The sequence below is a fragment of the Culex pipiens genome, chromosome 3 (genome assembly GCF_016801865.2).
Source record: "Culex pipiens pallens isolate TS chromosome 3, TS_CPP_V2, whole genome shotgun sequence".
Classification (NCBI taxonomy): Eukaryota; Metazoa; Arthropoda; class Insecta; order Diptera; family Culicidae; genus Culex; species Culex pipiens.
This window is the reverse complement of record NC_068939.1, coordinates 115,701,121-115,767,518: the sequence shown is the minus strand read 5'-3', so window position 1 is coordinate 115,767,518 and position 66,398 is coordinate 115,701,121. Positions and strand designations below refer to the sequence as shown.

Below are 66,398 nucleotides of genomic sequence, written 5' to 3'. Positions count from 1 at the left end.
AGAACGCCAAGACAATGCTGTAGAGCGAACAATTTGATTTTGACGAAGAATTTCGTCTTAGGGCTCTATACAGGGTAGCAATCTAAAATTTCGCGGAGCAAAATGTAACGAAAAAATTAAACGCGACTGCAAGATTTGCAACATTAATATCTCAGCTCCTGTTCAACACACGTAAATGTGGTACCCACCAAACGAAAGGAGAGAATTCAAGCTTTCTTGTTATACCTAATTAATGGCCATTAAATTTAGTTGAAGTACTTAAAAACTGAGTTTAAATTAATAAAACTGCTTCCACACAGCAAGCAAGCACGCACACAACACACACACACACGCGCTCTCTCTCTCTCTCTCTCTCTCTCTCTCTCTCTCTCTCTCTTGGCCTTGACACATTTTGGCGATTATTTTCCTTTTTTTATTGATTTTTGCGTTATTGTTTGAAATTTAATTGGGAAACCGTTGCAGCTCAGCTTTACTTTTGCGTTAACTTGCAAACTTATAGCTATGTTGGAAGAATGGGTTGCAACTAACACTCAAACGGTGCACAGTGGAAAAAAAGGACCCAAAAAATTACCGCAACATGATTTCGCACAAACCATCGATTGCTATACACCAAAAGCTTCGTTTTTGCACCAGGAACAATAATCCGATTAAAAATCGCACTGCACGGACCGGTGGCCGGAGTACAGGCCACCGGAAGATCCGGATTTTTGGAAAAAGTGTCAGATTTATCCAATTGTGAACTGATAAGCTTTCTTCTACCATGAATAGTCATGCAAAACAATCCTAGAATAATATTAAATACCATATGACCCATCGGAACCGGTTCCACCGATCTCCGGTGGCCACATTCGGAACCGCATTAGGAAACAGCGTAAACTAGTCATGCGACGTATCAAACTTCTTGATTTTGGATGGAGAGTATCCTTAAAATGTATTTTTGCCTCCGGTGACCGGTTCCCAGGTTCTCCGGTGGCCACATCCGAAGATCATATTTGGCATTTGGAATTTGGATCATAATTCCTGAAACCACTCTTGCGACATATCAAACTTCATATTTTTAAAAGAGGAGTGTATAACTCATATCCCCATCCAAAATCAAGAAGTTTGATACGTCGCACAACTAGTTTATGCTGTTTCCTAATGCGTTTCCGGATTTGGCCACCGGAGATCGGTGGGACCGGTTCCGATGGGTCCTATGGTATTTAATATAATTCTAGGATTGTTTTGCATGACTATTCATGGTAGAAGAAAGCTTATCAGTTCACAATTGGATAAATCTGACACTTTTTCCAAAAATCCGGATCTTCCGGTGGCCTGTACTCCGACCACCGGTCCGTGCAGTGCGATTTTTCGTCGGATTATTGTTTCTGGTGCAAAACCGAAGCTTTTGGTGTATAGCAATCGATGGTTTGCGCGAAATCATGTTGCGGTAATTTTTGGGCCCTTTTTCCCACTGTGCGGTGGTCGCATCATTTTGCTGCAAATCTGCATGGAAGTATATCAGAATCTTTGCAATATAGGGGTATAACAATTTTGCCCGTTACTGACAATTATCGACATTACCGCTGGCTGTCTGATTGTATTGGGGAAAAAAACTTCTTAAAACGAGGTCCCAACAAAAACGTTACCACCGCGCCGTGGAGCGCTTTATCAAATACAAAGGTACGTTCGTTCGCGTTTGTTTGAGGGCCTGTGGGTGTCCAATTGTAGTTGAAGAACGCAACTTTTGGTACTCAAACATATATAGCTCATCACTTAAAAATTATCACAGTTTTAGTAAAAAAAAATCATTTTCCCCGTTCTTGGGCGCGGCGCGCCGAAAAATCCGATACATTTTTTTCAAACATAGGCTCATAGGAGCTAACATCGGTTGAAATGGCGGTTGAACGGTTGAATTGGGTATTACCCCAAACACCCCAACCATTTTGCTAAAGTGTTTGGTATGAGTCACTGAATAAAACGGGGTACCGTCAACTAGGGCGATTCGGGACGTTTGGTACAAATTAGGACAGCTTGTTTAGCCGTGCTGGACTAACAATCCAATGGTTACCGGCTCAAACCATTTAATTCTTAAGTCTAAGTGGCATAGTCGTTGTTACAGAAAGAATTTCTAAAGTTTTTTTGAAAAGATCCTATAAACATATGAAACACAATAGCGTATAGGACAGTTTAAAAAAACTCTAGATTTGTACTAGCCATTCATAGGGGAGTCGGGGTCATCACATAATTGTAAGGAGTTTTTTTTTTTTTTTAAATGGTCCAATAAACCAAATTTTCAGTTTTTGCTTTTTGAGTGTTTTTGAAACCGCCTTGAGTCAGGGGTTTTAAAAAAAACCCAAAAAGCAAAAACTGAAAATTTGGTTTATTGGACCTTTTCAAAAAATAATCCAGAAGTTATTTTTTTCTCAAACCTAGTGCATATGGTTCTAACAGTAGTCTTCAATATAACAACAGACACAAATTAGTTTGTTTTAAAAGAGCACTACATCAGTTCTACTCAACACAGTAGAATTAAAATCATGGAAATATTACATCTGGGAAGGGGTACATCTTTTATGTCAGAAAAAATGTGTAATTTCACCTCTGAAAATGAGTAATTTTACCACTTTTCTGGTGTAATGAGCTGAGAAAACACAGTGAAAGGTTATCCTATGCATACGGTTGTGTTAAGTTTTCACAAAAAAATTCCACTAGATTTCTAAAACAATGTACTAGATATTTTTGTTTATTATAATGAAAGATCACACGTTTTTGAATCAAACTGCATCATGGGATATTTATACGAACAGGGGCAGTAAAGCCCTGCATTAATTTTAACATACAGCGATGAAAATCATCCAAAATTAACTTAAAAATCAATTGCTAACCTTTTGCATTCGACCAAAGTGTGATTGCCCTCAGGAAAATAAGCTTTATCGATCTTTGTAATAGCAAATAATTTTAGGTTAAAAAATAAAATAAATTGTAATCGAGAAAATATGAACTACGTGAAGTAAAATTGCCACCATTTAGCGAAAACAGCCAGTGGTGTATAAATTGACTCAATTACATTTGCTAAACCTATCCAATTATCTATAAGATTGGTTGAAGAGATAAGGGCAATCATATCGTCTTTTCAGACTGAATACCTACTAATATAAATCGGGAGCTAATGGTAATCACAGAGGATCTTTCGGGTCTAGTGTAAAGGAGCCGATAATCCGCGGCTTGCACAGAGTTTTCAAAAGAATAGATACATAAGCTTTTTTTACACGGCTTATTTGCTCTTTTGAAATGTGAGGGCTGTTTTATCATTATCACCCGAGTCTCCTTGATGATCAACCTGCTCATTTACATTGCATTGAAGTTTGCCGTATTCTTTCTCAAGAAGTGACGAATGACCTCTCTAGGTTAAAGTCACGTTAATAAAATAAACAACAACTTTCTCAAGGGTGGGTACCAGCAAAAGCAAATGGCGTCGATTCAGCATGAGAAAATCTTCTGAAAATTCTAGAATATTTTTAAGGCATCGCATTTAAATTTGTTCCAGAAAAAAAGTTCATTTCTTCAGTGAAAAAAAAAACAAATTTTATTAAATTTTATTATTCTAACTAATTTAGTTAACTCCAGTAACTTCGGTGATCCAGTTACGCAGACGAGGAAGAGCAACGCGAGCGTAAACTCCCGGCTCGTTTCCGAGGCAGTTGGTTGAGCCCCAGGAAACAATACCAATCTGGCGACCTCCGGTGACCAGCGGACCACCACTGTCTCCGTTGCACGCATCACGGCCTGGCTCACTGGCGCACAGCATACTGAAAGGTTTATCAAAATAATAAATTAGTTGGTGACTTTTATCACGACCGTTGGTTGAAAACTTACTCATCAGTAATCCAGCCCGCTGGCCATCCAGCACTGCAAGTAGCGGCATCAATCACTGGAATATCTACACTCTGCAAAATGGTTGGCAGACTTCCGGGCACGCTCTACAAAAATAACTTTAAAGATATTTTGACTTTATATGACGAATCGAAAGCTTCTTACGGTTAGACCCCATCCAGACAGCACGGCACGAGTTCCATGTGGGTAGTATGTTTCAGCAGGAACCAGTTGAATCGGCTGGATGTTAGCTCCGACCAGTTGCTGAACGGTGTGCAGAACGCTGACGTCATTTTCAAGATTCCAATCATCGTACTGAGGATGGTTTTCAATGCGATCGATGGTAAATAGTTGTCCTCCCTCATGACGGTTGGCCGATCCTCCTCGCATACTCATCTAGAAATCATTAGAACAGGTCAACTGAATTTCTTCATGTTCTTCCAGACTTACAATGGCCAAGTTCGGAATCGGGTAGGTACAGTGAGCAGCAGACAAAGCCCACTGCTCGGAGATAACTGAGGCACCACAGCTGTGAGCTCCATTACGACGCAGCGACAGCTGATAGGGGAAGTCCTCGATTTCAGCGTCAACTCCTCCGACGATACGACCACGCACAGGCTCCCGCTCAATTGGTTTCGAGGTGTGATATGCTCCGGGCATACGACGGTTGTACTGTAGCCAGATGTCCTCTTCAGGACCGGCAATGACTGCCACCAAGCAAAGCGCTAGCACTACGAATACCTTCATCCTGGTCACGGCTCAACAACTGAATGAAACGCCGTGCTGTCTTTCCTTTATATGGTGACTACTTCAGAAGCGGCCCGCGCACATATAATTTGTTACCAAACTTATCAAACCCAATTGTTCGTATTATCGAAGCTGATTTATTTTTTCCAACCCGATTAGACTGCCGGGGAACCGAGATATACTGTAAGCAAAACAAGTGGGATGTCTCATTCTAGGGAATTCCTAGTTAAACGTGTTGTTTTATGACAAAAATTACGTTTGTCTGCGAAATTTCCTAAATCTTATCAATAAACGGCAGCGTAAGACTTTTTTTAATCTCAACACACATTTTATTAAGGTCTACGCTGCCCCTGATCGCATAAATGTCCCATATGCATTTTCATCGCTTTTGAGTAATTGATGCAGTTTGGTGCAAAATCGTGTGCTCTTTCAGAAAAGCCTACAACATCCAGGACTTTATTCTAGAAATCAGGAGGAAAACCAGTTTTTTCGCGAAAACGTAACACGTAGCCTTATGTGTGGGACAAACTTCAAATGCCTTTTTCTAAGCTTGCTTTTTTTGCATATGGGACATTAGGGTGTAATATGGTTGCATGGAAAAAAAGAAAATTTGTCCAAATTTTGTGAGCATAGCAACTTTTCAGTTTCTTTTGGGGTCCTAAACAACTCCCCAAAGTTTAAGAACAATTGATAAAGTCCTCACTTTGTGCAAAGCGATTCAATTTTTAATGGGAATTTGTATGGGAAACCCAATTTTTTCGATTTTGAAATTTATAAAATTCACGTTTGACGATATACTAAAACCGGATTCATATTCGAATGCTCTGGAAGATGCTTTACAACTTCAACTTTCCCGAAGAGAGTATGGCGCTAGCTTGCCCCTAAAAAAAGATACAGCGTGTTCAAAACTGGTCTAAAACGTGATTTTAGAGCAAAAAACACGTTTTAGACGAGTTTTAAAAACGCTGTATCTTTTTTTAGGGGAAAGCTAGCACCATACTCTCTTCGTGAAAGTTGTAGAACACATTCCATAGCATCCGAATATGAATCCGGTTTTGATATAGCGTGAAACGTGGATTTTGCAAATCTCAAAATCGAAAAAAAAAATGGTTTTTCCATACAAATTCCCATAGAAAATTGAATCGATTTGCGCATAGTGAGAACTAAACCAATCGTTCCCAAACTTTAGGGTGTTGTTTAGGACCCCAAAAGGAATTGATAATTGCTCTACTGGAAAATCGATTTTGATATTACCCCCTATTGGCATCTATGTGAACATGGGCGGTACGGCTATCTGCTTCTATTTCAAAAACCCTATGAGATGTCTTAAGTTATCCTCAGCGAAAACATGTAACCCAGGTAGCAAACCGTCTAATAAAACACCTTTCTAATTCATAAATATTCGAAATTTATTAATCTAACAAATTTAGTTAACTCCAGTAACTTCGGTGATCCAGTGACGCAGGCGAGGGAAAGCAACGCGAGCATACACTCCCGGCTCATTGCCGAGGCAGTTGGTTGAGCCCCAGGAAACAATACCAGTCTGGCGACCTGCGGTGACCAGCGGGCCACCACTGTCTCCGTTGCAAGCATCACGGCCTGGTTCACTGGCGCATACTGAAAGATTTATCAAAATAATAAATTAGTTGGTGACTTTTATAACGATCGATGGTTGAAAACTCACTCATCAGTAATCCAGCCCGCTGGCCATCCAGCACGGCAAGTAGCGGCATTCATTCACAATGCGATCGATGGTAAAAAGTTGTCCTCCCTCATGACGGTTGGCCGATCCTCCTCGCAGACTCATCTAAAAATCATTGGAAAAGGTCAACTTAGTTCAGCTTGCTTGCGTGATCACGGAGACATACGATGGCCAAGTTCGGAATCGGGTAGGTACAGTGAGCAGCAGACAAAGCCCAGTGCTCGGAGATAACCGAGGCTCCACAACTGTGGGCTCCATTACGACGCAGCGACAGCTGGTAGGGGAAGTCCTCGATCTCAGCGTCAACACCTCCGACTATACGACCGTTCACCGGTTCCCGCTCAATCGGTGGTGAAGTGTGGATGCTCCGGGCATACGGCGGTTGTACTGCAGCCAGATGTCCTCTTCAGGACCGGCAATGACTGCCGCCAAGCAGAGCGCTAGAACTACGAATACCTTCATCCTGTTTCCGACTCAACTATTGAATGAACTTCAAACTCGGTCCTTATCTACCTTTATAGATGGCTACCGTAGAGTCCACCGTCTGAGCACGTGTAATCGGTTACCAAATTTTATGTGGGCTAATAAAACCAATTGTTAATATTATCGCTGCTGATTTAGTTGTGCAATAATGATAAGATAAGCCCCTAACACAAAAATATACAAATTTTAAGAGTTTACCTCACTCGAGAAAATTTCAAAATTAGCAGCTTATCGTATGATTTTATACGACCCTAGCATAAAGTAAAAGTATCACAAATTTAATACATTTTGGCTCTCGCTTTTCCCTTATCCCCTTAAAAAGCGGAGCATCAACACTTCCCCCTTGTTCCTGGTGCGCGGTGGAGGCCTTGTCCTTATCCCAGGAGCGGTCGGCAATGGATGGCTGTCATGATGTTGAAAATAAGTTCAGGTGAATTTGGTTTTGTTGTGGCTGGGAACACAGACGGTTGAAACCAACACAACCGCAGTCAACCTGAAGGCTCCAAGCTGTCAGCTGGCCTGACAGCAGCTGCGACGTCAGCAGTAACAACTTAAAAAGTCAAACGCCCAGTTGTCGAAGATCATTCTTGCATTGTATTTCGTAGAATAAAGACCTATTTTAATCCGTGTTATATTAATTGGTGTCTTCTCATTTGGCCACGGGCCGCACGATATGAAGAGCTTTTGTGAATACAAAATTGGCGACGAGAAGTGGTTGTAGTGTCGATATCTCCACTACAAGATTCCCACGCGCGGAGGAGGAGCAAAATGCAATTTGCACCAGTCAACCCGCCGTTGATTGGGTGCATCCACGATGGCGTCGTGATTCCCGTCAGGCAGCGGCCGGTGGACGGCCATTTTCCCGTCGGCCCGGAACTCCACGACCAGCAGCCATCGCGCAACGGCCAGCAGCACCGATCAACTGGCCCCGTACATGGTGTCCCCGCACTTCCCGGTGATCAACAACCGATCGCGATGTTCCACGGATTGGCATCCATCGGCCCGGGTCCGGCTCAAGCGGCATCGTACGGCAACGTCCATCCGGGAGGCCCCTGTCATCACGCCCCAAGTCCCGGACAACCCATGCTCTCCTTCGACCAGATGATGCTCCGCTGTTCGTCGATGATGGACCTCCTGGTCCAGCAGCAGCAGCATCTCCAGCAAGCTCTATCAACAATGGCGGCCGCGCCATTTTCCTCGCTCCGTTCTATGTGCGAGGTCCCGCAGCTGCATAAAAGTGAGATTACCGTGGCCGCGCATTGCAGCTTAGTGCCCTGCCAACCGGCCCGCTTAACAACTCCTCAGAGCAGTATCAAGATGTGCCCCGTGTCGTCCGTACCAACCGAGAACGATCGATCGCATCTGAGGGTACATACCATCGACACATCCACCTCGCTAGCAAGTCCGGCTCAACCAACGCGAGACCTTGAAGCTGCCGAGCACACTCTGCAGCCAGCAGGTGGACATCTCAGTGACGTCATCGGCGACGATCACGATCGCCGGAAGCTCGTCCAGGACCCCAAGCAACTCCCTCAAGTGGACAGTTCCGGTCAGCGGCTCCTGCCCAAGCCAGCGAACCCAAACAACCACCTGATCACCGAAGATCCTCCGTCGACAACCGCGCAGAACGAAATTTCTGCCGACGTCATCGACCAGCATCGGGAACTGCCCTTCATCTGCTCGACGTTGTATGCCGCAAGCGATGCCGCCCCAAAGGATCTCGGTCGGCACAAGCAGATAAACATCATCCCGATCGACTACACCAAGGCCAGCCGAGGACTCATCCATTTCACCTTGTGGCAGTTTTTATCATCACCGAGCAAGGTCGTAGCCAGCGCGCATGGCTCCCTTCAGCTGCACATCGGCACCAGAGGACTGCGGCCGAAAGAAGGTAACCCCGTATCGTTCTTAGAACAAGTTCCACCGTGGCCGCCTCCATTGTGCACTTCCAGCTCTCCCAAGCACGCCTCCAACATTTTCCGAGGAGGGAGAAACAACAAGATGTCGATTTTGGTTGCCGTAACTAATCTTGCCACCTACCACACGTGTCCAACGCAAAATTTTCACAAATTGAACGTGCAGGTGACGATTGGCAGATTCGGTCGATCAGCTGTGTGTACTTTTCAACTGCTGTCTGCACACAATGATCGTCACAACGTGATGGTGTGCAACCCAAAGTCGCGAGCAAAACAACTCGCTGTGTCGTCCAACCACAGCGTGCCCCACAACCAGATCATGAACCAGGAATTGATCTGCATCACCGTCCTCGTCCTCGACCTTGACGTCCACCTGTATGTCACCGTCGATGGCCAAACTACGCTCGATGGTCGTCGAAAATAACCGCTTTTCCTGATGAATAGTGTTGTTCCAGTTCGACTCGGACCATCGATCTTCAGAGGGGGAGATGTTGTGGCTGGGAACACAGACGGTTGAAACCAACACAACCGCAGTCAACCTGAAGGCTCCAAGCTGTCAGCTGGCCTGACAGCAGCTGCGACGTCAGCAGTAACAACTTAAAAAGTCAAACGCCCAGTTGTCGAAGATCATTCTTGCATTGTATTTCGTAGAATAAAGACCTATTTTAATCCGTGTTATATTAATTAGTGTCTTCTCATTTGGCCTCGGGCCGCACGATATGAAGAGCTTTTGTGAATACAAAAGGTTTTATTCCCAATTATCAACTCCTAGGCAACCTGTCATTGAAAATCATCACATCACATGACGAAATCGAGACTGCAATCTGGTAAAATCACCATCTCCAAGCGAAGCGTATAGCATTACAACTGGTGCTCATTTCCCTGCTTGATTCGATTGCAAAGTAATGCTGGACCTTATCTAGACAAATTTTTAAGACGATCTATGGAATGTTACCCCACCCGTGTGGATCAATCGGTCCGCGCACTGGACTCACAATCCAGAGGTCGTCGGTTCAAATCCCACGGAGGGTGCTTAAAATTCTAAATGTGCTCTAAATGGCCGATAGCTATAAAGTCAACTTCGTTATGGGATGTTAACACAATGTCAATGACGGCCCCGATTTTCTTCAAGATTTTCCCCAAAGCAAGAGAGCAAGATTTATATGTTAACCATGTAAAGCATTATATCGTAAAAGATTTCTATTGAACCAGTTGTCATTCGAGACACAACTCTACTGCACAATTAAATGTGACTACTTATTGGTCAGAGATCATTGAATAAGGTGTATGTGTGGGAATATTTGGATAAAAGTAGCGCACCCTGCACTGCTCATATTTGGCCCAGAGTCGTGAAATAGCTTAAGTTCGTAGATGGTGTCTTTCACTCTTCGGGCAATGGCTGTCAATGATGGTTCTGAATTCAGGGTCCAGAAATAGTAAATTAAAATGGAAAATTATTCACGATACGTAAAATGCTTCTACAAACAATACAAAAAAAAACATTTTTTGATTGATACATTCTGAATCAAGATTTGATGGCCCACCGGGAATGATACCTTTCAGAGCCTTAAGGGGAAAATATTCAGCTTGTCGAGCGAGGTATATTCTAAGCCCCCTGTGTATACGGTAAAAGGTGTTGTGGAATAAAAAATCACTTACTTTCGACATTTATTTTTATTGTATGAGGTTAATCAACACTAACCTTTACACTCCCGCAACTTCCGAAATAAAGTTACGAATGCGTGCATTAGAAACGCGTGCAAACACAGTTGGGAAATCCGCCCAGCATCCATACTGTCCCCAAGATACGATACCGATCTGGCGTCCACCGACTACCAACGGGCCCCCGCTGTCTCCGTTGCAGGAAGACCGCAGCGGCTCACTGGCACAGATCATGCTGGAAAGGAAAAGATTTCTCTTATGAGGCATCATGGACAATTTTCAAATGGATCATCAATACGTACTCGTCGGTGATCCAACCAGTTGGCCATGCCTGAGCACACTGATCCTGGTCAATGATCGGAACGGAAACCATTCGAAGATTCACCGGAAGACTTCCGGGAACACTCTGCAAAAAACGGGTAATATTTAGTGGTTTTAATTTAAAAACACAATAATCGTTCCTACCATCAGACCCCACCCGGATACGACGGCACGAGTTCCTGCTGGCATGTCCTCATTGATAGGCATCAACGCAATCGGAGAAATGAAGAAACCCACCAAAGGTTCCACAGTACGCAGCAGAGCGGCATCGTTTTCGATGTTGTACGGATCGTACTGAGGATGGATGACGATTTCGGCCACCTCGAAGATGTATCCATCCTCGAGACGACTGGTAGAACCTCCGCGAAGAGTGAGCTGTAAGATAAAAGCTCAAGTCATCCTGCTGGTCATGCGATTCATTCCTCGTCAACCCATTACCGTTTCAACATCCGGCATCGGGTAAACACAATGAGCGGCCGACAGGGCCCACTGTTCCGAGATCACCGATCCACCGCAGATGTGGGATCCATATTCGCGAAGCGACAGCTGATACGGAACATTTATGATGTTGGTTTCAACGCCTCCAACGATCCGACCCCCGCTGCTAGGAGGATCTTGCCGCAAGTTAACTCCTTTGGGCATACGCCGGTTGTACTTCAGCCAGATGTCTTCCGCTGGACCGGCTGTGGCCACCGCCAAACAGACGGACAACACTACTAAAAACTTCATCGTTGGACAGGCAATCTTCAACTGGAGTAAGCTGCTGAATGGGATTACATTTTTATAGAAAGATTAGCTGCGCTTATCAAGAAAAAGATTCTAAATTTAACAATAGACCCCAGGAACCACAGAAATAGAAAATTTCTCAAAATAATGCCTAAGTTAATTTTGAATTGATTTCTTCATACGATTGGAGAAAAAGTACTCAACTCATACTTAAATCATAATTAGCTAGATCTGATGTATTTAGTAATAATTACAGCTATTTGAAAATATTACTTTTTTTTACAAAACAGCCCACAAACTGCTGCAACTTAGCTAAGCCTTAATCAACCTTCACCAAACAATGGACTTAATAAAGTCCAATGTGCAATTTTTAATGTTTATTGCTAAGTTTGTATTTTTTCACAGTCAAACAAGAAAGAAAACTCTATTCATCAAATGGAAAAATCTTTTAAAAATACAGATAAGCTCCAAACAAAAGATAAGCCCCCAGTATTTACTGCTGACCATTTCTTTATGCTATGTGATATCTCAGTGAGCTTGTAAAGCCAAATTTATGATCATTTGATTGCATCGATCTCTGATAACAAACAGTGGCAGTTGCGAAAAAGTTAAACATAATCTTTCAGCTTCATTTTGACTTGCGTGCAGAATGGAGAACAGAAACAGCACACCGTATTAAGGAAATAAGGATATTCTTATTAAAGTATAATGTTTGAAACAGATCTTTTGCCAAGATTAACATCTTTCATTAAGTGCTTTCAACTGTCGCAAAGTAAAAAATAGCTCAAAATAAAGTTAGTTTTAGCAAAAACCACGCCGCTCGGCTTGGCGTGGCGAAACTGGGCACATTTCCCCAACATAATTTACCATCAAAATTATGAGCATCTAGCAGCTAGATTCTAGCTACAACTTCCAAATGCTCTTTCTCAAAAGTTTGATGTGGACGCCTAATCCCTGATAATAACAATGAAAATTTGCAACTACCAGGCGTCCGCATCAAACTATATAAGTGGGACAGTTTTGAAATAGAACATCACGATAGGGTCGAAATGATGTTGTTCTCAGACTGTTATCTGGTATGGTTTTCATTTCAAGGGATGATGGTTCATTCTTTTCCTAATTTCAAAATTTTGGAGCGGCTGATGATAATAACGCATAATTAAATTAAAAATTTCGCTAGAATAGTCTTTCCTTGTAATAAGTAAAGCAAAAATGATTAAGCCACTCCGGATGTTGAGGTCACAATTCATTTTTTGGCTACGCGTTATCTCAGGAAGTGAGCAAAATAAGATCCACGGTTAAAAATTGCATCACGTCCTGATTGCGCTATCTTGCCGCTAAATACGTAAATCGTCTTGATAGAGTTATTTTCGGTAGAGTAAAATTTACGTGATAATTTTGTTTTATGTGGTCGAACCAGTTTTTGTTCTTGGTTGAAGGTGTTTACCACAAGATGTCCAGAGAATCTGTAAAACAGGATGTGTTCCGGAGCAGCATGAGGAAGATCAAGCAGCTCGTGATTGAGGAACCGCAGCTGGAAACCGAAGCAGAAACTGCAAAAAGGACTAAAGGAATTTTCAGCAAATTGGTAAGATCTATCCAAACTGAATTTTTCGACTGTTGCATACTTTCCGATCATTATTGAATACGTGCTGATTCCTGTTTTGCATTATGGGATCGGAAGTTTAAAGATAGATCGAGAGTCCTTCTGGTTCTTGCTTCTATGTTTAGGCGGGGCCAGATAATGCCCAATGACCTCAGAATTGGACCGCAAGAAGCTCTGTAATTCTGAAATGGCTAATTGGAAGCAGCGCGAGGGCTAACACCACCACGAGGCTCCGGTGCCTCGTAGAACTTAACCTTATCATTTATTTTTGCTGGATGATGTATTAGAATGATGTAGAGGTGGGCAAAAAAGAGCGAGCCGCTCAAAGAACCGGTTCATTAAAAAGAGCGAACGAACCATGGCTCACAAAAAAAGAACCGCGGTTCTTTTTTAAGCTCCGGTCTTTTGAAAGATCCGTTCCAAGAAGGAATCATGTTTAAACTGGTTCTAAACATAATTGATTAAATTTCCAAAATATTTTAGTGTTAAATTTGTTTTTGAAAAAATAATCCCTGCATTGTCCCTTGGTGTACTTGGTGTTTTTCAAGCACTTTATAATAAAAACGGCTATTTCCCGACATTTTCAGAGCTGGATTGTTATATTTCATTGGGGTGTCTTGTCTATAGCAACTTTATCATCTATATATATATATATTGAAAGACTTTCAATAACATTGATGTTCATATTGGAAACCAATTAATAGTTTTCAAGCTCATATTTTCGGTTTCCTTATTTTTTTAAAATTCCAAAGTTAAAGATTTTATAAACAAAACGAAGTAACTTTTCTTTGTACTGATCGTACATTAAAGTATAACTTGAATACAAATTTGAGTATTTTAAATTGCTTTTATTATTATCAAAAATCTACTTAATAGCTGAGAGATTTTGGAAAAAATAAATCCTTTTGCCCGAATAAACTTCAGCGTTTACAGACTTTATTGAGCAAATCAGAATGTAAAAAAGAGTTAACAGAATATTTTCTCTAAATAAAATATCAGCTAAATTTTAATTTAATTTTGGCAGAAATAAACGTAATTTTCAAATAAATAGCAATTTCTCCACAGTCTCCTCGATTTAAGTTTGGATGCCATTCAATCATTCGAACGTTTAGGTTCAAGTAGAAATGTTGACATAGAGATCGCCAAATAATTTATATAATTCCAATGTGCAATAGCTTTACAAATAATACATTCTTAAAAATATCCTTTTCGTCCATATTTTGAAAAAGAGCGAAAGAGCCGTTCAAAAGAGCGGCTCTTTTTAATGAGCGAACGAAAATGAGCGGTTCCCAAAAAAGAGCGGTTTTGCCCACCTCTAGAATGATGCCTTGAAGTTTTGCATCATTTCCGGCATTGTTCTGTAAAATGGTTTTTGTTCTATTGACCAAAACCCCAAATAAGAGGTACCCCAATAGAATCCGGAATTTCTCCGGTAAAAGTGGACCATATTTGTCCCCCGTCTGACAGTTAAAAATATAGACAAATCTGGATCTTTTGCAACCGGAAGCATCCAAATTGGTCAATTCTACCAAAAGTTATGAGAAAAAAATAGGGGTCAAATGACCACCCGAGCGTTTGAGTGCTATTCAAGGTCAAACATAAAAACGCGTTTTTCTCGGAACGTCAAAAAGTGACATACGATATGATAGCACGAGGGCAGTTATAGCAATGATTATTTATTTTTGAAATAATAATGTAGCAACCTGGAAACTTAATTCTTTTTCTTTTTATTATCAAAACACATTGTTTAATAATCATCGCGTGTGTGCTGCCTTCAGTGATGTCAACCATCGCGACGCTCATTTTTGGTTCGCGGCACATTTTTCGTGTGTGGTGCTTTTCAGTTACGGAATTCGACAAAATGGTGTTCGAAGCACTTGTAGAACTCACCAACAGCAACATTTTTTCAGAACATTGTATAGCTGTAGAATTCATACGCATAAAGTTACAAGAAGATTTCAGACCTCAGGTCCAATGGTTCGCGATGCTTTCGTTTGCCTAACGCATTTTTGATTGTAATCTTTTTTTGTTTTCATCAAAAATCAACACTATGTTCAGCAAAGTTGTACGATTTGGTGTGTTCTACAAGTCCTTCATACACAACTTTGTCAAATTCCGTAACTGAAAAGCACCACAAACGAAAAATGCGCCGCGAACCAAAAATGAGCGTCGCGATGGTTGACATCACTGGCTGCCTTATGATAATTCTGCTGTAAGAAGATGAGCCGTATCACAAGATAACACATCAGCGACGTAATACTAAAACAAAAATTTCACACTCCAGCATGTTCACTGATGAAACTGCGAATACTTTCGTGGGAGACTCGTGCAAACACGGCAGGTAGCTCGCCGTAACAGCCATACTGGCCCCAGGAAACGATTCCGATCTGACGCCCTCCGACAACCAGCGGGCCACCGCTATCTCCACCGCATTGACTTCTGCCTGGCTCGCTGGCACAGATCATACTGAAATGAAAGGTTCAGCTGACACATTACCATGCTACGGAAGAATGTAATTCTACGAACTCGTCCGTAACACGATACGGCCAAGCTCGTTGGCACTCTTCTTGGTCAATTATCGGCACAGAGACCATCCGCAGATTCTCGGGAATCTCTCCACTAACCTATATCAGAAAAAAAGAACAATTAGTTAGACGTTATGAGTTCATATAGTAGATTTTACCATATCCGTAATACCCCATCCGGACACTACAGCTCGGGTTCCCGATGGAAAGTCCTCATTGACAGGCATCAGTGCAATCGGAGCGATGTTGTAACCGACCATAGGTTGTGTTGTTTTCAGTAAACTTGCATCGTGTTGGAAAACCCAATCATCGTATTGGGGATGAAGAAGAATTTCAGCCACCTCGAATATAATGCTGTCTAGTCTGTTGGTAGCACCACCACCAAGAGTGACCTATGCAGACACAGATTTTAAATCCACTTCCAAATATCAAATCGAGATTATACCGTGTGTGGTGGAGGAGCCGGATAAACACAGTGAGCAGCTGACAAAGCCCACTGTTCAGAGATCACCGAAGCGCCACAGCTGAAAAAGTTATTTCGAAGCAAATTCAACTGGTACGGAACATTTTCAATTGTGGTCTCAACGCCTCCAATTATCCTTCCACGAGCTGGAAGCTCTTCGGTTGCTTTAGCCCCACCGGGCATACGCCGATTATACTTAAGCCAGATATCTTCCACCGGGCTAGCTGAAGCCACCGCTAAGATTATCGACATCCATACTATAAACTTCATCATTGAACGGTTAAGATTACACTGTACTCAATATTTTGAATGAATCGTCTTATATATGATTTCAGAGAATGATAAGCATAGCTTATCAGTGAGTGTCAACAGGTTTATCAAGTATCAGTTTAGAAATATAAAAAAAAAATCCCAAAATGTTACATACTGAATTCAATTTAAACGATATTGGATTTGACTTCTTCGTTTTAATCGGATGTAGAGAAAATTTTCATTTATCATACAATTCTACTTTCGGTTACTGAAAAACAAGTAATCTACAATGCACAATCGACTAAACTCCGGTTTGAGCGGTGATAAAGTTTCGGATTCCAGCCGATCCGATGCGCGTGTACACTCCAGGCAAAACTCCACCGCACTGAACTGCTCCCCAGGAAACGATACCGAACTGACGACCTCCAGTAACCAGCGGGCCACCACTGTCACCGTTGCACGAGTCACGGCCCGGTTCTCCGGCGCAGATCATGCTGAAATTATTCAAAATTTGAAATAAATAGCCTCAGATTCCCTCTTCAAGTGGTTCTTACTTTCCAGTGATGCCACCGCCCCACGAGTTGCTGCAGCCGGCTTGCGAAACAACCGGAATGTCCACGGCCCTCAGATTCGCTGGCAGTTGACCACCTGCCGCCATTAGTCCCCAGCCCGATACGATGCTACGCGTGCCGACCGCAAAGTCCGTACCCGATGGTACCAAGCTGATGGGTGAGATGTGCAGTCCAGTGAACGTCGTCGTGATACGGACGACGCATACGTCAAAGTCCAGCGTGTTCGGGTTGTAACTTGCGTGGTTGACAATCTGTGCAGCCTGGAAGATGACACCGCCCTCCAGCCGGCTCGAACTACCACCACGGAACGAGATCTATGGAAAGATAATCCCGTTGAAAACCTTCTTCTCTGTATGATCACAACTCCGTGCTACTTACGCTGGCCACCGGTGGCATCGGATGGGTACAGTGGGCAGCGGACAACGCCCAGTTGCCGGAGATGACCGAAGCACCACAGATATGGTTTCCATTCTGGCGCAGGGACAACTGGTAAGGATGCGACGATATCGGCACTTCATGACCACCAACGATTCGGCCCTCGTAACGTGGCTCCACCAAGCTCTTCAAACCCTGTGGACGAACCCGCTTGGCCAACCAAAGGTCTTCGCTAAGGCCAGCAAAAGCCGTTGCAAGCAGCACCGACAATACGATAAAAACCTTCATCGTGACCAAAGTGTCTTCCAGAAACAGAAAGTATCGACTTGGGTTGAGCAGGTTGGTTTTATACTTTCATGCCGACCAGTGAGTCTTATCAACCAAAATGATTGATTTCCTTTCGTGATAATTTGTACTTCCTGTCCGGTTTGCTGGAGTGTCTTGTTGTACATGTGCAAAAAGCGTATATTTTACCATGATTAAGTGATTTGGCACGAAATATCCAATGGCAATTGCAGTTAACGCCAATTTTTATCAAAAACAATACTACCCCTCTAATTTGATTCCTTTGGCAAAAATAAGTAACTATGAAAATTTTGAGCAAAATCGATTACGGTTTAAGAGTCACTTTTTATCGTTAAAGCTGGTTCAAAAAAATCTCTTCATACAAAAACGTATTTTAAAAATCGCTAATAACTCGTCAGGGTTAACTCAGATCGTTTAGCCGTCTTCGACAAAGTTGTTTGTCATAAAATTTTACTCAAGAATCTCACACTTGACAATGATCAGAAACCTTTTTTTTTTTTTTTTTAATTAAATATACTTTATTGAATCTTTCTTATAATAATTACATTTGGTTTACATAATAAGTGGTCAGCTGTGGCTCTTCAGCTTTAGTTTGCTTTTCGTGATTTAAACACTGTTCATTTTCTTAACTTTAAAAGTATATGATTTATCATTTTTGTAGCACTAGGAACTGTTGAATGTTACGTGCTACTGTAAAAACCAGGTTGTGATCTTATGCGTAGAATAAGAAATCAAGTCTTGCTTCAAGTGCATTCAAAAGATAATTTTATTAAATCAATCCTAATCCTATCAACATTCTTCAACATGTTCCGTTATCGTTACATACCATAATTCACATTTTACTTAATATTACTATTTACATGTATGTGTCACTTCACCACTTCTTCAAATACTACTTTTTTTTTTTTTTTTTTTTCATAAAATTATTTTTATTAGGTCCTTTTCGGTACTGGGACCTGGTTAGGACCGAGTCGGCTTTTGTAATTACAAAAAACTTAATAATTACAGAGGATCTTGTGTGTAAATGTTAGTGGGAGGGGAGCCGATTACCCGCGGCCTACTCGGGGTTAGTAGGGAAGGGATTGATGTTAAAGACAAGGCGTGGGAAGGGAAGGGGGATTGTGTAGGGGTCTTGGTTGGCTCTTCTGGCCTTTGCGTTTTGTCCTCAGCCGCAACTCGGTGTCCAGCTGCTGGGGCGATCTTGCTTTGCTTCCGGTGCAAACCAGAAACGACGGCTTTGTGTGAAGGCGAGTTATACTAAATAGAGGAAAACTAACTGAAGAGAAACTAACTGGAAGAAAACTAAATAGATATTTTGGAATCTGAGAGGAACTGATAGATAGGATAGAGAACATCAAGGTCTAGCTGAGATAGCGCGTATCGCATCGGGATTTCTGGTGGTCTTCCTCGGGCCCTGAGGGTATCTTTCAACTTAATTCTGTGAGCCTGGTGATCTGGACACGCCCATACGAGATGGTCGATGTCCTGATAACCCTGCCCACAGTCGCATAAGTTTGTATCACTCATGTTGATACGGTAAAGATGAGCCTTGGACGAGTAATGGTTCGACATAAGGCGGGACATCGTTCTGATGAATCCACGCGTCAAGTCCATTCCCTTGAACCAGGCTTTTCTTTGCACCTTAGGTCGTATGGAATACATCCAACGTCCTTTGGTGTCGTCGTCCCATTGATTTTGCCAATCCAGGAGCGCACGCTGCCTCGGCAAACCGTAGCATTCTTGTAGGCTAATTGGCCTTTCAAAAATGTCTCCACTCTCAGCACCCTTCTTGGCGAGCAAGTCCGCTTTCTCATTACCCGGAATCGAGCAATGAGCGCGGACCCATACCACCGTGATGCTGAAGGACTGAGCCGCCAGGTTGTTTAAAGTCTTGCGTATTTCCGTGAGGAAAAACGTAGACTCCCTGGTCGGCTTCAGAGTCCGGATAGCCTCAACAGAGCTAAAGCTATCGGTGAAGATGAAGTAGTGGTCAGGTGGCATGGTCTCGATGATTCGCAGTGCGCAGTAAACCGCGGCTAACTCTGCGACGTAAACCGAACTCGGGTCCTTCAGCTTAAAGAACAGCTGATAAGATTCATGATAAACACCGAAGCCCGTACAGCCGTCGAGCTTGGAGCCATCGGTGAAGAATCTGTTGTTTGGAGGAACATGGTTGTACTTTGATGCGAAGATCGACGGTACAACTCCCCGCAGAAGATGGTTTGGGATACCGCGAGTATCGGCTTTCATGGACGTGTCGAAGCCAATCAGGGTGCTGCTGGTTAACGGAGGCGTGCGCTGTACCGTTGTGCTCGGGCTCCACTCCCACGATGACATAAAGTCATAATATAGAAGCATGCGCCGAGACTCAACGTGAAGGTTCAGCAACGTTTCAAAGTTGTCAATTACCAGTTTATTCCTGTAATCACACCGGATCAGGAACCGGTAAGACAGTTCGTAGTAACGAGTTCGCAGAGGCAACACTCCCGCCAAGACCTCGAGGGTCATGTTGTGAGTTGAGTGCATGCATCCCAAGACAATGCGAAGACTTCGGTACTGTATCCGCTGGAGAACCAACAAGCGTGATTTCGCAGCTGACTGGAAGCAGAAACTGCCATATTCCAGCACCGAGAGTATCGTTGTCTTGTACAGTCGAAGCAGGTCAGAAGGATGAGCACCCCACCGGTTGCCAGAGACGCTGCGCAGAAAATTAGTCCTTTGCAGGCACTTTTGCTTCAGGTAGTTAATGTGCTTCCCCCATGTTCCCTTTTGATCGAAGATGGTACCCATGTACATGAAGTGGTCCGACTGCTCGATAGTCTTTCCCGAGAGAGAAAGATTGAGCTGCGGCGGTTCATGCTTCCCCGTAAAAACGACCAGTTCCGTCTTCTCCGGAGAGAATTCAATACCCTTTCCAACTGCCCAATGGGCCAAGTTGTTCAGGGTATCTTGCAAGGGTTCTAGCAGATCGACTTCCTTCTTGGCAGCGATTGAAACCACTGCGTCATCTGCGTACTGTATAAGGGTGCAGTCTCCGGTCAAGCAATCATCGATGTCGCTGACGTAGAAGTTATACATGGATGGGCTAAGGCGTGAGCCTTGTGCCAAACCCATGTAACTTATCCGGGTGATTGCCAGATCACCTTGCACAAAGTGCATGTGTTTTTCTGACAACAGGTTGATGAGGAAGTTGCACATCGTCGGATTGAGACCGCTCCGCCGCAGCTTTACTCCCAACACATCGATGGAGACTGAATCGAATGCACCCTTGATGTCTAGGAAGACAGAAGCCATTTGCTGTTTTTTACCACGGGCTATGTCGATCCCTGTGGCCAGCAAGGCTAGACAGTCGCTTGTTCCCTTGCCTCTCCGGAAGCCATACTGCGTGTCAGACAGCAAGTGCTCTCGTTCCATCCATGGTTCGAGGCGGTCGAGGATCATCTTCTCCAGCAACTTGCGTAGACACGACAGCAAGCTGATTGGACGATACGAGTTGTGGTCGGATGCCGGCTTACCGGGCTTTTGAATGGCAACCACCCGGACCTGTCGCCATTCGTGTGGAATTATGTTCTGCTCCACGAACTTGTTGAACAGATTCAACAGACGCTGCTTGGCGACGTCCGGAAGATTTTTCAGCAAGCTGAACTTGATCTTGTCCGGACCAGGAGCAGTGTTGTTGCCCGTCAATAGTGCTATGGAGAGCTCTACCATCGAGAAGGGAGGATTAGAATCGCTCCCATCAACAACGTCGAATGATGGTTGTGTCGGCACCGAGTCCGGGCACACCTTCTTGGCGAAATCCAATATCCACTTGTCCGATTTTTCCACACTCTCGTTCGGAACGGAACCTCTACGCATGGCCCTCGCAACGCGCCACAGAGTGCTCATGGACGTATCTGCTGGTAATCCTTCAACGAACTCCCGCCAGAAATCAAGTCTTGCTTCAAATGCATTCAAAAGATAATTTTAATAAATCAATCCTAATCGTATCAACATTCTTCAACATGTTCCGTTATCGTTACATACCATAATTCACATTTTACTTAATACAGTGGACTCTCTCGTTGTCGATATTGAAGGGACCGTCGAGAGCGGGAGTTATCAAATTATAGAACGGAAAAACAAAGCAATCTATTTGAAGGGACTGAAAAGTTAATTGACAGCTGGAGCAATATTGATATCGAGAAGATCGACAGCCAGAGAGTCCACTGTATTACTATTTACATGTATGTGTCACTTCACCACTTCTTCAAATACTACTTAATTGTAGTTTGCCATAAAGCTCTATTAGCTTACTATAAATTCAGTATACTGTGACCACTAAGTATGCGAGTAACCTAGAGTGGTTCTCGGAATTCCATTACTAGCTGGGGTGGTTCCAATGTTGAAAAGTTTGTATATTTCAACACTTCCCCTCAAACTTTCAATCAAAGGAATTCTAATGTCTTCTCGAATTGTTGTCTTCCTAACAGCTTCATAAATATGTCTGCAGGTTGTTCTACAATCAGCACATATTCTACCCTCAGCTTCTCCGCTTGTATCATGTCCCGCAGGAACACATATTTGAAGTCGATGTGCTTCGATCGTTGATGTTCTCCTAGCTCTTCTGTAATGCTTGTCCTTGTAGAAAGTGTAAAAATCAAGTTGACTGCTCATCCAGCTCCCTTCCTTGACAGCGTTGCACGAAGACGCTGACTTCGCTTCTGTCGACGAAATACTAGGTTTCTGTCGCTTCGATGACCAAGCCAACTTATTGTCAATCATCTTATCATCTAGAGCATCATTTAGAACAAACAACTTACTTGTACCACGTAGGTATCTCAAAACTTGCTGCAACCCAGACCAATGTCTTTCTGTTGCACAATTTTGGAATTTACTGAAATAGCATACAGTTTGATACGGCTTTATCTTAGGGGGAACATCGATCTTCATCCAATTATGTTTCAATTGTATTCCAAACCTAAACAGTGCCCCTCGCACGTAGCTTTGTAGAGCGATGCAGAGCGATTGATCCTCAGAAACATGAACGCTGGTGCCATGAAGTCTGTCGAAGTCCATCTTCCTCACAACCTCATTAGATCGTTCCTTCCAGCTGCGACCTGTTCGTTTCAATACGATCATTCTCTCCCCGCTCTCATCGATCGGCAATTTCACTTTTGCCTCTGCGTACATCTTTAAAAATTTGGCTCGAATCATTAGCACACTTTCACGGTCCTTGACTTTGAACGAACAAATGGAGTTCTCTTTCAAACTATCAAGTTCTTCTATAATACCTGATCGTAACTTCGAATTTTGGACGAGAAAATTAGTATAAACCAATGCTTCCAACTCCTTAAACTTCTCCAAAATCAAATTCGAATACCTCATCAGATAAACAACCGCTAAGTGCCTCAAGCCGTCGTATTCACCCTGCTGCGCTTGCTGACAGATTAAACTGGGCAGCACTCCCACTGGCTCTTGCATTATGAAGCGGTGTCTGGCTTGTTTTCTCAACTCACAAGACTTACTGACCACCAGCTTCCCCTCAATCTGCGAAATTTCAAAATTACATCCATCTATCATGCTGTTGTTTACCAGTCTCTTAATGTAGCCCGTATCACGAAGATGGAACCTTTTGTGCCAGATCTCAGTCAAATTCTCTAATTTGCTCAACAAAGCTTGATCATGGCACTCAACTTCTTTCTTGTCTACAATAAACTTACACTTGTGGTCAAAACGCACTCGCTTCTTAGTGGAAAATATCTTCGATACGGACAATAGGTTCAAGAACAAAAGTGTCTTTGCTTGTTCTCTCAACATGTCATTTGACTTGAACACTCCTCTCTTCTTGCCGATTATCATCTCACTGTCCTTCGCGGTCGTGTTTGTTCTTGGTTCCTCTGGCCAGCATTCCTTCAGGACTTTACGGTCGGTGGTACTCGAGCTCATGATCATCTTGACCGCTCTGGCTCGCTTTTGCTCTCCCGCACCACTCACTGACTGCTGTTTCTTGTCGGCACCAAAGGATGCTTGCCTTGATGGTTGCTCTGCCCTTCGCCATTTCTGCTGCACGCTTCGATCTTCTCCTTGAGCCTTCCGCTCTGCTGGTCGATCAAGTGCTATCGGCCGGGCTTGTACATGATCGATTCGCTGCGCTGTTCTACCATGGGCAATCAACTGCTCTGATTCTCCTACTAACTCTCTCCGTAAAATCTGCTCTATTAGGTCTGCTCCTCGAGTCCGGTACGCCTCTGGTTGACCAAACGCTGTTGGATGAGTAGATACATGGGCCATCTGCCACGCTGATTCGTCATGAGCTGTCTGTCGCTCCGAGTTTATTACTTCTCTGCGAAAATTCTGAACTCTATGGTCCTCGCCATGAGCCTTACGCTCCAATGGTTGACCTAGTGCCTTCGGCTGGGTATGTAATTGGGTAATACGCCACTCTGATTTACCCTGGGCAATGTGCCGCTCTGGATCTTCAACCTCTCTCTTCAAATTCTGCACTCTGCGGTCTTCTCCACGATTTTTACACTTCGCTGGTTGACCAAATGCTGTCGGATGGGTTGGTACATGGGCAATTCGCCGCCCTTCTCTGCCATGGGCAATCTGCCGCTCTGGTTGGTTTCCTCTTCGCCGTACAATTTGCACTTCGCGGTCTTCTCCACGAGCCTGACGCTCTTCTGGTTGACCAAGTGTATTTGGCTGGTTTAATCCATGGGCAATCTGCCACGCTGATTCATCTACCCCTCGCCACTCTCGCACTCTATGGTCCTCGCCTCGAGCAACAAGCCCCGCTGGCTGGCCACGTGCCTTTGGCCGGGTTTGTAAATAAGTCCTACGCTTCTCTAATTCACCATGGGCTGTATACCACACTGGTTTGCCAACCCCTCGCCGCTCCTGCACACCGCTGTCCTCGCCACGAGCTGCATGCCTCGCTGGCTGACTAAGTGCATTCGGTTGGGTTAATCCATGGGCAATCTGCCACGCTGCTTTACCATAGGCTGTCTGCCATGCTGGATTTTCTACCATTTGCCGCTCTTGCACACTGTGGTCCTCTCTACGAGCAGTTAGCCCCGCTAGCTGACCATGTGCATTCTTCCGTGTCGATCCATGAGCAATCTGCTTCGCTGGATCAGTCTGCACGATAAGTGCAACGTTTGCACGTTCCTGATGGATCTTCTCACGTCCACGTGCGCGCTCTGGTGACGCATCCACCAATCGACCTCTCCACTCTCCGGTGGCAGTAGCTCTCCCGGATCTCTGCGGGCTTACTCTCCCATACCTCTGGGGGCTGGGATGCCGCTGACCAGCTGGTAATTCCTCCCACTTTGGCTCCTGCCAACAATTCCAGGCCGTGTGGCCAACCATGCCACAGCGGTAACATGTCCGCTCCTCCTTCTTCCTTCCTGCTGCCAACGCTTCTCTTGGTCCAACTTCTTCATCCGTCAGCTTTCTCTTCATCTCGGCGTCCAAGAATATACCCTTGAACTCGTCCAGGGTCATCTTCCGGATGTCGTCCTTCCTCATCACGGCTAGGGCGTCCAACGTGTTCTCGAACTGATCTGGGATCGCCGCCATCAGGGTACTCCGCTTCTCGTCGTCCGTCACCTGCTCTCCAGCACGCTCCATCTCCCGTATCAGCGTCTCGTGGGCTGTAAAGAGTTCGGTCAGGCTGCCGAAGCTTGTCAGGTTAAGACGGTACAGCTGCCGACGGTAAGCGAACAGTGTCAGCTGCCCCTGACGTTCGTATACGTGATCAAGCTTGTCCATGATCTGCTTGGCAAATACTAACCCAAGCACGTGTTTCATAGCGTCGTTGTCAATCGAGTGCCAAATGATGGTGACAACCTCATCGTCATCTTTGAGCCGCATCTCGTATTGCGCAACTTCCGCATAGCTTTCCTTCGCCGGTATTTTCTCTAAGCAATGGGACAACCCTTCTCGCTTGAGATTGTAACAGTACGGGAGTCGTACGATGCGCAGCAAGCTGAACCGAGGTGGAGGAGAACCAATACGATACAGAAATGCCAACCTTTCTCGGCCAGGTTCTGCAGGAAGAAATACCCAATGCCAACACACTACCCTTCTTGAAACACTCCCGCTTTTGCGCCAGTGTGGCCCCGATCGCCACACTGCGGAAGGTCTGTTACGAGCCCGACTAGTTCTGCTCAGGGCGGGTTGTGGAACAATCGCAAATGTACAACGGCAAAGATACCCAAAAATCTACAGCAAAATCGAAATTAAAAGTCAAAACCAAATTGCACTCAATAATGCAACGAATAAACAAACTGTACTTGGGGAATGAACATGATTTTTATTGCCCTGGCCAAATGCATCAGGGACGACTTGGGGAGCTTAATCTAGCTGATCTGACCTGATTTATGTCGCTTGTCGTTCTTCTCGCTGCCGCTCGTGCGGTTGATGTTTGCGTGGCCGATCGATGCTCGTGCAGCCGCTGGCAGGAACGCGGGTGAACCCCACAGCTGCGTACGCCGTCTGCTGTTCGGCGTCTTGTCGTCAGATGACTACGTGCAGGACGAAGAGATGATCACGTGGCCGGAGCGGCTCTGCGCTTGTCGACGGCCTTCGGTGACGAGCGGGTGATGTCGATCACCGCCCAGATGTTGACGACGAGACCGGTTTGTCCCGCAGTTGAAACACGTGGCCTGGAGCGTCCGAACGCTTCCCGACGGCCTTCACAGGTGAAGAGGTGGTCGTCGACCGCCACGTGGTTGTAGATGGCGCACGCGGCTTGTCCCGCGTGTTGATGTTGAAAACCCACGAGGCTGGAATGTCCGAGCGTTTCCTCGAAGGCCCGTGCTGATGGTTGATCGTGGTAGTCGTTCGTCCCCCACGTGGTTGTAGCTGGCACGAGGTGAGGCACGAGGTGAAATGTTGCAATGCAGTGCGACCGGGTTTGCTCCAGCAGGATGTTGATGGCGCTGCGAAGTCTTGTCACACGATAAGATGGCGTACACGTGTGTGTCGAGCTTGAGTGCGTGCGTGTGTGCGGATTGCGGATGATGCCCAAGTGCGCCGGACGCGGCGTCGGCGTCGAAGGTAGAGGACGTCAAATAGATCGCACCCGTCCGGTGACGATCGCGATCGCTGCTCGCAAGCAGTGGATCCCCAAGATTTTACAGCCGCCGGTGGTTCCCTTTTTCTCGGGGTTTTGGCGCGCCCCTACGGGTAGACCACTACCAGACGTGAAGTACGCACCCCTGCGGAGTGACCGTAAATCACTTTGTCGGGCAGGCGACCAGTCGAAACTGGATTTCCCCTGCAGGCTGCGCCCTTAGCTCGGAAACCGTGGCTGTGGTTTCCTACGGGCTTGTCGACGTCCTCGTGTGCACCACGTAGTCAGCGACCAGGTGCTGTCCGACGCTACGGATGATCGCGCGCTCCGGTAGATGCTGTCCGGAGTTCGGGCCGGCGAAGATCGCCGCGTGGTTTGCTGAGAAGAAACCAAAGAGAAAAACCTTCTCCCTGAAGGTTTTCTTCAGGCAGAAGAACGACAATTAGCGAACTGACCCTAATTTCTCCACATGACCTTTACCTCTTCCGCAGTCTACTACTGCCTCGTGTTTTGTACAATTGTACACGATCAAGTGTGCTGGTAGATGGCTAAATGGGTACAATTTCAATTATGGGCACAATTCCTTCCGGGACCGCTAACTACTCACTTAAATGGCCAACAAACAGGCTCATGCAACGCCCGTGGGCGCCTATTGGGACACCTGATCACTTGGTGGTCGATCGGAGGATCTTTACAACTTTGGGTCGATCGAGATTTTCTAACTACGCACTTTTCTAAACGCACTAGGCTTGGCTGACGGTGGCCTTGCTCGACGGTTTGTACTCGCGCACGGTTGAAGTACAATTGATCTTGACCTTCGTATCGATCGTGCCTCGAGCCCTTTTGTCTCGGATCGGAAAAGGGGATCGATGCGTTGTCCAGTTGTGATTGGTCCACGTAGCAGATCGTAGATCGGCAAGTATTAGTGATGACCGTTTCGAAAAGGGCAGGGTGTGGCAAGGATAAATTTTCCCACAGGGTCAGGCCGAGTGGCGGGCAAGACGATATCAGATCGATTCTCCTAACACCTCGATCTGAAGCGCAGTATGTAAAGGTTACATTACCCCCAATTTCAAATAAGAAAATTTTAATTTCTTAAGGAAATTAAAATTTTCGCTGGAGTTCAGCTTATGATTTCAAAAATGTATTTTTTTTGAAGTTTGAATTATTTTTTTAACGCAAATTAAAGAACGACAATTAGATTCAAAAAAGAACGGTAATAGATAGAAAAAGGGTTAGAAAGAGATAGAAGTGGCTTGAAAATCAAATGGATCTCTATTGCAAAATGGCTATTTGTTGGATGGACTTACAGCAAAACTAAAGCATAAATCACACACTTTATGCTGCCTCTAACACCTGTCCTTGCATACTGTAACGAACACTCTGCGTATCATTGCATGTCCAGACATTTCTGGAGCTTTTCGTGGTCCATTCTATGACACACTAATTGATTTACTAAACGGTAATTTGTCCACCAAATATATTTGGTATTAACTAGTACTAGAGTTTAACGCTAACGGTAAATCGCAATCCCGAAAATGTTCGAGTATTTTTTTTCTTACCCTAAATGAAAAAACAAAATAAACTGAAGTATTTCGCGCGCGCACCGATCTCATACATCCGCGAGCATAACTTAATCATTCGAGAAGCCGTCGCTTCTGCTGTCTCACATACGACGATCTATCTACTACTGACACATACATTTGCTTGAGCACTATCAGCCAACCAACTGTGCAAATGGAAAAAAGTGATCAAAACAAATGAAATGAAAAAAAATTGAACTATTGCTACAAAGGGGATTATATTTGTATTTGTGATATTCTATTGTACAGATTGTATTGATTATAATGGAATGGATTATTGCTAGATTATTTTGGAACAGCCAAAGTAGAGGAAAATTTGATAGTATGAGTAAATTTAAAAAAAATATATACAACGACATCGATATTTCTATATTCGAAACTCTCACAATTATATTACGCACGAAGATAAAATTGATCTCTATCTATCTCTGTCGCGGATCGCTCGGGAAGACGAATCTCGCGAGGAACTGATAACAATAAATGTGTTTTGTTTTGATTCCCTTTTGGTTGACCTAGAAAATTGCTTCTATTGTCGACATAGCTTGTTTTTTTTATGTATTGTTCTTTTTGGGCCAGCTGGATAGAAGCTGGTTTCTTCTTTTTGTATTAGATCTTTTTCAGTACTGACGAGTGGAAAACACCGAGTCTCTTCTTCAAATCTTTATCCCAGAGCTCGTACGTATTCGAGCCAACTTGTCTTTTAACAATTGCTTCGCTGTACTTCGGGGCCAGTTTTGCATTAAAATTAGCTGCTTTATCAGACTGATAATAATTTTTCTTGAGGACTGTTTCGCCTTCCTTAAACTCGACTTTTCTTGTTGATCTTAAATTGTAATTTGTTGCGTATCGCTGGTACGCTTTCTTGAGGTTGATTCGCACTGCTTCGTAAAGGTTTTTAATATCTTTGCCTAACTTCGCGGGATCGAGCGAGCAATCGGAGTTACTATCTCTAAGGTGATCGTATTCTAGGCCGGAACTGATAATATTACGACCAAAATTGATGAAGTATGGTGAATAACCGGTGCTATCGTGAACGCTATTTCGAATTGCTGCTGCGATAGATTGGATGCCCTGGTCCCAGTCTTTTTGTGTTTTACCTTCGAGGGAACTCCTAATCGCTGCCACTATCACACGGTTTACGCGCTCTGTTGGATTAGGACTCGGTCGATAGACAGCTAAGTTCCAGTGATCTACGTTGTAAAGTTCTAAAAACTGCTTGAACGCGCGAGAGACAAATTGTGGTCCATTATCGGAGATCAAAATATTTGGAACTCCAAACAGCAAAAATACGTTATTTTCTAAGAACTTAATCACAGCTGCTGTGGTGGCTTGACGCATGACCTGAATTAAGGTGAATTTTGAGAAGTGATCTGTGACTACCAACGCATAAGTGTTACCTGCTCTTGATCTAGGGTAAGGTCCTATAAAGTCGATCGAAATCATTTCCCATGGCCTGTGGCAGATCTTTTCCTTCCCGCACGGTGGGTTTGGATTTATGTTAGCTACCTTAGAACGTTTGCAAATTAGACAATTCCTACAATACCTGAGGACTTCAGCACTCATTCGCGGCCAGAAAAACTTTTGCTGAATTACGCTTAGCGTTTTTTCGAATCCCAAATGGGCCTGCTCGTGAGTTTCGCGGATTATAGTTGGTCTTTCTGTCACTGTTGGGTAGTACTTCCACCGAAATGCCGGATCATCTGACTTGCCAGCGTTAGTTACAAATTTGAAAATCTTGTTATTAACAACTTTGAAATCTGAGTGTTTATCAGGGTATTTTTTGATATTATCACGAAGTTCTTCATATTGAGCATCAGGAAGCTGAGTTGAAATTGTATTTAATGATCTTGACAAAGCGTCAGCTGTAATATTTTCTTTACCTTTCTTGTACACAAAATCTACGTCAAGGTCTTGAATTTTCATTGACCAACGGGCCAGTCTGGGTGATCTACTGTTGATGGACATCGTTTTTAGAAAAGTTAAGCTCATCGCGTCTGTCATGATTGTAAATTTTGTACCCTCAATGAACGGACGAAAGTGGTCAATTGCCATGAGAACTCCTAAGCATTCACGCTCTGTCGCACTGTACTTTTTCTGTGTAGATGATAATTTTTTTGAATAGTATGCAATGCAACGACGATTCCCATTCAAGGTTTGCGTCAAAACTGCGCCAACGGCGATATCAGAGCTATCAGTTTCAATCGTGAAAGATTCACTGAAATTGGGATTGGCCAAGATCGGCGGTGAGGTTAGAGCGGATTTCAGCGCCAGAAGAGCTTGATCTGCTTGTTCAGTCCAATTAAATTTTCCTTTTGACTTCTTGAGTAAATCAGATATTGGTGTGACTATCGCACTGTAATTTTCAATAAATTTTTGATAAAACCCAGCGAGTCCTAAAAGTCGCCGGATATCTTTAACGCTTGATGGTACTGGGTAATCAAGTAGGGGAAATATACCCATTTTAAGCCTAATAAGCGGTCGTGTTTGAAAGATGCTGCATAATCTGGAGTGTTCCTTGAAATTTACTGAAACCAAGTACACCAACCAGAAAAGCAACTTTTTGTAAACATTTCAGTTTAATTTGATCTTTATCAAAAGTTATTCTATTCCTTTTACAAGCATTTAAAAAATAATAATTCCCAGGGGTATTTTAATCACACGAGAATGCACTTGGCCACGCCCACCTTTCTAATATCGGCTTAGCTCATTTTTCTTCCAGCACTTTTTTGTGTCTGCCTATTGTTGCCATTTGTGACGAAATTTTAAGCGAACGCTCACGAAAAGTGGCATTTATAGGGAAAGTTTCCTGGCATCGCTGGCTGGTGGTGTTGGTGGCCATCCTTTGTTCTTTATTTGCCTTCGCTTTCTCGCTCGGTTTTCTTCAGCCTTCGTTTAGAATAGGCTTTACGTCAAGTGACTCAGTGCGTTTGTTTTTATTTATGGCGCTTGCTAATTAATTACATGTTTCGGGACTTATTAACAAGTGAGTGACTAAAATATGGCCAAAAGAACATGTTCCCGGTAGTTGGAAGCAGTTTTATCCCGAAATAGCTGTGTAAACTTGAGCGATAGTGAAAAGATGATTTTTGCGATATTCATTAAGCGGTTGATAGCTGCTCGCGCGTGTGTCAGTGTGTGCACGCAACGTGATGAGAAATGGTTTTGCAAAATATTAATTTTGATCAAAAGTGCATTAAATAAGATATTTTTGGCCAGTAAATGACATAAATTTGTGTGCTTACTCGAGGCGGTGCTGTTGCTGGTAAAGTTATGGCCGAAATAGTATTTTTGAAGCTTTAATCGAGCAACAAACTCTCCATATGACGAAGATAGGTGTTTGATTAAAATAGGCATAATTGCCCTATTGGTTGAATTTTGGAAGCGTCGACAGCGATTCCGTCTTCGCTTAGAACAAATCCTAAATAACGAACAGATTTTTGACAAAATTTTGATTTTTCTACACTTATTGTAAGTTTTGCTTTTCTGAGGCGTTCGGAAACTTTTTCTAACAAATCGAAATGTTCTTGCAGCGTATTTGATGTTATTATAATGTCGTCTAAATAGACCCAAACTTTTGGACTCAAATCGAAACCAATAACTTTTGTCATCAAACGAGTTAATGTTGCGCCGCTGTTAAGCAGGCCGAAAGGCATTGTTTTGTATCGAAATAGCCCTTTTGGTGTACGAAACGCAGTTAAATCACGTGAATCTGGGTGCAATAGAACTTGATGATAAGCATCTTTCAAATCTATCGTCGTGAAAAACTTCGACTTTTCAATTCTGTGCAAAATTTGGGACATGTTAGGGAAAGGGTACTCGTCTCGTCTAGTGAATGAATTTAACCTCCTAGCATCTAAGCATAAGCGCCATTTGTTTTCACCCTTTCTTACTGGAAGTAATGGGTTAAGAAAATCGCTTTCGCACTCCTCAATGAAATCCATGCTCCTTAAACGTTCTATCTCTTTATCAACTTCTTTCTCGATCTTTGGCGAGAGTGGGTAAATAGGTACTTTTTTGTGTTTTATTTCATTCAAACTTTTGGTTAGTACAATTCGGTGTTGCATTAAATGCGTTCTACCAATATTTCCATTGACTGTACGCGGAAACCTCTTAATTATCTCAAACAAATTTAGTTTTTCTGAGTTAGAAAGTATGTGTTCAGTTAGTACGTCTTCTGGTCTTGTGAGGTCCTGTTCCGGAATTTCTACGGATGGGATATCTAAACTTTCGTCTTTGATTGTTGGCTCTACCGGACCGCGAAACGAGGGGTCTACTTGTAGATTAAAGCAAATGTTATCGTCGTCGTATTCGATAATGTGGACTGAATCTGTAGAATTTTCAAATAAATCAATATTTGGAATGGGCTTTCCCTCAATGGACAGCTGAATGTTGAATGCATTCCAGAAATCTGTGCCTAAAATTAACTTTTTTGATAGTTCTGGTATTACTGCTGTTGGTAAAACATTAGTTCTGTTGTTGAATGTGAATGGGATGTAAGCGAAACCTAAACATGAAAGTTGCGAGCCGTTTGCTGCTTGAACTCGAATAGGGTTTTTGATAATTTTCAAATTCAATCGTTCTAAAAGATCGATTGCATTTGTAACGGTAATGTTTGCACCTGAATCTAAAAGACCAACAATTTTTTCTTGAAGGATCTCGACCGTTGCATGGGGGCAACGAGAAGGACTTGTGTTAATTTGAAAGACGCGATTAAAATAGTTGAATTCTTGGGACGGCGGCAGGGATTCTTCCTGGGTCGCCCCGGAGCTTAGTTTTTTGGACTAGAAGATCGATAATTGTGCTTATTTGGACAAGTCTTGATTGTGAACGATGGCTCACCACATGCGAAACAAAATACATTTCTTGGTTCGAGGCAATTTGAATACCAATGTCCTCTTTGCTTACAATTCCAGCAAATACTCAAATCAGGTGTTTTCTGTGCTAAATTTGAACTCTCAGGCCTATCTTCTCTTACTTTCTGATGTTGGTTTCGGTTTTTGAATTTGTTGTTGTTGTTCGATTTGTAAAGTGCATTAACCTCGTCATCTGAGAACTCTTCGTATTCTTCGTCTAAATTCGTTTGATCAATTTGATTAACTGTAGAAAGTCTTTGATTACCCGAACCGAGCTGAGGGAATAACCCAGGTTCGAGACTATCGAAATTGTAGCAGTACTGTGATAGCTGATCTAGTGAACTTATTGGAGTCAATTGAAGTCGTTTTTTGTAAGTAATTTTTGTATTGTTATATATGATTTTCAACTTTTGTGTTTCATCAATCTTATACGAAAGATTTTGGAAAAGCCTTTCCATATCTGCCTGATAGTAACTGAACTTTTCATTCCCACGTTGTTTGCGTTCGCGAATTTGTTGTTCGATATCATTGTCTTTGTTAGAATGTTCGTATTGAAGTTTAAGGTAATAAACAAGATGATCCCACGTTTGAAACTTTTCCCAATACGTAAAGTACCATTTTTGAGCCTCTCCTGTGAAAAACAGGTATGCTTTTTGAAGAAGTTGATCTTGACTAATTTGGTTTGTGTTCGCCAGGATTGTAACTTGTCGTACAAAGTCGCAAACTGATAACGATCTTGGGCTATGCTCACCACTGAACTGCACGGGCCAACGTTCAATTTTTGTTCTCAAGTAGTTGTTCTGGTAATTGTTTTGATTTTGGTAATCTTGAGGATCTTGATTAAAATTTCTGTTTCCGGCGTTAATTCCGGGATTTTGTATCTCATTCGGTACGCTGTTGTTTAAGAATGGAAAATTGTTGTTGATCACGGGTGGATTGGATTGAGCTCTATTGTTTATTTCGGGTCTTACGCGATCTGGAACGACGTTTGGTGTAGGTGGTAAGGTTGGGGTCGGTAACGACTCTAAGTTGCCGAAATAATCATGAACTGATTCCCTGACTACTTCTTGTATCATTGCTCTTATCTCATTACGAAAGTCGTTGTTGTTTGTTTGGGAAGGTTGCTGTCCCTGTTGTGTGCTATTCAACGCATCAGCTGGTCGTTTTAGTGTGGATGTGTTTGAAAACTGTATTTCGTCTATTACCTGATTAAATGAATGCATATTGAATCTGTTATTGTCTTGGTTATTGTTTCTTCTATTGTTGTTATTCGCGATTGGGACTGATTGGGGGAGTTGAGGGGGAGGGAATTGATTTGGTTGCTGTGGGTGTTGTTGTTGTTGGGAAAACTGAGAGGATTGTTGTTGAGGTTGGGAGTATTGGTTTTGTTGGGGAAATTGCTGTTGCTGTGGGTGTTGTTGTTGCTGGGAAAACTGAGAGGATTGTTGTTGGGGTTGGGAGTATTGGTGTTGTTGGGAAAATTGTTGTTGCTGTTGCGAATTTTTCTTCTGAGGGTTTTGATGTTGTTGTGGGAATTGGGGTACTGATGATTGATTTATCGCGTTGCCTTTTGATTTCTGTGAATGGTTTAACGAAAAAGCGTTGTGTCTGGTGTTGTTTTCAACTGAAGGTTGGGTGTTTGAAACCGGAAGTGGTGGATTTGAAGAAGAGTTCATTATTGTTTGCAGAGTCTCTCTTTCTGCGTCCGTAAGAAGATCAAAACGAGAATCTTTTCGAATATCACCAAGAGGGCGATTGTTCGGGTTTGTTTTCTGAGGAATTGGGATCTGATTAAGTGCTTGTCTCTGCGGGTTAGGAGGCGGGAACTCGAACTGTGGAATTCTTGGAATGGCACCAGAGGGGTGATTGTTAGTGTTAGATGACTGTTGGTTACTGTCCCAAAATGGTCTGCTTGCATTGGGATTTGCGTTGTAGTTATTGTTGACATTTGTTTCTAAATTCGCGAAACTACTCGATCCACTCTGATTCAGGTCAAATGAACGAACCATATGAAAGTCCGGGCTGACTTCTGGCCCTTCGTCTACTAGTCCTGCTGCTTCTTCTTGTGTTCCTTCTGATTCTTGTTGAACCTGGTTTGATGTCACCTCTGTAATCGTGTTCTTCTTCTTACTAGGAAAGTACATGTTTAGCCATTTATCGATATCGTTAACAAATTTGTTCTTCAAATCTCTGCACGCTTCTTGGTTTGTTGTCAACCGTAGAATACGAAATTTCAAGTGAATAAGTCGCGATCGAAGTTTGTGCTCAGGTTTAAGCGCTAGCATTGTACTAATCTCTGCTATTTTCTTTTTGACTACTTTTAGTTCACCGAAAAAAGTTTGATTTGATTGGTAAAACGGTCGATGTTTTCTATCATCTTGCAATGCTGCGCGCAGTGTTCGAACTAAGTTTTCTTTAGGTGTATTATCATAAATTTGGACACCTCTGAGCAAAAGCTCGTAAATCACCTCATCATGTTCTAACTCATCAGCAATGTAATCATACATTTTGATTGAAAATGTTCTACTAAATGATTAACTATAAGCAGTGATTAAATATGTCCAGCAAAAAGCACTAAACGGGCAAAACAAATTCAAAAATTAAATATTCTGCTAATCAGAGAGAAATAGAATGAAAAGGAAAAAGGAGAGAAGATTTTAGGAATAGGACTAAGTAAATTAGATAATAATTAACTGAATAAACGGTAGCGATAGTGGTAAATAAAAATCTGAAATTTCAGAGAACCAATTAAATCTTCAAAAAAATATCACGAATGCGTGAAGAAAATTTCCGAAAAAATTACGGAAATTCAAAAAAAAAAAATACAAAAAAATAAAAAAAATCCGATAGTTGGGCGCCAAATGTAACAGTACGGGAGTCGTACGATGCGCAGCAAGCTGAACCGAGGTGGAGGAGAACCAATACGATACAGAAATGCCAACCTTTCTCGGCCAGGTTTTTTTTTTTTTTTTTTATTCATAACTTATTTTTATTAGGTCCTTTTAGGTGCTGTGACCAGGTTGGGACCGAGGATCGTTAAATAACTAATATATAACAAAAAAAACAACTCCTTAAACTCCATACTTGGAGATCATGTAACTGACGAGGGTTACTTGGTCCAAGCGGGTCTTGCAGGTCTTGAACCTGCCGATGTACTCGGAGAAAATGCCCCACAGTTCAGCCGAACTGTAGAGCACCTCCCCGGCTTCCTCCTTCGTGGCTCCACCGTCTCGGGAGCCACTGCTTCCTTGGCTTTTTCCTGCGGGGCGAGGGCGATCCTTCGATTTTCCGTCCGGAACTGCGCCCGGCAGCGGAGGGAACTCCGCCGGCGTGAACGCCGGAACTGCTGGACTCTGCTTCTCCGCCTTCCTTGCCGGCGGTTTCGGTTTCGACGCCTGCTGGCGCCTCTGGATGAAGTCCGCACGCTTGGGGCAGCTGCGGTCCGTGGCTTCGTGAGCTCCAGAGCAGTTGGCACACCGCTTCGACTCTGCTTCTTGGACTTTGCACTCGTCCGTCTTGTGGGGACCCCCACAGTTGTTGCACCTCCCCTTGAGGTGACAGTTCCTGGTTCCATGACCCAGCTGCAAGCAGTTCCTGCACTGGGTCACGTTCGGCCGCTTGTTCCGGTAGGCCTCCCACCGGATGATTGTGCTTGCCACAACATTCATTGCAGAGAGCTTCTTCAGATTGGTGTATCCCTTGGGGAAGACCACAATGTACGGAGTTTCGTCCACGGTGGACTTTTCCTTCCGCTTGATGACATGCACCTCCAGCGCGTCCAGCTTGAGATCCCTCTTCAGCAGGTACTTGACCTCATCCGGTTTCAGTTGATCAGGTAAACCACGAACAACGACCCGGTGATATCGTTCGCTTCTTCGGCCGTGGGTGTAAAATTCCACTTTCTTCCTCTGGAGAAGCTCCTGCAACTTGTCAAAATCTTTGACAGAGAAGCAGGTCACCTTGGTTCCAAATCGGGTTAGTTTGTAAATAGGATCGAAACCAAATTTACAACTTTCCACTATCGCCACGAGCTTGTAAAAATCCGTGGTGTTCTTCACCACAAAAGGTGGTTGCTTTTGTTTACCTGGCGACTGGCCGAGTGGTGGAACCGCCGGGACGTCTCCTCCTCCTGCTGGGCTTGCATTGTTGTTGTTTTTGTTTTCCGCTAGCGGGCTGAACTTGTTGTTGTTGAGCAGATTCTGCTCCACTTTTTCTTCTCCGACGATAGCTCCGGTGACCTCAAGGGACTTCTTCCGCTTCCGATTTCCGGGGATGAGTTGAAAATCGTCCGCCTCGGAGGACTCTTCCACCTCCATCGGTCAAAAAACTCGAGGCAAGCAACGTTGCCTTTAGCGCGCACGTCACAACACGTCTACTCTTTCGAAGCTATCGTAGCCAAGTGATCTCGGCCAGGTTCTGCAGGAAGAAATACCCAATGCCAACACACTACCCTTCTTGAAACACTCCCGCTTTTGCGCCAGTGTGGCCCCGATCGCCACACTGCGGAAGGTCTGTTACGAGCCCGACTAGTTCTGCTCAGGGCGGGTTGTGGAACAATCGCAAATGTACAACGGCAAAGATACCCAAAAATCTACAGCAAAATCGAAATTAAAAGTCAAAACCAAATTGCACTCAATAATGCAACGAATAAACAAACTGTACTTGGGGAATGAACATGATTTTTATTGCCCTGGCCAAATGCATCAGGGACGACTTGGGGAGCTTAATCTAGCTGATCTGACCTGATTTATGTCGCTTGTCGTTCTTCTCGCTGCCGCTCGTGCGGTTGATGTTTGCGTGGCCGATCGATGCTCGTGCAGCCGCTGGCAGGAACGCGGGTGAACCCCACAGCTGCGTACGCCGTCTGCTGTTCGGCGTCTTGTCGTCAGATGACTACGTGCAGGACGAAGAGATGATCACGTGGCCGGAGCGGCTCTGCGCTTGTCGACGGCCTTCGGTGACGAGCGGGTGATGTCGATCACCGCCCAGATGTTGACGACGAGACCGGTTTGTCCCGCAGTTGAAACACGTGGCCTGGAGCGTCCGAACGCTTCCCGACGGCCTTCACAGGTGAAGAGGTGGTCGTCGACCGCCACGTGGTTGTAGATGGCGCACGCGGCTTGTCCCGCGTGTTGATGTTGAAAACCCACGAGGCTGGAATGTCCGAGCGTTTCCTCGAAGGCCCGTGCTGATGGTTGATCGTGGTAGTCGTTCGTCCCCCACGTGGTTGTAGCTGGCACGAGGTGAGGCACGAGGTGAAATGTTGCAATGCAGTGCGACCGGGTTTGCTCCAGCAGGATGTTGATGGCGCTGCGAAGTCTTGTCACACGATAAGATGGCGTACACGTGTGTGTCGAGCTTGAGTGCGTGCGTGTGTGCGGATTGCGGATGATGCCCAAGTGCGCCGGACGCGGCGTCGGCGTCGAATGTAGAGGACGTCAAATAGATCGCACCCGTCCGGTGACGATCGCGATCGCTGCTCGCAAGCAGTGGATCCCCAAGATTTTACAGCCGCCGGTGGTTCCCTTTTTCTCGGGGTTTTGGCGCGCCCCTACGGGTAGACCACTACCAGACGTGAAGTACGCACCCCTGCGGAGTGACCGTAAATCACTTTGTCGGGCAGGCGACCAGTCGAAACTGGATTTCCCCTGCAGGCTGCGCCCTTAGCTCGGAAACCGTGGCTGTGGTTTCCTACGGGCTTGTCGACGTCCTCGTGTGCACCACGTAGTCAGCGACCAGGTGCTGTCCGACGCTACGGATGATCGCGCGCTCCGGTAGATGCTGTCCGGAGTTCGGGCCGGCGAAGATCGCCGCGTGGTTTGCTGAGAAGAAACCAAAGAGAAAAACCTTCTCCCTGAAGGTTTTCTTCAGGCAGAAGAACGACAATTAGCGAACTGACCCTAATTTCTCCACATGACCTTTACCTCTTCCGCAGTCTACTACTGCCTCGTGTTTTGTACAATTGTACACGATCAAGTGTGCTGGTAGATGGCTAAATGGGTACAATTTCAATTATGGGCACAATTCTTTCCGGGACCGCTAACTACTCACTTAAATGGCCAACAAACAGGCTCATGCAACGCCCGTGGGCGCCTATTGGGACACCTGATCACTTGGTGGTCGATCGGAGGATCTTTACAACTTTGGGTCGATCGAGATTTTCTAACTACGCACTTTTCTAAACGCACTAGGCTTGGCTGACGGTGGCCTTGCTCGACGGTTTGTACTCGCGCACGGTTGAAGTACAATTGATCTTGACCTTCGTATCGATCGTGCCTCGAGCCCTTTTGTCTCGGATCGGAAAAGGGGATCGATGCGTTGTCCAGTTGTGATTGGTCCACGTAGCAGATCGTAGATCGGCAAGTATTAGTGATGACCGTTTCGAAAAGGGCAGGGTGTGGCAAGGATAAATTTTCCCACAGGGTCAGGCCGAGTGGCGGGCAAGACGATATCAGATCGATTCTCCTAACACCTCGATCTGAAGCGCAGTATGTAAAGGTTACAAGATAGTGTAGAACCCTCACCTTCCAACACGGATAGTCAGACTTGACTGCTCCATGGAAGGTCGGAATAAGCAGAATTTTCTGCTTCTCATCTGCCATCCTATCGCTCTCAAAATTGTTTGATATTTTATTCAAAACAAACGATTCTTTCACCTGCCTGGTATTTTCAGTAGGTGTACTGGGCCCATAACCTGTTGAATGTTACGTGCTACTGTAAAAACCAGGTTGTGATCTTATGCGTAGAATAAGAAATCAAGTCTTGCTTCAAATGCATTCAAAAGATAATTTTAATAAATCAATCCTAATCGTATCAACATTCTTCAACATGTTCCGTTATCGTTACATACCATAATTCACATTTTACTTAATACAGTGGACTCTCTCGTTGTCGATATTGAAGGGACCGTCGAGAGCGGGAGTTATCAAATTATAGAACGGAAAAACAAAGCAATCTATTTGAAGGGACTGAAAAGTTAATTGACAGCTGGAGCAATATTGATATCGAGAAGATCGACAGCCAGAGAGTCCACTGTATTACTATTTACATGTATGTGTCACTTCACCACTTCTTCAAATACTACTTAATTGTAGTTTGCCATAAAGCTCTATTAGCTTACTATAAATTCAGTATACTGTGACCACTAAGTATGTGAGTAACCTAGAGTGGTTCTCGGAATTCTATTACTAGCTGGGGTGGTTCCAATGTTGAAAAGTTTGTATATTTCAACAGGTACAACGAGGAAAAAAAATTTAAGAAAACATAACCTAACTTAAAACTAACTTAATCTTACCATAAACTAAACCAATCCTTGAATCAAGGGGTATTCAGAAATAGCACATTTTTCCCTGAATTTCAAACATTTTTCTTGAATCTTCTGATCCAACATTTTTACTTCTGCTAATTCATGAACCTCACTTGATCTTGTCCAGCCAGGAACATTCAAAACCATTTTGAGTACCTTGTTTTGGACACGCTGGAGCTTCAATTTATGAGTTCTAGCGCAACACTCCCAAACAGGTACTGCATACTCAATAACGGGGTAAATTATTTGTTTGTAAACTGCTAGCTTATTTTTCAAAGATAGCTTTGATTTTCTGTTAATTAAAGGATACAAACACCTGATGAGAATGCTGCACTTGTTCAATATTTTATCTACATGCTGCCGAAACAATAGTTTCGAGTCAAGTATGAGACCTAAATAGACAACTTCCTTTTTTTTCTCATAAAATTATTTTTATTAGGTCCTTTTCGGTACTGGGACCTGGTTAGGACCGAGTCGGCTTTTGTAATTACATTTGACTTAATAATTACAGAGGATCTTGTGTGTAAATGTTAGTGGGAGGGGAGCCGATTACCCGCGGCCTACTCGGGGTTAGTAGGGAAGGGATTGATGTTAAAGACAAGGCGTGGGAAGGGAAGGGGGATTGTGTAGGGGTCTTGGTTGGCTCTGCTGGCCTTTGCGTTTTGTCCTCAGCCGCAACTCGGTGTCCAGCTGCTGGGGCGTTCTTGCTTTGCTTCCGGTGCAACCAGAAACGACGGCTTTGTGTGAAGGCGAGTTATACTAACTGAAGGAAAACTAACTGAAGGAAAACTAACTGAAAGAAAAACTAAATAGATATATTGGAATCTAAGAGGAACTGATAGATCGGATAGAGAACATCAAGGTCTAGTTGAGATAACGCGTCTCGCATCGGAATTTCTGGTGGTCTTCCTCGGGCCCTGAGGGTAACTTTCAACTTAATTCTGTGAGCCTGGTGATCTGGACACGCCCATACGAGATGGTCGATGTCCTGATAACCCTGCCCACAGTCGCATAAGTTCGTATCACTCATGTTGATACGGTACAGATGAGCCTTGGACGAGTAATGGTTCGACATAAGGCGGGACATCGTTCTGATGAATCCACGCGTCAAGTCCATTCCCTTGAACCAGGCTTTTCTTTGCACCTTAGGTCGTATGGAATACATCCAACGTCCCTTGGTGTCTCCGTCCCATTGTGTTTGCCAATCCAGAAGCGCACGCTGCCTCGGAAAACCGTAGCATTCTTGTAGGCTAATTGGCCTTTCAAAAATGTCTCCACTCTCAGCACCCTTCTTGGCGAGCAAGTCCGCTTTCTCATTACCCGGAATCGAGCAATGAGCGCGGACCCATACCACCGTGATGCTGAAGGACTGAGCCGCCAGGTTGTTTAAAGTCTTGCGTATTTCCGTGAGGAAAAACGCAGACTCCCTGGTCGGCTTCAGAGACCGGATAGCCTCAACAGAGCTAAAGCTATCGGTGAAGATGAAGTAGTGGTCAGGTGGCATGGTCTCGATGATTCGCAGTGCGCAGTAAACCGCGGCTAACTCTGCGACGTAAACCGAACTCGGGTCCTTCAGCTTAAAGAACAGCTGATAAGATTCATGATAAACACCGAAGCCCGTACAGCCGTCGAGCTTGGAGCCATCGGTGAAGAATCTGTTGTTTGGAGGAACATGGCTGTACTTTGATGCGAAGATCGACGGTACAACTCCCCGCAGAAGATGGTTTGGGATACCGCGAGTATCGGCTTTCATGGACGTGTCGAAGCCAATCCGGGTGCTGCTGGTTAACGGAGGCGTGCGCTGTACCGTTGTGCTCGGGCTCCACTCCCACGATGACATAAAGTCATAATATAGAAGCATGCGCCGAGACTCAACGTGAAGGTTCAGCAACGTTTCAAAATTGTCAATTACCAGTTTATTCCTGTAATCACACCGGATCAGGAACCGGTAAGACAGTTCGTAGTAACGAGTTCGCAGAGGCAACACTCCCGCCAAGACCTCGAGGGTCATGTTGTGAGTTGAGTGCATGCATCCCAAGACAATGCGAAGACTTCGGTACTGTATCCGCTGGAGAACCAACAAGCGTGATTTTGCAGCTGTTTGGAAGCAGAAACTGCCATATTCCAGCACCGAGAGTATCGTTGTCTTGTACAGTCGAAGCATGTCAGAAGGATGAGCACCCCACCGGTTGCCAGAGACACTGCGCAGAAAATTAGTTCTTTGCAGGCACTTTTGTTTCAGGTAGTTAATGTGCTTCCCCCATGTTCCCTTCTGATCAAAGATGGTACCCATGTACATGAAGTGGTCCGACTGCTCGATAGTCTTTCCCGAGAGAGAAAGATTGAGCTGCGGCGGTTCATGCTTCCCCGTAAAAACGACCAGTTCCGTCTTCTCCGGAGAGAATTCAATACCCTTTCCAACTGCCCAATGGGCCAAGTTGTTCAGGGTATCTTGCAAGGGTTCTAGCAGATCGACTTCCTTCTTGGCAGCGATTGAAACCACTGCGTCATCTGCGTACTGTATAAGGGTGCAGTCTCCGGTCAAGCAATCATCGATGTCGCTGACGTAGAAGTTATACATGGATGGACTAAGGCGTGAGCCTTGTGCCAAACCCATGTAACTTATCCGGGTGATTGCCAGATCACCTTGCACAAAGTGCATGTGTTTTTCTGACAACAGGTTGATGAGGAAGTTGCACATCGTCGGATTGAGACCGCTCCGCCGCAGCTTTACTCCCAACACATCGATGGAGACTGAATCGAATGCACCCTTGATGTCTAGGAAGACAGAAGCCATTTGCTGTTTTTTACCACGGGCTATGTCGATTCCTGTGGCCAGCAAGGCTAGACAGTCGCTTGTTCCCTTGCCTCTCCGGAAGCCATACTGCGTGTCTGACAGCAAGTGCTCTCGTTCCATCCATGGTTCGAGGCGGTCGAGGATCATCTTCTCCAGCAACTTGCGTAGACACGACAGCAAGCTGATTGGACGATACGAGTTGTGGTCGGACGCCGGCTTACCGGGCTTTTGAATGGCAACCACCCGGACCTGTCGCCATTCGTGTGGAATTACGTTCTGCTCCACCAACGTGTTGAACAGATTCAACAGACGCTGCTTGGCGACGTCCGGAAGATTCTTCAGCAAGCTGAACTTGATCTTGTCCGGACCAGGAGCAGTGTTGTTGCCCGTCAATAGTGCTATGGAGAGCTCTACCATCGAGAAGGGGGGATTAGAATCGCTCCCATCAACAACGTCGAATGATGGTTGTGTCGGCACCGAGTCCGGGCACACCTTCTTGGCGAAATCCAATATCCACTTGTCCGATTTTTCCACACTCTCGTTCGGAACGGAACCTCTACGCATGGCCCTCGCAACGCGCCACAGAGTGCTCATGGACGTATCTGCTGGTAGTCCTTCAACGAACTCCCGCCAGTACATTCGCTTCTTCCGCTTCAGAGTATTACTGTACCTGCGATCAAGAGCTCTGTACTTTTGGAAGTTCGCTCGGATTCCACACTTGCAGAAGTCCACATAAGCTTCAGACCTGGCCGCCGAGAGATCCGTACACTCCTTGTCCCACCAGGGAAGTGGAGGGCGCGTTCGGATGTATGGTCCCGGGACGGGTTTCGTCTGAGCTTGTATCGCACTGTCATAGATCAAATTAGCCAGAAACGCATATTCTTCAAGCGGTGCCAACCCTGCTCGCAACTCAACTCCAATGGAGACTGCCTCCGCGTACTGTTTCCAGTCGATATTTCGCGTCAGATCGTAAGGCATCTCCACCGTTGTCGATTGCTGTGGGCCATGGCTAACCAGAATAGCGATCGGCAAATGATCGCTGCCACGAGGATCTTGAAGCACGTTCCAGTCACAGAGAACTGCCAGACTGTTGGAACAGAGCGACAAGTCGATGGCACTCGCCTTCGTACCGGACGAAGTTGGCGTTGGTGGTGTTGCAATCCGCGTAACTTGCTTGTCCCTGTTTAGGAGGGTCATCTGGAAGTCGTCGCACAGTTCATGAATCAGATATGCTTGAGGGTCTGTCTTGTGACTTCCCCACTCGGTGCTGTGAAGATTAAAGTCACCCAGAACCAGTCTCGGTGCCTGCAACAACTCAAGCATACCCCACAACTTTTGTCGAGTTAACGACACCTGTGGGGGAACATAGACGGACACAATGCAAATGTCCAGTCCTCTGATCCTGGCCTGTACTGCGACTGCTTCGATTCCTCCTAGATTCGGGAGCGTGACCTTTCTAAAAGTGTGGCATTTCCTGACCCCAATCAGTACGCCTCCACCTCTATTTGGTCCTGCCCTGCTCTCTGTGATGATGTTGTACCCCCGGAAAGCTGGCGTCTCATCTCCGATAAGAAACGTTTCGCTCAGCGCAAACACATCACAGTCCCGTTCGAATGCGAATTGTTGAAAATCGTTTAACTTGGGGGTTAAACTTCTACAATTCCATTGTAGAAAGGAGATGCCGTTTTTCGTTTTTGGTGTATTACCCATCAAAGGAAATGAACGACAAGAGGGGCATCGTGCTAGCAAGCTGTTTCCCGATGTGTCTAGCGAGAGGCTCAAACCGCTTTATGATTAAACGCGTCGGTTCACTCACAAAAGAGCACAGCCATTCCACGATTGTGGAAAAGGTAAGGACTCCTTTGAAGGCATCGGTGATCGGGTTCGGTTGAGGAACCGGTTTCGGGGGGATCTTTGGCAGCTTGGGAACGGGCTTCAGCAGCTTGGGAACGGGCTTCGGTGCCGGCTTCGGAGCGGGCTTACCCGACGGACCGAAAGGAAAATCCTCCTCGAAGTTCAACGAGTCACTTTCCTTACCCTTGCCGCCAGCGGCTTTTCTGGACTTGGAAGCCTTGTTGCGCTTCGGGTTTGGCCCGGAAGAGTCACTTTCCTCGTCTCTCTGGAAGAGGACCTCCACATCGGAATCTTCGTCCCCCGAGTCTTCGTCCGCCAAAGGAGCGAAGCGATTGGGGTGGGTCACCTGACTAAGGATTTCCGCGAAGGACTTCTTGGAGCGTTCCCTCAAGGATCGCTTCATCTTGTCCTCGCGCTCCTTGTACTTTGGGCACTGCCGAGTTTTGTGCGGTTCCCCGCCACAAAGCAGGCATTTTTCAGCCTGCTTTTGGCAATCCACGTCCTTGTGGGGGCCGGCGCACTTTGAGCACTTGCTCTTGTTGCTGCAGTAGGTCTTGGTGTGTCCCAACTGCTGGCAGTTTTCGCAGCTCATCACACGCGGAACGTACAATCGAACTGGAAGCCGAAGCTTGTACAGCTCAATGTAGTCCGGCAGAGCTGACCCTGCAAAAGTCACCCGGAACGAGGCAGAAGGAATGAACTTCTTCTGGCCACCCTCGGTGGTGACGTTGCCCAGTTGCCGGCACTCGAGTACCTCCACAGCTGGAAGTTTAGGGTTCTTGAAGCGTCCCACCGCCCTTGAGAGGTCGACAAGCGAAAGACTGTCATCGGTCACCACGCCATCGATTTCGACTTTGTGGGCCGGAATCCAAACACGGTACTCAATGCTGAACCGCAGATCAGTTACGATCTGATTAGCTTGCACCGCGGAGTTCACGATCACGCGGAGCTTGCTCTTGTTCAGCTTGGTACATTCGACCACCCCAGGATAGTGCTTCTGCAAATCCTTGGTAATCTGTACAAAGTTTAACGGCTTCTGTTTGGGCCGGAAGAAGACCACCCATTCCGTTTGCGATCCTTCTTGATACTGACGAGGACGTGGAATCGGTTTTTGAGAATGAGGATTCAGGGGCGGAGGGGGATTAGGATCCGGATTCGGCTCCGGTGTTTTAGGAGGAATTGGGTCTGGATTGGGAGGAATTGGATCTGGATTGGGAGGAATCGGGTCTGGAGTCAAGGGAGGAATCGGGTCTGGAGTCAAGGGAGGAATCGGTGGTTGAGGGGGAACCGGATTCGGATCTGATTTAGGACGCTTTCGCTTCGTCCTCTTAGATCCGTCCGAGGATCCCCCTTTACCGCCAGCATCCTTATCCTTCAGGAAGAGGTCCCTGTTGGTGGTGTTTGAAGGAACTCCCAAAACGGAGTCCGCCATGTCCACGTCCTCGTCACCCTCAAGGGTTGAATCGAAGTCGCATTCCTCATGGTCCGACTCGGTCGGATCCATGTTTGCGAAGAAACGCGATAAACTAAACGAAAATAAAAGTGATGAAACTAATCGCAAAAGTAAAAAAGGAGAGAAAAAAAAAAAAAAAAAAAAAAAAAAACTAGCCGAAAAAAAAAACTATGAGAAAAAAAAAAAAAACTAAACGCTAACAAAAAACTCGCCTTTTGCACTCACCGCCGAACTGGCCGCACTGGCTGCCGCCCGCAGCGGGATGCGCGGGAAGCTCGTTTGCGCGCGCTTGTTGTTGTTGTTGTTGTGCTGCCTGCTGCCAGCCACGTAAACAACGGGGGTTGTCTCCGACCTGGCCTGGCCGAAAACTGGTCCGCCGACCGCAGTCGACTCTCCGGGGCCGATTCCACCGACCAACGACCGTCTCTCGCCTCAGCTGCCTCCGCGGCCGCTGCTGCTGACTCCTCCTGCTGCTGCTGCTCGGATGCAGGAACTCGTTCCTCTTCCACTGCTGCACCGCCGCCGTGTCCACGACGACCAGATTGTGGCTCCTCTGACCACCGGAACGGGCCTGTCCGCTCGCACACGCCTCGATTTCGCCGTGAAAAACGCGCCAAACACACCGCGAAAAAACACGACTAGCCGCTGAGACTTCTGCCGTAGCAATGAGACAACTTCCTTTGACCAGGGTATTGAAACATCATTCATTTTAATCAAAACATCATCCTTTGGGACAAATCGGGCCGATTTGGAAAGTGGAAAAATGATGGTTTGAGTTTTGGCTGCATTTATGCGAATTTTCCAGTCGCCAAAGTATTCGGAAAGAACGTCAAGACCCTTCTGAAGACGGCCAACTAAATATCTGGTTATTTTACCCTTATAAATAACGGCAGTGTCATCAGCAAAAAGTGACAACACACCATTACCAGGAAGAGTAGGCAAATCAGATGTAAAAATATTGTACAGAAGTGGGCCATGAATACTTCCTTGGGGAACCCCAGCATCAATGTTGAATAATCCAGAAGCAATCCCATTCAGAAAAACCCTGAACGATCTCTCCGAAAGATAGTGCTGGATAATTTTGATAAGATACATTGGAAAACCATACAAATACAGTTTATGTATCAAACCATCATGCCAAACATTGTCAAAAGCCTTCTCAACATCCAACAAAGCCATAGCAGTTGATTTAGACTCAAGCTTGTTCTGCTTGATGATTTTGGTTACTCTCGTAAGCTGATGAGCAGTATTATGTCCCTTTCGGAAGCCAAACTGCTCATTCAAAATTATATTATTATCGTTGGTAAAATCCAAAAGCCTTGAATAGATGACCTTCTCAAAGAGTTTAGACAGACTACTCAAAAGACTAATGGGACGATAACTTGTTGGCGATGTTGGATCTTTTTGAGGCTTCAAAATTGGTATGACTTTGCCCAGTTTCCAATTGGTGGGGAAGTAACCAAGTTGCAAACATTTATTGAAAATATTGGCTAGATGTTGAAAGAACTGATCACTCTGTTTTTTCAACACTAGATTAAAAATGTTATCAAAGCCTGGAGCTTTCATATTTTTCATTTGTTTAACTGCAACTTTGACTTCCTCACCAGAAACATGGGAATCTGCAGGAAATTCAAAGGTAGAGTCATTGATTGTTGAAATACTATTGGCAACTGATGTTTCTTTACGGCTGGTCATGGAAGCGCCAAGATTATGTGAACTAACAAAATGAAGCCCAAGTGCATTTGCCTTTTCCTCGGATGTAATCAAAGGAGAATCCTCAACAATAAGAGGAGGAATAGGCTATGGTTTGTTTTTAAGAACTTTTGAAAGTTTCCAAAATAGTTTTGAATAATTCCCAAGCTGGCTTACATGTTTTGAAAATTCTTGATTTCTGATATTGTCAAGTCGGTCTTGTATGATTTTGTTCAAATTGTTCACTGAAATCTTTTTGTCATAGTCCCCAGTCCGTTGATATTGTCTCCTATAAACATTCCTAAGTCTAATCAAGTGTTTAGTATCTACGTCAATATCAGTTACCTTAAAATTAACAGGAACCTCCCGAACGTTGGCAGCCTCTGCTTGGTTGATAGCCTGCTGGATCACCTCCAGCGAACGATCAATATCAGCAGAAGTTTCCGGGTGTTGATCATAGTCGATGTTGCTGTCTACCACTTGCTGAAACTGCTGCCAGTCAACGTTGTGGTAATCTTTCCGGGTTGGTTGCCGCTGCGGAGTAACGGAAGCTCCAACCTCCACAACCACCGGATAGTGATCAGAACTCAACTCTTCAAACACCTCAGGATGAGCCACGTTCTCAGCCATATTGGTAATGAAGAAGTCGATGATTGAGTGATTCCCAGACCGAGCCACCCTCGTTGGACGATCCGGACTCACAACGTTGTAGTATCCGTTTTGCAGATCGTTGTGCAGAATCACTCCGTTCCGATTCCTCCTGCTGTTGCCCCAAACTTCATGTTTCGCGTTGAGGTCACCAGCGATGATGTACTTTGCGCTCCGCCGTGTCAGCTTCTGGATATCGCTCTTCAGTTTTGCTGCTGAACCATCTCTGGCATTCACCTGACGTGGGCAGTATGCAGCAATGAAGAGTACTGGGCCAACCGAAGTGGGAATTTCCACCCCAACGGCCTCGATGATGTCCAGCTTGAATTGTGGCAGCCGGCGTGTCTTGAGATCACGATGAACAGCGACAAGCACACCTCCTCCTCCAGAGGTGGTCCTATCGAGCTGCGTCGCGATCTTGTAGTTTTGCAGATAAACTTTTTCACCGGGCTTCAGATGAGTTTCCGTGATGGTAGCTACGTCAATCTCCTTCTCGCGAAGAAAATCCACCAGCTCTAAGTTCTTCCTCCTAATAGAGCAAGCGTTCCAATTCAGCAGCTTGAGGGACCTACGATCCATACTGGATGACGAACGAGGTCAGCACTTCAATCTGCTGGGTCTTGGTTTTGCATCCACGCAGTGCAGCGGACATCTGTTTGAAAATATTGAGGAGTTCGGTTGAGGTGTAAAGATCATTACCATTTTCCTCAACTGCTGGTTCTTGAGTTGGTCTTGGCTCCTGGCTGAAGCCCGGTGGTGACGGTCTCGGCTCCTGGCTGGAACCCGGCCGCGGTTGATTCATCTCAGCTCTCTTCCTGGGATCCAATGGCAACGGTGCCAAGTTCGGGACCTGGCGTCGCGGTTGAAGAGGTGGAAAATTTTGCTCCACCAGGGCTGGAGGAGTTCTACGACGCTGAGGCTGATTCTTCGTCGATGCTTGCTGCCGAATTTTCACGAACTCAGCTCTCTTGGGGCACTTTCGGTCGGTTGACGAGTGCTCACCGTTGCAGTTGAGGCACTTAACCAGCGAATCTTGGATGCACTGGGATGTGATGTGCGCATCGGTACCACATTTGGCGCAACGACGCTTTAGGTGGCAGTTCTTACCTCCGTGCCCGAAACCCAGGCAGTTGAAGCATTGTGTGACGTCACGGTGCACTGGTCGGAACCGCTCCTAGGACACGATAATGTTGAAAACCGCTCGGATTGCCTTCAGCTCAGGAAGCGTCGTCGATCCCTTAGCCAAATGCAGCAGGTAGAGCTGGTCACGGTACTTGATGTCTTTGTTGCGTCGGCTCATTTTGTGCACGGCCAACACATCCAGTTTCAAAACTTTTAGCTCGGCAGCTAATTCCTCCACTGGCATGTCGTACAGACCTCTGACGACGATTTTGAACGGCTTATCCATGACGACATCATGGGTAAAGTACTCCGCCTCGTTTTCGGTCAAGTAATCCTTGACCAGTTGATAGTGCTGCCTGGATTGCACCAGCACCTTAAATCCGTCCTGACACAGACGAATGTTGCCTTGGACTTTCCCAGACTTGATGAGTTCAACCAGCCCCGCTCGAAAGTCGATCGTTGCTGCTGATTGCCGTACATAAAAAGGAGGCAGTTTCTCCTTTCGCTGTTTCACTTCATTCTCCTTTGCTTCCGCTACCTGGTCCTCGTCAGGCAGTCCAGCGAACTTGTTGTTCTTCAAAAGCTGCTCCTCGTGCGATGAAGAGTTCTCCTCCTCCTCATCCATCGGTACAGTACCGTCGCTCTTTTTCGTCTTTTTGCTGTTCGATGTCACTTCCAAAAGCACCTTCCTTTTGGAAATTCCCGGTTTTTGGCCATCAGTTGAGGCCTCAACCTTCCTTTTGGAAATTCCCACTTTTTTGCCTGCTTGAGCCGCAGGTAGGGCAATATTGCCGGCGTTTTGCGCCGGGACGCGACGAGTCATGTTGATTCAGACAACCTTCACCAACGAATGCTCGGATAACAATGATCAGAAACCTTAAACGCCACCTTTTGGTGTAATTTTGATTTTTTTGCTTTTCTCCACACATTTTTGTTGTTTTTCCCATACAAACTTCTACGATAAAAAGCGACTTTTATACCTTAACCGATTTGGATCAAAATTACCTAAAGAATCGAACCAGGGGGTATCTCTTAAGATTTTCCAAAATTGGACATTGGACAATGGACATTGTCCATGCACGTTGTTTCAAATAGTGCTAAATGTAATTGATTACACCAAAATGTCTATAAGTAAGGGTTTTATGTATAAATCGAAAAAATCTCAAATTGTTTCAGTATTAGGCTGTAACATGACTTTTGGCGGGCATTCAGAAACTCGTTCTACTGAAAGTGCCCTTAAACCAGAAGATATTTTTGAACTCTTTTTCAATAACACTTGAATCATGAAACTTAAAAACTAAATATAACTATTCTTACTGTAAAATGGTTCTAATAGTTAGATAATGTAATCCGTTTCCCGATTCTTACTCAATTTTATTTAGAAAACATGACTCAATGTTTTCATTTGGGTGAAAAACTTTTAAACCCTTTACAAAATTTCTAAAACTACTTCTTGAAGCAACTTTGAACACTTATCTACCCACTTCAGAATATATGGTGCCAAAATCATCAATTCAAATATGTTTTTTTTCTACATGTTGTTTATAGAAGCGTTGTTTATATCTTGATTCTTTTTAGATTACAATTAATTATAATTTACCATCATTGCGCCAAGAGTGAATGACACTATCTACGACCTTAATTCGTTTTGATTTATTTTGCAAAAATATTCATATCAAATTTATATCCAGTTTAAAATCAATTAAAACAGAATAGAATTTAAACGAGTATTTTTTTGTTGCCCAATAGGTATTTGGGTTAAGTTCACTGCGAACACCTGAGACTGCTATCTTTTGTGATGTACTCTGGTTACTTTCCATATTACAAATTAATCGTATCCATGGGATCGGAAGACGAGGGGTTATTTTGCAGACATGGTTTATTCCAATTCGGCGCGATACAGTCGATGAACTGTATGACATTCTTAGGATGGGTGTGGTGCCATACATCGTACGGCGTAAGAAGGTGCGATAAAAAAACCGCAACCTTCGAGACACAAGTTCTCCGCAGAAGCAGAGTAAATGTGCCGAGCTTTCTAGCTCAATTAAACAAAAACGACAGAGGTTGTTAGGCCACATGCCGATTTTGTGCAGGTGAAATTTAGCAGGACAGTGTCCTGTTAGAAGCCCTGCAAGTATTCGTAGTTTCCTACGGTTTAAGCCAAGAAGTTTCTAGGCATTTGAAGGACTTGGAGTGATACGAGTTTTAGCTTGTCTCAATTCACGCATCTCTTACGATTGTCTCCAATTAGTTATTTCTTGCTTCACGGCACTTTTGAGATTCCAGGGAACGGCGACTTTATAATTACGGCCATTCATTGTTTGCTTTCAATAATGTTTGAAGAGGGAATACTAGCAAACCAAACCCCCAAATTTAGTTGACATTTCGCAGAAAAGCTACATCTATATAATTTGTACAGCTAAAAAGCTTTGGCCACAACAAAGCAAGAGATAAGATTAGTACTGCTTAGGCCAATTGGAGTTATCAAGTGATAAAACACTTAGTGCGCCGGCCACGAATCTCAGTTACAGCTTAGCACTCAGTTGAAAATGTTGACCCTGAACAGATTATTTTTTGTTACGCTTCTTTCGCTAGGAGTTTTAACCATTGTTACAGGAAATCGTTAGTATTTAAACAATAACACTATGAAGTAACTGTTGATTACAATTTTGCGCTTTCGTTAACTACAGGACTGACCGTGGAAGAAGTGTTGGCTCGTGTAAACCGAATACCTGCAAAGTTGCAAAATGTTTTAGCCCAAGTGACAAATGAGGTGGACTTCAAGCTGCCCAGACGAGGGGATAATTCTACCCGTATAGTGGGTGGTACAGCAACGACCATCGAGGACTATCCCCATCAGATTGCTCTGCTTTACGGTGGCAGACAAATTTGTGGTGGTTCGATCATATCCCACACTTGGGTGGCTACTGCTGCCCACTGCGTCGACTACTACCCACAGAATGAGGATGTTTGTTTAAGGTTTGATTGATTCCGTAGGTCGGCAATAAATTTCAAACCATCTTACAGCTAACCATTCGCGCTGGAAGTTCGTCCCGATCGTCAGGTGGGTCAATCCACGCGGTATACTACTATCATATTCACGAAAACTACAGCCCGGACGATTATCCCTACGATGTGGCCACGATCCGTGTTCGGACTCCGTTCAGTGGTGCGGCGCGCGTAATTCCGCTGACCACCGCGGAATGGATCGCCGGAACGGAAGCCACAGTCACCGGATGGGGTGTGAACGCAGCAGGTCAAACGCCGGACAATCTGTTCCGAGTGTCGCTTCCCGTGGTGGACCGCATCACGTGTAACCAACAGTGGATGGGCGAGATAACAGACGAGTATTATACTGCCCCACGGGGCTGTAAAATAAGTTTGCTTTCAATTGCTTGAGATATCCATTTAATCGTTTTAGTATGATTTGTGCCGGCGCCGTGGGAATTGACGCGTGCGTCGGTGACAGCGGAGGACCGGCGGTTCAGGATGACGTGCTGTACGGGATTGTGTCCTGGGGTGCCACAGCCTGTGGAAATGGCATGCCCGGGGTCTACACCAACATTGCTCACCCCTCGATTCGGGATTTCATTTGGCGAACTTCGATGGTATAGCTTTCGGGAAACAAAGTGTTATAGGCCAATAAATTACAAATTACAAAAAAATGCATAGAAACGTCTTGTTATAAAATGCTTATTTATCTTTTTCCAGAAATTAAATGCAATCCAAACTCGATTATCCGAAGGCCTCGGAAAAATCACTTCGGATAATCGAATCACGATTTTTTTTTCTTGTCTTATTTTTAATGGTCGAGCTTAAGTATGAGCCATAAACTACTCTAAAATGATTTAGAATTTTTAAATCCAAGATGGTGGCCAAAATGGCGGTATTGAAAAAATACATTTTATTATTTAAAAGACAATCAAATATTCAAATTTGACCAAAATGGGGTCGCAGAACTCGAATTTGATGTTAAAAGTATTTATTCAATTATCCGAAATCCCATACAAACCTTCGGATAATCGAACTTGTCCAGATTATCCAAAGCCTCGATTATCCGAAGTTTGTGTAAAACTTTTACACCAACCCAGCTTCAAGTATTTACCTTTTGATGAACGTGATAAAAAAATACTATCATTATTTTTCTTTGCAAGTCATCGATTTTATTATTTGGATTCTTTAGCAATGTTGAGCAACAGTGAGGAATAACACCACTTATAATCTTATACAAATATGTATCTTTGCCTGGATGTGATTAAAAAAGTCAAACAAAAGATCTGATAAGGTGAATCGAAAAAAAAAAATCTATTTTGTACAGACACTATTGGAACAGTTTAAATCGCTCTGATGTCCAAATTCTCTCGCGAATCCATATTTTGGAGAAGAAAACAAGATTCAAATAACATGCAATTACCCTCCACCCTTCAGCTATAAAATAAAATTCGACATTCACATCATAGTCTTTCAATCGCCTCTAAACTCCAGTTTTATTCCGGATAAAGTCACGAATCTCCACGTTCGCAACATCGGTGAAAACCGCCGGCATTTCGATGGCACACTTTCGCGAGCCCCAGGACACAATTCCCACCTGGTATCCGTTGCAGATCAACGGGCCGCCGCTATCTCCGTTGCACGTGTCCTCGCCAACCACGCCACCGGCACATATCATGCTGGAAATTTGTTGGAAATTTTAATGGTTTTTGCAGCGAGTTAAAAATTACAGATGATTTACGTATCCGTTATCTGCTCGATCCAAACAGCTTCGCAAACTTTCCTCGGCTGAATCAGAACTTGGAGCTCTTGAAGAATCAACGGGACGTAGCTGTCCTCTGCCGTTCCCCAGCCAATTACGGTCGCCAGCTGGTCGGGACAACCGGTTGTTATGGTGTTGTCCACCAGCTTGATGGGCGCCAGGAAGTCGATCAAGAAATTCTCCGAGATTCGTAAAACGGTCACATCGTAGTTGAAGGTTTCCTTTTCGTACTTTTCGTGAATAATGTACTCAACAACGTGGAATACGTACCCTCCCTCTATACGGTGGGGACTTCCTCCGCGAAGCGTTATCTATACCAAGAGGATAAGTTAGCAATATAATTCAAAGATGTTAAAGCACAATCCACAATACCCAGGCTGGTGAGAATCCTTCATCCAAGCAGTGAGCTGCGGACACAGCCCACTTGTTCGATATGATCGATGCACCACAAATGTGATTTCCAGCGTAACGCAACGAAAGTTGGTATGGAAAGGCGTCGATCGTCGTTGGATCACCCCCAACTATGAATGGGGAGAACTTCTCTGCCGGAGAGTAAGTTTTCAGATCCGCCAAGATAATATCCGGAGGCCAGATTAGATACTTCCTCAATAGCTCAAACAGCCTTGGCTGGCGACGATGATATGCCAGATAAACGATATCCGCTGAAAAATAACTCAAAGAGTTGGTTTTGATCAACTACTAAGAAAACCTCAATGTTACCAGTCGTCGAGGCATCGCAAAACTGCACTCCAACGCAGATTGCAGCGAAAACCACAAGGAAACTTAGTGCAAACTTCATCTTTAAACGTAGAATTTAGAACGGCAACCAACGAACTCGCGGTCGCGTTGGCACGCAAATGAGATAAATTTTGCCGAAATCTTTACCAAACCCAGCATCCCCGGATATCTCGGGTACACCGCGGTGATTCGGTTATCTGAAGCATTGTTTAAAAGTGCGCGGATAAAAAAAAATCTGCAAGACTGTTTGTCCAAGATACTCTTGTCTGGCAAACATCCGAACTTAATAGCACACCCCATACAGTCCAAGATATGGCGTTATTTTAACGCAGACGTAGTCAGATAACTTTTTTATAGAAAAAAAATCGAGATGTGACTTAGTGAGTGTTTGCATTATCATTAGAAATAGTAATATGTGGTAGACAAACATAAGATTAAAACATGTTTTGCTCGTGAAAAGTTGTACATTTTGACGAAAAGAAACGGCCACTGGATGAACAACATCAATACGGGCTCGTCCATAAACCATGTGATCTTCTCAGAAGGGAGGGGTCTTGAAATGACCATGTATAGAGGGTTACATAAAGTAGGTCTTTATTCAACGGTACCTAGTTAAGAAAGACTACGACAAGACGATGAACGTTTTGCATGAATTGTAAGCTTAAACATTCAACTAAGTCTAGCTGATAAGGGTATTTAATCATATGAACTCTTCGAATCATGACAAGCGTTTGACAAACCGGCATTTTCAAAATGTTAGGCGTAACTTGATCCCCTTTCCACATTTTGAAGAAATCTTAACCAAAATGTTTCTTATTCATTAAAACTTTTGATTTTCTATAAGTTACAGCAATTTCACATAAAACCAGTACGATTGTGTTCAAAATATAACATGTTTAGTATGTAAAATATTTAAAAACTTAAAATATTATTTTAGACCAAAATTGAGCATGTTTACAAAAGCTGGTAATTTTTGTTTACAAAAAAATTGCAAATGGTTCAAACTGCAGTAAGTCATGTTCAACTATACTAAAGGAAACCATGTACGAAGTACCAAACCAATTAATAATGCTTGAGGCTGATTCCAGTGACTGTAAATATGCAGGGATCAAGTCTCCCTAAACGAACTTTTTTAAACAATTGATTGTAAAATAGTATGACGATAAATTTATCATCAAATGCGTAAGTGTTTTGTAGTTGATATGTTTATCAAACAATTCAAGTACAAACAATATTTTTTTAAATATTTTTTTAGTGATTTCAATCATATCGAAACAAAGAAAAATGAAAGACCGATTTGTCCACATGGTTTATGACCGGTCCCTAAGGGCCATCCATAAACCTCGTGGACACTTTGGGGGGGAGGGTAGGCGATTGTCCACAAGAGAGGGGGGGGGGGTGAGATTTCAAAAAAATGTCCACGTGGTCTACGGAAATGACCTGAAACTGGGAGACTGAAATTTGGGCTAGAGGTCAAATTTAAAATGCGAAATTCTAAATATTTTCTGTTGTGAACATGCTTGATTCTGAACTAAATATAAACATTTTATTTTTTTTTCAATATTTTTCTAATAAAACTCTTCATATTTTTTAACATCCGTACAAGATTTAGAATTAATGTTAAATTATGTGTGGAGAGTCAATAATTCTACAAAACAATACTTTTTTCCAAATTTTGCAAAATTGATTTAGCCAGAAAAAATAGCAAGAGAAATGCATATGAAAATATGAATATCGAGAAAAAATGTGGTATAGGCTTTTAAAACAAATTCTGAAGATTTGTCATTATTTCTGACAAAAAAGTCAGCGCACAGAATCATGATTTCGGATAAAGTAAAGGACAAAACAATACAATTATGAGATTGGTAAATCACTTTATTCATACATTTTGATACAAAACAAATGTGTGAAATTAGTTTTCGAAAATACGGTAGCAAAATTGATTACAGTTTTATTTAATAATATGCTTACGTAAATGCTTGAAATCATGAGGAAATGAATCGATTGTTGTAAATTGTTCGAAATATGTATAGCATTACTGAGTACGGTATCGTTCGATTTCGAGTTGCATTATAATAATGTACCGCAAAAAGTTCTGTTGAGATCCTATCCACTTTAGCGGCAAGAGTATCGATACAAAATGCAGTGAAAAACTAAACATGATGTGTTGAAATCTTATGACAATATAACCAAAACTTAAAATTTAAAAATAAATACGTATATTCTACAAAAAAAAACATAGAATAATTTTAAACAAAAAAAAAGAACACAAGAAAACTGCACATAAAGCTTCATGCAAATGCAAAACTAGATGGCCTCTAGAACTATGCACATCGTCACACGGTTGGTTTTGTTCGACTAATTTACTTCTTCTGATGCTGCCATTTTTAGTACGTCCTAACGTAAAATCCCTGCTGGAGAAACCCCTTTTTTCTCCCTCCTCACTGCTACACTGCAAAATGACTAACACGCGGCGGTTGTGTATAAATATCGTTCGATGTCGTAATGCACTGCTGGCCAGCGCTAATGGCGCTTGGACTTGAAGATGATTTGCGGCTCCGAGCGCAGCGAATCCGTCAGATATTGGGTTTTGGTAACCTGCTGGAAGTAGCGCTTCTCGTTCGGTGAATTGATCTTGTAGACTATCGGCCGCACCCCGACGTTGTGCCACAAGGTGGAGATTTGCCTGGAATGGGTTTAACTTCAAAACTCGATTCTTGGTATAAAAAATAGAAAGAACATCTTACGCGTTGAACTCATCCTTGTGGATGAAGACAAGGCTGATGCCGATGACCGGGGCGATGATGTTCCGGAAAATGGCTCCGTAAACGGACATCAGGATGGTCGACGCACTAAAGTATTGCTGGGCACGTGACAGCGCCAGTTTGTCCATCCAGAGACCACATACCAGATCCGGGCAGTGCTGGCGCAACTAGTTGAATAAGTTTGAAGAAAGAAAGATTTTTTTTTAATAAAATTTTCAAAAGTGTAAGGTTCCACCATTTTCGCATTTTGCTAATCTATTTTTTTAATACAAAAAATTAGAAGACACATTTTTGTATCATCAACTAAGGTGAATCGAGACTACCGTTCATAGATACAATAGCATTTGTGAATTATCCCGGACAAATCTAGAACAAATTTTGGACGAAGGGGAGGCACGTGCCTCCCCCCGCCACGAAACACGATAAAGGGAATCATCGCCAAATCAGCAGAGATTTTCCTGGCTTGATTTTGCTGATATTTACCAAAAACTTCGTCAAACCAGCGAAATTTTCGCTAAACCAGCAGCTGGGTAAATCAAAACCAGCAACATAGTTCTGTGGGATTATTTTCGCCGATTACTGCCAAAAATATCTGACAGCTTAAATAAAATCTAGCAAAATTATTTGCTGTTTTAGCATTGTTCTCTACCTCTCTGACAGTACTTCTATCGAGAAATTAAAAGTGAGAGTGTATGCGTGCAACATGGAGTTAAACTTTTTGAAAAGCCTTGTTAAGCTTCACATCAACTGCACAGAAAGTTCAACTCCATGTTGCGATTTGACAGCTCGATTGTTAGACGTAGCTGCAAAACTGGCTGTTTTGGTACTCATTTCAGAATTTATAAAAAAAAAAGTCTGATCTACGTGCGTATGTATCGAGAAATTAAAAGTGAGAGTGTGTGCGTGCAACATGGAGTTAAACTTTTCAAAGTGCCATGGTAACCTTCACAGCAACTTCATAGAAAGTTTAACTCCATGCTGCACACACTCTCACTTTTAATTTCTCGATAGAGTAATCTGAGTGCGTATGTATTGCGTGTACGTACACGAGAATAAAGTGAGGTTAAATTTTGTCAGCCATCAAAACCAAATGGTGCGCTAGTGTGCGTACGCGAAACGTCATAAAGCTCTATTCCAAAGTGTTTTAGTACGAATAAGTGAGACGCGGTTTAGGGTTAACAATGATTTCACTTTATTCAGACACGTCCTTTCCGTACTCGCGACAAGAATGAATGAATAGAAAGAGAGAGCAGGAAAGATGAATGACAGTTGGAGAAGGGAAGCGTCCACGAAAGGCGTGACGTGGGATGTTCATGAAAACCGTAACACAAAGCTTACAAAATCGTTATGTTAAGGGGAAATTTGTTAGAACAAATAGACTTTTGTTTTGAAATGACTTATTTACTTTTATTTACTTATTTATCATGTTTTCGTCTGTCATAGCTTCCAGTATAGAGCTTTATGACGTTTCACGTACGCTACCATTTGATTTTGCTGGCCAGACAAAATTTAACCTCACTTTCTTTCGTGTACGTACACGCAATCGAGAAATTAAAAGTGAGAGTGTGTGCGTGCAACATGGAGTTAAACTTTTCAAAGTGCCATGGTAATCTTCACAGAAAGTTTAACTCCATGTTGCACACACTCTCACTTTTAATTTCTCGATACATACGCAAGTAGATAACTTTATTGTTTTTTTTTTTTTTTTTCATTGTTTACGTTACAAAATCTGCAAGAAAAAACCGCAGACTCAGTTCAAAAAACCGCTGATCCAGTGAAAAAACCCTCTAGACCAGAAAAAAGTTGCAGTGCTACAAAGATAACCACCATGATGAAGAACTTTATAGGTACTTGAATAGCACGTCCCGAGATGGGAAAGGGTGTTTCATGTTTCATTGCTACTACGTATACTGCCCATAATTGAAAATTCGGCTATTATGCCAAATCAATGGTGGGCAGTATAGAGCTCTTAGACGAAGTTCTTCGTCAATAGTTTCCAAAGCTTTTTCGATCCTGCTAAAAAAAGGCTTATTCTACCGTTTTTTTTACAAAATCCTGCCAATGATTGGCATAACATTCTTCTGGAAGCTTGCAATGAAACTATGCTATTGTAACCTACCTGATAGATCGCCACCGGAGACGAGCAGCAGAACACAATTCGCTTGGTAAAGAGCGAGTTTTTGCCGATGGCCTCCTGCAAGATTTCAACCATCTTTGCGTTGGTGTGCGACGCCAGCAGGAACACGGTCAGCTCGTTCGTTTCCAGCAACTTCAGCAACCGCTCGAACGTGAGAACCTTTTCCGGCTGAAAGTGCTGACTGTCGGAAGAAATGGAAACTGGGTTTAGTTTTTGTTTGGTACTGATTCCTAAGGGTCCACTAACCCCAGTGGATGATGTTCGGTGATGTTAAGGTTTTCGAGTGCATTCAGCTTGAGCCCGTGAACCGGCAGGTTGATGTTGGCCTTCTCCAGGGTCGATCGGTGCAGCACTACCAGGTGGCCGTCGTTTGTGATGCTTAGGTCGAGCAGTATGTTGAAGCATTTTTGCGAAAGACACTGAGAAAGAAAGGTTTTCAAGTAAGTGTGTCAAAGGTGAAACTTCAGCACAGTGAGTCATACATGGTTGATGGCGGCGAGAGAGTTCTCCGGTGCGTCGAAGGCCCCACCCAGAATTGGCCAGTATAGCACCTCGGAACCGACCTCCTTTTCGCTGCGGTGAAGCATCGATTGCACAACCTCGCCGGCAGGGCATTTCAACTTGACAAACTTGGACGCAATGCAAACCAAAAAGAACAGCAACATCAACCACGGTATTCCGACCGAGGCAAAGTTACAGCACAGCCACAGTGCATTGAACAGAAAAGTGAAGCATGTCGTTAAGAACCAAAATAGCTGATAGATCATCTTCAACACTTTGACGATTGTCGTAAAATACATGTAGATTGGCGATGCCTCCTCATGAGATGCACCCTGATTGTTGGTAGCTTAAGCTAGCAGCTATGGCAAAATCGAATTTCGACTAAACAAAGTCACCACATTTTTCACGACACTTTTTCCAGCACAGAAAAGTTTCGGAAAAAAAACACCTTTTCTTCTCGCCCCCTTAATCTATATGTACATACTGTTCGAACGACTCGGTGAATCTGTCATGGTTCACAGAAAAAAAAGAGACAGATTGTACCGCAATACTGCTCTTGCATGCCTGGAAGCATATCGAACCGATGAAGTCATTGCGCATGCTGCTGCTATCTTCACTTCCCATCACAGCCGTTCGTACATTTTGCACAATGTAGGTACGTATTGGTCGGATACACAGGCGGCTTTTGACAGGTCGAAGACAAGCTGAGCATAGAGGTTGGTAGTGGGAGGTAGAAAGAGGAGAGGTCGTTTACAAACAACATATCCCATAGAGTACCGCTAAACGTCACCCACTGCGATGTTTCGTTTATGCTCTGGCGATGTTTCTGGTATGCTGTCAGCAGCATACACCCAAAACGATCCATCATGGTTGCCTCCTCTATAACAGACTTCACTCTGGAAACGTTCTACAGCCGACTCTCTGGCTGTCGATATATATCGACATCAATATTGCTCCAGCTGTCAATAAATTTGTCAGTCCCTTCAAAAAGCATGCATAGATTTTTCGTTCTATAATTTGATACCTCCCGCTCTCGACGGTCTCTTCAACATCGACAACGAGAGAGTTCACTATAAGGCTAAGTACGAAGATCGGAAGAAACGCGGTCAAGAAAAGTTGCGCATTACGTGATTCTTAAATTCTTAAATTATTCTTAACTTCTTAAATTCTAAACTTCTTAAATTCTAAACTTCTAAGCTTCTTAACTTCTTAACTTCTTAACTTTTTAACTTCTTAACTTCTTAACTTCTTAACTCCTTAACTTCTTAACTTTTTAACTTCTTAACTTCTTAACTTCTTAACTTCCTAACTTCTTAACTTCTTTACTTCTTTACTTCTTTACTTCTTTACTTCTTTACTTCTTCACTTCTTTATTTCTTAACTTCTTTACTTCTTTACTTCTTTACTTCTTTACTTCTTTACTTCTTTACTTCTTTACTTCTTTACTTCTTTACTTCTTTACTTCTTTACTTCTTTACTTCTTTACTTCTTTACTTCTTTACTTCTTAACTTCTTAACTTCTTAACTTCTTTACTTCTTTACTTCTTTACTTCTTTGCTTCTTTACTTCTTTACTTCTTTACTTCTTTACTTCTTTACTTCTTTACTTCTTTACTTCTTTACTTCTTTACTTCTTTACTTCTTTACTTCTTTACTTCTTTACTTCTTTACTTCTTTACTTCTTTACTTCTTTACTTCTTTACTTCTTTACTTCTTTACTTCTTTACTTCTTTACTTCTTTACTTCTTTACTTCTTTACTTCTTTACTTCTTTACTTCTTTACTTCTTTACTTCTTTACTTCTTTACTTCTTTACTTCTTTACTTCTTTACTTCTTTACTTCTTTACTTCTTTACTTCTTTACTTCTTTACTTCTTTACTTCTTTACTTCTTTACTTCTTTACTTCTTTACTTCTTTACTTCTTTACTTCTTTACTTCTTTACTTCTTTACTTCTTTACTTCTTTACTTCTTTACTTCTTTACTTATTTACTTCTTTACTTCTTTACTTCTTTACTTCTTTACTTCTTTACTTCTTTACTTCTTTACTTCATTACTTCTTTACTTCTTTACTTCTTTACTTCTTTACTTCTTTACTTCTTTACTTCTTTACTTCTTTACTTCTTTACTTCTTTACTTCTTTACTTCTTTACTTCTTTACTTCTTTACTTCTTTACTTCTTTACTTCTTTACTTCTTTACTTCTTTACTTCTTTACTTCTTTACTTCTTTACTTCTTTACTTCTTTACTTCATTACTTCTTTACTTCTTTACTTCTTTACTTCTTTACTTCTTTACTTCTTTACTTCTTTACTTCTTTACTTCTTTACTTCTTTACTTCTTTACTTCATTACTTCTTTACTTCTTATGTTTGGAGCATTTTTGGAGTCATATTTTAGGTCAGAGAAATTTTGAGAAGAAAAAAAATCAAATTTCATGTTGCAATTCCGTACACACAAAGAAAAATTACTCTAAATTTAAAAAGATCGTTCGTTGGATTAAAAGTTCGCGTTGGTGAATATTCGTAGAAAGTTCAAACTTTTTAATTTAAAAGTTGGAAGTTTTTGATATTACCATGCATTTCTGGAACAAAATTGTTGTATCGGTAAAAGTTTTTTACTTTTATTATAAGAAGAAACTTTTTATGGCAACAATAAATAACATTTAACATTACAGTGATGATTTTCGAAAAATGTGATGGATTTTATTTCTATTTTTATTTTTATGTTAATATTAAAACTGCTGCTTATGCTGCTTAACATCGCGGCCTTCATTTTTGAGCGCGACAGCGATGTAGAGAACAGGGTGGTCTCGTTGCCGGCCATCATCAGGACAGGCTTGGAAGAGTTGGCCATTGGGTGGTGATTCGGGAAGAGAAGTGGACGTTTTCAGACTGGGAAGTGAAGCGCCTGAACCGATAGTTCCCGATCACTTCGTCCTCTTTCGAGAATGACACAGATGTTGCCAGTTCATTCGGCCGAAGCTGCGCCGTCGCGAGTTGAGCGTTTGCGGGCGGGCGTTGCTGAAAGAGTTTGAAAGTAAATTAAATTGGCTAGACACTGAACACATTCTCAATACTCACTGGTGAATTCTTCGGTATTCCAGCTAGCTGTTCTTGATCAGGTTCGTCGGATATCGCTCCAACCTCTAGAAGTAATCCGAGTACGACAGCTTCAGGACCTGCGGCTTTCGTACAGATGGTCCTTCCAGAACTGGTGCAAACTGTTCTTCCGGATGTTTAGGTAATAGTCGTCAAACATGTCCCGCACCGAGAAATGGACTGCGGACCCTTAGGACATCCCACACTGTCCCGTCATCACTTCACCACCTCCGATCGCTTCTCGTCGTTTCCCTCTTCCCTCGGATCCTTCTCCTCACCGTTGAAATTTACTTTATCAAACTTGTTCAAAAAGCGGATGTAAGTCTGCTCTAACTTCAATCTCGTCTACCCACCCCGGGCCTCCACCACCGAATACAACCGGTGCAAATTCACATCCGCATAAACGGCGTCCTACAAAAACAAACAAAATTAAACACAAACGCCATCAAACACCCAAGCTTCCTTCTTACCCATTTCGGTCGTGAAACAACTGCAGATCCGGCAGGAAGCTGGCCTTATCCTTTTGAAAACCAACTTTTCCCTAATCCCCCATCCTTGTTCCGCACCATCCTCCTTCGAAGGTATCCGCGTTCAAGTCCTGAGAGAAAAGCCATAATAATATTTTGGAAAAAAAACCAAAATATAAATTAAAACATTTAGAAATTGAAATTAATATAAACATTAATAAAATTTAAATTCAAAAATTCAAATAAAAAATAAAAAAAGATCATAAGTTTGAAAATCATCAAAATTATAAATCTAGGGATTTGAAAACATAAATACAGTTCGTACTTGATGATACTCGCAAAAACGTCACTCATAAAAATTTCGTAGTAACAGTTCAATAGGGCGAATCTGCCATTGTAAACAAGCAGTCTATCCCCCTCTTACTTGACGTGAACTGTCACTTGAGCAAAAGGGATAGACTGCTTGTTTACAAATGCAGATTCGCCCTATTGAACTGTTACTACGAAATTTTTATGAGTGACGTTTTTGCGAGTATCATCAAGTACGAACTGTATTTATGTTTTCAAATCCCTAGATTTATAATTTTGATGATTTTCAAACTTATGATCTTTTTTTTATTTTTTATTTAAATTTTTGAATTTAAATTTTATTAATGTTTATATTAATTTCAATTTCTAAATGTTTTAATTTATATTTTGGTTTTTTTTTTTCCAAAATTATTATTATGGCTTTTCTCTCTGTTTTACTTCATCCTAGAAAAAAAAAATGTCCATAAAACTTTCGGCGTTTCAAGATTCTGCGTTCTGAGATTCAGCCTCATGAGGTTATTTTGGATTTAAAATTGTTTTTATTGAATATAACTTTATTTAACACTGGAACGCCCAACGCATGTCCAACTTACACGGACGCCCAAGTAAAAAGTAAATCTTTCCCTGTTCCTGAGGGGAACACCCTTGAAGAGTATCGGGGCCGGCATTTACAAAGCGGATTCAGTGGCAATTTCATTCTGAACTTAATGTTAACATGCTAAGGTTAATGTTAACATTCCATAGGTCGCCTCCCTAAGGTGTCGTGATAAGGTCCAGTTTGTGACGGTACACTACCTTCCCTTTACTAAGCAATCGAATCCAGAAGGGAAAAGATCACCAGGTTGTGTTGGTCCGAGCCGGGATTTGAACCCCGATCTGCCGCTTACTAGGCGGGAGCGTTACCACTAGGCTACGTGGCTCGGACGCCCAAGCCTCCCAAAAAAGTTGAAACGGTAACTTCAACTCGCTGGTTCTCGGGCATAACTCATCCAATCGGGACGATTCTTGTTTCCAGGGATTTGTACGAATGTCTAGATGATCCTTAAATTTTGCAGAACTTGATTTGAACAAATCTGTAATTTCTGCGACCGAAAACATCGTTCCAACTTTTTTAAAACGACAGCCTCCGCGGAATTTCTGGCGATTTTTTTTTACACGCGAAAAAAAAAGTTGGAAAGTTCTGCAAAGTTCTAGGATCATTTAGACATCCTAACAAATCACTCGAAAAAGGAATTGTCTTGATTGGGTGAGTTATGCTCGAGAACCAGCGAGTTGAAGTTACCGTTCCAGCTTTTTTGGAGCCTTGGGCGTTGGAATGTTAAACAATGGAGCAGCTGTGACTGAATGGTCACAGTGTTCGCTTTGCAAGCGAATGGTTCTGGGTTCGATTCCCATCTGCTCCCATCGAGAAAGTTTAGGACATAGAAATAGTGAATATGAACGAAAAATCAAAGTCGCTTGAGGCGGGGTTCGAACCCCCGTCCTTTGGATTGGTAAGAAAAAATGCTAACCACTAGGCCATGGCGACTTGGTGAGCCTAGATTGGAATTAGGAATACTGTTTCAACCAACCCGCAACGCCTTTCGAGGTGTATCCTAGGGTTCTACCTCTCCTTCTAACATTGAGTTCAAAACCTCCCTACAAACATCTATACCACTAAGGTGACGTAGGACGGCGTGGATTTGGCGCGGATTGTTTTTTCGACTTCTCCATAACTAGAGAGCCTGGAGCTTATTAGAGAACGGACATCTCAAA

The 66,398-nt window shown here is 43.5% G+C and overlaps 9 protein-coding genes and 1 pseudogene across 9 annotated transcripts; 1 reads left to right on the top strand and 9 right to left on the bottom strand.

Annotated features, from left to right (window-relative positions):
• Positions 1 to 3,562: 3,562 nt before the first annotated feature.
• On the bottom strand, positions 3,563 to 4,633 carry LOC120419342 (trypsin-7-like). Its single transcript, XM_052709389.1, has 4 exons — positions 4,306 to 4,633; positions 4,021 to 4,251; positions 3,859 to 3,962; positions 3,563 to 3,791 (listed from the first exon to the last, which is right to left on the bottom strand). Exons 1-4 carry the CDS (start codon positions 4,600 to 4,602, stop codon positions 3,596 to 3,598), a joined length of 828 nt encoding a protein of 275 aa, XP_052565349.1. The 5' UTR covers positions 4,603 to 4,633; the 3' UTR covers positions 3,563 to 3,595.
• A 1,656-nt stretch (positions 4,634 to 6,289) lies between these two features.
• Positions 6,290 to 6,766, bottom strand: LOC128092291 (trypsin-1-like; annotated as a pseudogene).
• Positions 6,767 to 10,358: 3,592 nt separating this feature from the next.
• Positions 10,359 to 11,445, bottom strand: LOC120419344 (trypsin-7-like). Its single transcript, XM_039582015.2, has 4 exons — positions 11,125 to 11,445; positions 10,831 to 11,061; positions 10,668 to 10,771; positions 10,359 to 10,600 (listed from the first exon to the last, which is right to left on the bottom strand). Exons 1-4 carry the CDS (start codon positions 11,413 to 11,415, stop codon positions 10,408 to 10,410), a joined length of 819 nt encoding a protein of 272 aa, XP_039437949.1. The 5' UTR covers positions 11,416 to 11,445; the 3' UTR covers positions 10,359 to 10,407.
• Positions 11,446 to 14,738: 3,293 nt separating this feature from the next.
• LOC120419348 (trypsin 3A1-like) lies at positions 14,739 to 16,276 on the bottom strand. Its single transcript, XM_039582018.2, has 4 exons — positions 15,989 to 16,276; positions 15,702 to 15,935; positions 15,545 to 15,642; positions 14,739 to 15,484 (listed from the first exon to the last, which is right to left on the bottom strand). The coding sequence occupies exons 1-4, from the start codon at positions 16,274 to 16,276 to the stop codon at positions 15,292 to 15,294; spliced, it is 813 nt and encodes a 270-aa protein (XP_039437952.1). The 3' UTR covers positions 14,739 to 15,291.
• A 177-nt stretch (positions 16,277 to 16,453) lies between these two features.
• Positions 16,454 to 17,525, bottom strand: LOC120419347 (trypsin alpha-3-like). The gene is made up of 3 exons (XM_039582017.2): positions 17,209 to 17,525; positions 16,813 to 17,144; positions 16,454 to 16,752 (listed from the first exon to the last, which is right to left on the bottom strand). Exons 1-3 carry the CDS (start codon positions 17,491 to 17,493, stop codon positions 16,560 to 16,562), a joined length of 810 nt encoding a protein of 269 aa, XP_039437951.1. The 5' UTR covers positions 17,494 to 17,525; the 3' UTR covers positions 16,454 to 16,559.
• A 9,338-nt stretch (positions 17,526 to 26,863) lies between these two features.
• On the bottom strand, positions 26,864 to 37,149 carry LOC128093386 (myb-like protein Z). The gene is made up of 5 exons (XM_052709950.1): positions 37,090 to 37,149; positions 34,099 to 34,582; positions 27,177 to 27,663; positions 27,050 to 27,117; positions 26,864 to 26,990 (listed from the first exon to the last, which is right to left on the bottom strand). Exons 1-5 carry the CDS (start codon positions 37,147 to 37,149, stop codon positions 26,878 to 26,880), a joined length of 1,212 nt encoding a protein of 403 aa, XP_052565910.1. The 3' UTR covers positions 26,864 to 26,877.
• A 1,594-nt stretch (positions 37,150 to 38,743) lies between these two features.
• LOC128093385 (uncharacterized) lies at positions 38,744 to 39,607 on the bottom strand. Its single transcript, XM_052709949.1, has 4 exons — positions 39,538 to 39,607; positions 39,057 to 39,483; positions 38,930 to 38,997; positions 38,744 to 38,870 (listed from the first exon to the last, which is right to left on the bottom strand). Exons 1-4 carry the CDS (start codon positions 39,605 to 39,607, stop codon positions 38,758 to 38,760), a joined length of 678 nt encoding a protein of 225 aa, XP_052565909.1. The 3' UTR covers positions 38,744 to 38,757.
• A 12,759-nt stretch (positions 39,608 to 52,366) lies between these two features.
• LOC120419341 (trypsin beta-like) lies at positions 52,367 to 53,555 on the top strand. The gene is made up of 4 exons (XM_039582013.2): positions 52,367 to 52,499; positions 52,568 to 52,845; positions 52,905 to 53,224; positions 53,299 to 53,555. The coding sequence occupies exons 1-4, from the start codon at positions 52,427 to 52,429 to the stop codon at positions 53,489 to 53,491; spliced, it is 864 nt and encodes a 287-aa protein (XP_039437947.1). The 5' UTR covers positions 52,367 to 52,426; the 3' UTR covers positions 53,492 to 53,555.
• Positions 53,556 to 54,325: 770 nt separating this feature from the next.
• Positions 54,326 to 55,497, bottom strand: LOC120419340 (chymotrypsin-1-like). The gene is made up of 4 exons (XM_039582012.2): positions 55,351 to 55,497; positions 55,003 to 55,292; positions 54,610 to 54,941; positions 54,326 to 54,547 (listed from the first exon to the last, which is right to left on the bottom strand). Exons 1-4 carry the CDS (start codon positions 55,427 to 55,429, stop codon positions 54,352 to 54,354), a joined length of 897 nt encoding a protein of 298 aa, XP_039437946.1. The 5' UTR covers positions 55,430 to 55,497; the 3' UTR covers positions 54,326 to 54,351.
• Positions 55,498 to 57,222: 1,725 nt separating this feature from the next.
• LOC120419360 (glycerophosphodiester phosphodiesterase 1) lies at positions 57,223 to 61,431 on the bottom strand. Its single transcript, XM_039582029.2, has 5 exons — positions 60,753 to 61,431; positions 60,517 to 60,689; positions 60,253 to 60,451; positions 58,116 to 58,300; positions 57,223 to 58,054 (listed from the first exon to the last, which is right to left on the bottom strand). Exons 1-5 carry the CDS (start codon positions 61,068 to 61,070, stop codon positions 57,892 to 57,894), a joined length of 1,038 nt encoding a protein of 345 aa, XP_039437963.1. The 5' UTR covers positions 61,071 to 61,431; the 3' UTR covers positions 57,223 to 57,891.
• Positions 61,432 to 66,398: the final 4,967 nt, after the last annotated feature.

What these genes read in the sequence shown, in the direction of transcription:
- LOC120419342 (XM_052709389.1), bottom strand. Translation starts at nt 4,602, where the DNA reads ATGAAGGTATTCGTAGTGCTAGCGCTTTGCTTGGTGGCAGTCATTGCC. An exon ending in CGATTCCGAACTTGGCCATT is followed by an intron (nt 4,252 to 4,305) that starts GTAAGTCTGGAA and finishes AATGATTTCTAG; the next exon opens with ATGAGTATGCGAGGAGGATC. An exon ending in GCGGGCTGGATTACTGATGA is followed by an intron (nt 3,792 to 3,858) that starts GTAAGTTTTCAA and finishes TAAACCTTTCAG; the next exon opens with TATGCTGTGCGCCAGTGAGC.
- LOC120419344 (XM_039582015.2), bottom strand. Translation starts at nt 11,415, where the DNA reads ATGAAGTTTTTAGTAGTGTTGTCCGTCTGTTTGGCGGTGGCCACAGCC. An exon ending in CGATGCCGGATGTTGAAACG is followed by an intron (nt 11,062 to 11,124) that starts GTAATGGGTTGA and finishes TTTATCTTACAG; the next exon opens with CTCACTCTTCGCGGAGGTTC. An exon ending in TATCCGGGTGGGGTCTGATG is followed by an intron (nt 10,772 to 10,830) that starts GTAGGAACGATT and finishes CGTTTTTTGCAG; the next exon opens with AGTGTTCCCGGAAGTCTTCC.
- LOC120419348 (XM_039582018.2), bottom strand. Translation starts at nt 16,276, where the DNA reads ATGAAGTTTATAGTATGGATGTCGATAATCTTAGCGGTGGCTTCAGCT. An exon ending in CGGCTCCTCCACCACACACG is followed by an intron (nt 15,936 to 15,988) that starts GTATAATCTCGA and finishes GTGTCTGCATAG; the next exon opens with GTCACTCTTGGTGGTGGTGC. An exon ending in GATGGGGTATTACGGATATG is followed by an intron (nt 15,643 to 15,701) that starts GTAAAATCTACT and finishes TTTCTGATATAG; the next exon opens with GTTAGTGGAGAGATTCCCGA.
- LOC120419347 (XM_039582017.2), bottom strand. Translation starts at nt 17,493, where the DNA reads ATGAAGGTTTTTATCGTATTGTCGGTGCTGCTTGCAACGGCTTTTGCT. An exon ending in CGATGCCACCGGTGGCCAGC is followed by an intron (nt 17,145 to 17,208) that starts GTAAGTAGCACG and finishes ATCTTTCCATAG; the next exon opens with ATCTCGTTCCGTGGTGGTAG. An exon ending in GGCGGTGGCATCACTGGAAA is followed by an intron (nt 16,753 to 16,812) that starts GTAAGAACCACT and finishes GAATAATTTCAG; the next exon opens with CATGATCTGCGCCGGAGAAC.
- LOC128093386 (XM_052709950.1), bottom strand. Translation starts at nt 37,149, where the DNA reads ATGCAAGCCCAGCAGGAGGAGGAGACGTCCCGGCGGTTCCACCACTCG. An exon ending in ACCACTCGGCCAGTCGCCAG is followed by an intron (nt 34,583 to 37,089) that starts GTAAACAAAAGC and finishes AACCATTCACAG; the next exon opens with AAATCAAAAGGCAACGCGAT. An exon ending in CCTGTTTGTTGGCCATTTAA is followed by an intron (nt 27,118 to 27,176) that starts GTGAGTAGTTAG and finishes GTACCCATTTAG; the next exon opens with CCATCTACCAGCACACTTGA.
- LOC128093385 (XM_052709949.1), bottom strand. Translation starts at nt 39,607, where the DNA reads ATGGCAGATGAGAAGCAGAAAATTCTGCTTATTCCGACCTTCCATGGA. An exon ending in AGTCAAGTCTGACTATCCGT is followed by an intron (nt 39,484 to 39,537) that starts GTTGGAAGGTGA and finishes ACTGCGCTTCAG; the next exon opens with ATCGAGGTGTTAGGAGAATC. An exon ending in AGTAGTAGACTGCGGAAGAG is followed by an intron (nt 38,871 to 38,929) that starts GTAAAGGTCATG and finishes TTCTGCCTGAAG; the next exon opens with AAAACCTTCAGGGAGAAGGT.
- LOC120419341 (XM_039582013.2), top strand. Translation starts at nt 52,427, where the DNA reads ATGTTGACCCTGAACAGATTATTTTTTGTTACGCTTCTTTCGCTAGGA. An exon ending in AACCATTGTTACAGGAAATC is followed by an intron (nt 52,500 to 52,567) that starts GTTAGTATTTAA and finishes CGTTAACTACAG; the next exon opens with GACTGACCGTGGAAGAAGTG. An exon ending in ACTACCCACAGAATGAGGAT is followed by an intron (nt 52,846 to 52,904) that starts GTTTGTTTAAGG and finishes ACCATCTTACAG; the next exon opens with CTAACCATTCGCGCTGGAAG.
- LOC120419340 (XM_039582012.2), bottom strand. Translation starts at nt 55,429, where the DNA reads ATGAAGTTTGCACTAAGTTTCCTTGTGGTTTTCGCTGCAATCTGCGTT. An exon ending in TTGCGATGCCTCGACGACTG is followed by an intron (nt 55,293 to 55,350) that starts GTAACATTGAGG and finishes GTTATTTTTCAG; the next exon opens with CGGATATCGTTTATCTGGCA. An exon ending in AAGGATTCTCACCAGCCTGG is followed by an intron (nt 54,942 to 55,002) that starts GTATTGTGGATT and finishes CTCTTGGTATAG; the next exon opens with ATAACGCTTCGCGGAGGAAG.
- LOC120419360 (XM_039582029.2), bottom strand. Translation starts at nt 61,070, where the DNA reads ATGTATTTTACGACAATCGTCAAAGTGTTGAAGATGATCTATCAGCTA. An exon ending in CTCTCGCCGCCATCAACCAT is followed by an intron (nt 60,690 to 60,752) that starts GTATGACTCACT and finishes TTTCTTTCTCAG; the next exon opens with TGTCTTTCGCAAAAATGCTT. An exon ending in CTCCGGTGGCGATCTATCAG is followed by an intron (nt 58,301 to 60,252) that starts GTAGGTTACAAT and finishes TTATTCAACTAG; the next exon opens with TTGCGCCAGCACTGCCCGGA.